This window comes from Ambystoma mexicanum, chromosome 5q (assembly GCF_040938575.1).
Source record: "Ambystoma mexicanum isolate Mex_15411 chromosome 5q, UKY_AmexF1_1, whole genome shotgun sequence".
Taxonomy (NCBI): domain Eukaryota; kingdom Metazoa; phylum Chordata; class Amphibia; order Caudata; family Ambystomatidae; genus Ambystoma; species Ambystoma mexicanum.
The window spans coordinates 1,203,337,998-1,203,410,086 of NC_090933.1; positions in this window are offsets into that span (position 1 = coordinate 1,203,337,998).

A 72,089-nucleotide genomic window follows, 5' to 3' on the forward strand; every position below is an offset into this window, starting at 1 on the left:
TATTCTGTGAGGCTGGAGGGATGATCTGCACCATGGAGGGGTACTTCAGGGATTTGAAAAAGAGAAGGAGGAAGTTAGGAAACAAACGATCAGGCATAGCGCTTTCCCTGTTCTCTGCTATCCCTCTCATGTCCACCATTTTCCAAATTGAGCAGGGGTTTAATTTCTTGCAAGTGGGCTATTTATAACTCCTATCAATCACACTTACAAGTCTCGCTGTTAAAGAGTATTGTCAGGCAATTGCCCCAAAAAACTACAGGGATTAGAAATGACTGAAGAATCGAATTCTACATAGTTCGATTAATCGAGCATACAATAGGTTATCAATAACAGTGCAATCCCAAAACTATGAATACTAGCCATTTTTCGTAGAGGAAACCAATGTGCCAAAGTATACCCGATTGCTAGTCAGGCACTGCGCAAAATCATAGCAGTCGTAAGACCCCTCCAGTATTCCATCGCATGCAATGCTAAAGGATTTTTTTAACCAAGATTTAAGACTTTGACATAAGTATTTGAACGCTAACCCAACAAACTATTAAATGTAGTCAGGTGTTCTGTATATTCAAAATTTGACAAATATGTTATGTTATGTTATGTTATGTTATTTTGCATTTATATAGCGTCTTATGTACCATTGGTATGATCTCAAGGCTCTGGTAGGTTGAACACCCTCGGGAACTGCAGTTCAAGTCACTAGAGAGAGAGAGTCAGAAGGTGCGTGTGTGCACCGGATATGTGTGCAGCAGGTGTGGCACTCGTATGGTAGCTGCTTCCTAGCGATAGGTGTGGTGATTGGGAGATCAGGAGCATGTGTTCGTTCTGGCAGGGTGATACCAGACTGGGTCTAGCTGTGTTAGGCCTGAGGAGAATGCCAAGGCTGGCGGGTGTGCGGCCAGTTGTGTTTAGTTAGGTTGATGGGCAGAATGTGGCAGGTGTTCGTATGAGAACAGCTATACCAAATGTGTCATAGTATCGCTGTGTTCTAGTTGAGTGGTGGTGTATAGGGGAGAGTACGCGGTGTGATGTGATATGGTGGTTTTCAGTAGGTGCATGAGATAGAGCGCCTTCATGCTCCAAGCATTCCATGCTCATCACTGTTCCATGCACTTTAACCGTTCCAAGCACTCCAACCGTTCCAAGCACCCCAACTGTTCCATGCACTCCAACTATTCCATGAGCCGTGACCATTCCATGCGCCATGACCGTTCAATGCGCCGCGGCCGTTCCATGCCCCCCAGCCGTTCCATGTACCCCAGCCGTTCCAATGTACTCCAGCCGTTCCAATGTACTCCAGCCGTTCCAATGCACTCCAGGTGTTCCAATGTACTCCAGCCCATGCACTCCAGCCGTTTCATGCACTCCTACAGTTCCATGCACACCAAACTGTTCCATGCACACTGAACTGTTCCACGCACTCCAACCGTTCCACGCACTCCACTGTTCCACGCACTCCAACCGTTCCATGCACTCCAACCATTCCACGCACTCCAACCGTTCCGTTCCTCCAACCGTTCCATGCACTCCAACACTTCCATGCTCTCCAACCGTTCCATGCACATGCACTCCAACCGTTCTATGCACTCCAACCGTTCCATGAACTCCAGCTGTTCCATGCACACCGAAATGTTCTATGCACTCCAACCGTTCCATGCACTCCAACCGTTCCATGGACTCCAACCGTTCCAAGCACTCTCCATCCCCACCACACTCTCTCCCACGCACCACACTCTCCCTCCGCACCACACTCTCTCTCCGCACCACGCTCTCCCTCCGCACTACGCTCTCCCTCAGCACCACACTCTCCCTCTGTTCCACACTCTCCATTCGTTCCACACTCTTCATCCTTTCCACACTGTTCATCCGTTCCGCACTCTTCATCCGTTCCGAAAGGCACCCATACAATTAAGTTGGGTTGGGATTATTTCGACATTTGTTGACCATTCTGAACTGGATTGCATCATTTGGGAGATCGACGACGCTGCCTTACTTCAATATTCTGAAGTGAAACATATTGAAGCAGCTGGATGGAGGGGTTCTGTGACCCCACTACCAGACAGGTGAACATCATTGCGGTTAAATCTGAATTGCCCAAGCGCCGATGTGAAATACTAAAGCAAGATATGATGTGTTAACATAGTTAAAGGCAAGCATTGTATATGACTCTTATTTTGTAAATGTGTCTTTACTTCCACCCTGTTGTGAACCCCTTATACTCAGATTTACAAAAATGTAGGAGCAGAGGTGAGTGAAGTTTTTTCCCGCAAAGCAAAAATTGTAGAATCCGCACTGGAATCCGCTTCCGCCTGTTCTGCAAAATCAGCATTATGGTTCGCTGCCTTTGAAAATGTGCGGTTTTCCGCGGTGCACAGTGTTTCGTTTCAATGTTAGTTTCATGTAGCACAATCAGCAACTTGGCACAGGTCTTTATTTTTTATCTGTGTTAATTTCCTGTAGTGACATGAGACATTTTGTGTGTTTTTTTTATTTGTGATAAGTACGGGCAGCGTCACGAGAAACTGTGTGCTGGTCTTTTTTTCGATCCGAGCTAGGATCATGACATGAGAAATTTTGTGCAGGTCTTTTTTTCGACCCATATTAATTTTGTGCAGTGGCATGAGAAACCTTGCACAGGCTTAGTATAGATCCATACTAGATTTGTGTTGCAGCATGAGAGCCGTGCTATGTTTGCACAGCAGCACGAGAAACATTGCTAGCCTTTTGTTTGATTCGTACTGGGTTTGCATAGCAGCACGAGAAATGTTTTGCCACTCTTTGAGATTCATGTTAGGTTCATGCGGTAGAAGGAGAAACTGCATGCCACTATTTTTGATTCGTGCTAGGTTTGCGCAGCTGCACGAGAAAGTTCTTGCCGCTCTTTTCGATTCGTGTTCTCGAAGCGGCACAATAAACTTTGTGTAGCTCTTTTTAGTCCAGGCTAGGTTTGTGCAGCGACACGAGAAACTTCACGTGGCTCGTTTTGTTTCGCGAGCTGGCATGAGACACTTTGTGCTTCTCTTTTTGATACGAAGGGGTGGCGGAACAGCAGACCACAGTGAAATGGATCCAAATCTTACAGATTTTGCTTTTGCAGGTTGCAGAATGGAACGTTACAATTTTGCCCAGCCTCATATAGGAGGACCAATAATGCAGAAATGGTATCTTACCTGTAGTTGTGATTATGTTAGTAGCCGAACGACAGCTTAAATAGCAGCCAAGACCCAAATGCAGATACATTAAATACATTTTTGTCTGCTTAACCATTATTAAGACCTCTTGCATTGACAGAATATTTAACTATACATTTATTTTCTGCTTCACGAAATTATAAGGGGATCAATAAGCCACATACATAACCAGAAAAGAAAAGTGAGAGAGGGAGAACAAAATAGAATCTAAAGCAAAATGATTCATTACCTTTGTGGACTGTGGATGACATTTGTTTAGGGTTTGTAATAATTTCCTTGTAAAAACAGTGTTCTTACTGACATTCCCTGAAGCTCTGTGGGTTTTTCTCTTTTCAATGATTAGCGATAAATAATTCCATAATGTTAATAAGTCAAAGAGTGTGTCTGTACTTACTGAAATCGAAATGGGTTGTGAGGTCAAGAAGAGTCAGCTTATTTCTTAGGCTGATAAAGACTCTGTTTGTCTGGGAAAATGCTTTGACAATAAAGTTCAGATAGTTTTGAAGTCTTCGCAATTGCTAAAAGATGTGGGTTGGCTGGCAATCACCATCAAACATTGAGCGCACTTGTGATCAGGTGTTCATTCCTTGGGAAATTATTTATTCAAAGGATATGTTAATCCTTGTACTGTTTTAGAATGCTGGAGTTTGTATTTGTATTTCTTGGTTGGTTGGCACCAAAAAGAACATCATTGTATTAATGAATGACAATTTTTTGACATGGTGTAAAGCAACACAGCCGACGCACGTTTCAACCTTAGTCTTTTTCAAGGCCAATTAAGTTTGAAAGGTGAATTCCGGAGAGTTGTGGGCTGATCCTCCCAGGTAAGGGCGTCAGGGGGGCTGGATAGCCAGACAGTGCCGAGTTCGGCCGAAGCTCGACGGGGTTGCGCGTCTCAGAAGCTTTGGCCGAACTCGGCACCGTCTGGCTATCCAGCCCCCCTGATGCCCTTACCTGGGAGGATCAGCCCACAACTTTCTGGAATTCACCTTTCAAACTTAAGTTGAACCGCGCGTCGGCTGTGTTGCTTTACACCATGTCAAAAAATTGTCATTCATTAATACAATGATGTTCTTTTTGGTGCCAACCAAGAAATAAATAACGATTGTAATGACAAAACATTAGACGTGATCATTGATTTAACCAACTCGCACAAACTGTGACAATATGGACTAACATATCCAACCAGCGCCAAACTAATCCACGGATTTGTCATCGCAACAAAAATATTCTAGTATAATTAGGTGACATATGAAATATGTTGTAGAGTTTGTAATAATGTCTGATGGGTCTCCCCATAGATGGGATAGAAATAATGGGTTTTCAATGATGTTTAGTTTGTAGCTAGAGCATATGCTCAATCTTTTGTTAGCGGCCCAGGATCCCTTGCCCTATGTTTGAAGTATGTCAGAAACGTGTGCCAGCACTCCAGTACTTACTGAGTCTGTCATTACTGCGCTAAATGACTCTTCTATATCCATGAGGTGAGTTGATGGGATATATGAAAAGCCGAGCACCATAGACATGGTCTTCATTCAATGTTGATGGTTTAGATAGTTCCCAATGGATACTTACTTTGGCACTTTTTTTAGTAATATAATTGGTGGATCTGTTTTATAAACCATGACCCAGAATCTATTTTCTCAAGTAGGGCCAATTTTAAGCCCAACTCTTTGCAGTCCACGCCTTTCATTGAACAATATAATGACTCCAGTGAGAGATTTCATTACAAACATGGAACCTTTGCATTGGAACAATATTCATATGAGGCAATTTGGAAATGAAGGCCAAATTATTCTTGACTTACTCCTGGCCTACTCAGAGTAAGTCAGAGTGACATACAGCAATATCACTGTGTTCCACATTGCCATATTAAGCTTTATGTCATGGATAAGTCAGAGTTACCCACAGTATCATCATTGTGAATTAAATCATTATCTGCCGTTTTAAGCCAAGGGAAAGTCAGAGGTACTCGTAGTATCACTTCTGTGAATCAAATAGCCCTCCGCAGGTTTAAACCTTTAGAAATTCAGAGTAACCTCTTGTAAATCAGCCCCTTAGTCTGCCCCACTGTAGGTTTACAGGGAATACAGTCATGGTTTATAGGGGAGTACAGATGGATGGTGTCACTGAACAGTTACCTAAGAGTTTTGAATATGACTTGCTGTTTGTATCCATCAACAAAATGGGTCATAATGATCTAGAAAAATAATATTTTGACATGACGTTCCTTTACTATGCAGCCATTAGTAGCAAAGGTGTTTAGGGCTGCATGTTTGCTAAACAGGTCTTTGGCGTGCTGATTTTGTCAGTGCAGGTGAATCTGGGTCATGAGAGGGTGGGATAGTGGTGGAACCGGGGAATTAAGGGGTGGTAAGGCAGTGGGAGATAATGGAGGAGGGAGGGTATTGAGGCTCCCAGTGGGAAAGGGGGAAAGTGAGGTAGGGTGCATGGGTGTGGGTGAAGCCCCCCGCGTGCCGTGAGGTAAGCTGTGTGTTGGAGGGGGTGCCCTTCGAGGAAAGAAAGTCAGAGCATGGAAGGTGGAGGGAGGCCAACGACTTGTGCTGTAAATTCAGTAGGAAAAACATAACGCGGAAAAGACATGGAAGAAATATAGACCAGTTCCTAGGGGTAGGGTGTTAGTGCATCTGTCATAGTTGCATGCAGCTTGCGTAGGAACATCGTGTTTAATGTATGAAGGCATTTCCCCCTTGGGTGCTATTGCTACAAGGAGATCTGTGTGCTATCAAAAATGGTACGATGTGATCTGCTTCTCCAACATCAGTTTATCGACTTGTGCCAGTTTGGTGCAGATAGTGTATTCGGTGCTGATTATTGCCGCCATTATGGGCATATTTGAAACATACTTTTTTAAGAATTACATGAAAATGATTTGTTTGGGAGCCAGCTGGCTAGTACGTAAAAGCTTCTTACTTTCCCTTCAAGCCTTGTTACTTCACCTTATCGCCCGTATCCCCCTTCCACCAACGATCCTCACCAGTTTCATAATGGCTGCGAAAGGGCTGGGGAAGGGACAAGATGTTCACATGCACCTTGTCATCTTCAGAGTGCCAGGGGACCACTCCGGTGGTGATAGTGCATGGTACAAATATCCTTTAACATTAACATTAACACTGCCTGTGTGGTCTCGGCGGATAGTGGCATAGCTGTCAGCAAAAGTGCGGGCCATTCCTGCCTTGAGAGCACTTCGTTAGTGCCAGGAGCCATAGATGTGTTTGTAAGCAGAGCCAAGGGGAATACAAGGGTAGAGGAGTGGTCAGGATGACATGACAGGGGCTTGACATTACTGAGGCATGGAGGGATGCACTTGGCATATCATGTCAGCAACTTCTATATGATGACTTTGACATGCATGTCTGGCTTTTGCTGCAAGTTGATGGTGATGTCAGGGGGATGTAAGGCGCCCGATGGACTTGATGGCATAGCGACTTCATAGGTGTGAGGCTGCCTTTAATGATGGCCTCACTGAGGAGATGCTGAAGCTGCATTTGGAATATAGTGGAAGAACGTGCAAGGCTGCACATTACATAAGGTGAATGGGCCCGGCATTAGATGGCATTACTGAGGCATTTGAAGTTGCACTGACTTTGAACATGGCAACTGCAGAGCTGCAGAAATGGAGACCATTAGGGTTTAAAGCATAGACAGAGCAATTTACCATTGAGCTATTGCAAAAAGAATCCCTCCAAGAAAGACTTTTTCTAGGGAAATAGTCTTCCTGCTTTGTCTTAGACTCACCATGTGGTTTCATTTTACGAAAGACAAATAAAAACAATATTGTAAATATGTTGTACCGTTTTATTTGGAAACATTGATTTTTTTACTACCTTTTAATTCATCCAGCTTTTCTTTTTATGGCTCCTAATTTTGTATGGTTGTTAGCCAAGGCCCCCTAAGGTAAAAGAAAACAAGGATAGAATAGAGCCCAGGTTTTAATATTATAATCATTATAATCCCTTCGCTCGATTAGTTCAGTATCTGATATTACCCGCCCATTTCCATCCTTGATAAATTATGAACAGAGCTGATTTTGAGCATAGTTCAGAATCAGGACTAGGATTTATCTGGATGTATCTTCCTGTTAATGTTAGGAGTCTCGCAAGTCACCGGATATAGTGTGAACTGTGGCTAAGATGGCATATATTTGATCCGCACTGTGGTCTTTTTAATAAGTAGCTTCCCCACTTTCACTACGGTTTGAATGGACAAGTGCCCTGGGCAGCCACAGCAATCTACCCTAGTGAACCTCATCAATATTGCCCTTGCCCCCATTCAATACCCATGGACCACATGCACATGCCCGCTCATGTTGATCAGTGCTCGCTCAGCATTCGCTCACGCTGCAGAGATCGCTGACCTCATCTCATACAACAACCTTGATGCCATGTTCATCACTAAAACATGGTTCACCCCATCCTCTCAAAAAACTTCCAAGAAACAAAGTGGGACCACTTCGTTAAGAAAGGCGCATCTCAGTTAGCCCCAAATAGGTTGCCAATATTTAATATATTAGAGATTAGGTATCCAGTTTATGATATAAAAGTAATGAATTTCAAAGAAATATTTTTACAAGAAATATTTTAACAGGAATTGTTTTATTCACATTCCTGTGATGTTTGCCGCCAAAATTTGTTCATGTAAATCACACAATGAGTTTGCATCTCCAATTGCCCATAATACTCTAGTGCCAATGCATTTCGGAATTAATCCTTCATCAGGGCGGTATCATAGCAACAAACAATTAATAAAACATGACTTATTACATTGTTAATAGTATATATACATACAACAACCATTGTTTAAGGGTTATTACAAAAAATCACATACCAATCTGCGAATCGCGTCCATTTGTAGAGATAAAAAAAAAAAGCAAAACGGAATACCAATTAGTTAACTGGAGCTAGTGTGCATATTCTCTCTTACAACTATGCGTGCGTCTCATACCTTAGTCATGCCCAACGCTGAAATCGTGGTGTTGTGCGAGGATACAACACGATCTACAAAAAAGTTTAACAAAAACACTATGTCATCTTCAAGTCTTTCCGTAGATAAAGCCTGTGAAATCTAACTATTACTCCTGTACTTACTAAGCTTCTGTTGTGCACAAAACGTGACCGCAGAGTGAACCGCTTACAACGCGCTAGCGTTAGTTTACCTTTCGTTTTAAAGGTCACCATGGAGACGGTGCGAGGCGTCGTGGTCCAGACTGGAGCACGTACGCCTCGCGCCCCACCCTCGGGCGCAAGCCAGGGGGCGGGGATGTCTCCATGGTGACCAACCCATTCGAAGTAGACGCGCGTGATTGTAATCTCATGTCTACTGAGCCAGAGCAATTAGGGGACTGGCAGTGTGTATTCATTTAGCGGATCATAATAAAGTGTGCAAGGTTAAAGGTTCAAAATGACTTAATTTGAGTAGTAAGGCATATAAAATAAACCATAGTGTTCAACTCTAGAACATGTATTCTATTACTAATAAATACATGTTCTAGAGTTGAACACTATGGTTTATTTTATATGTATTCTATTACTAATAAATACATGTTCTAGAGTTGAACACTATGGTTTATTTTATATGCCTTACTACTCAAATTAAGTCATTTTGAACCTTTAACATTGCACACTTTATTATGATCCTCTAAATGAATACACACTGCCAGTCCCCTAATTGCTCTGGCTCAGTAGACATGAGATTACAATCACGCGCGTCTACTTCAAATGGGTTGGTCTCCATGGAGACATCCCCGCCCCCTGGCTTGCGCCGGAGGGTGGGGTGCGAGGCGTACGTGCTCCAGTCTGGACCACGACGCCTCGCACTGTCTCCATGGTGACCTTTAAAACGAAAGGTAAACTAACGCTAGCGCGTTGTAAGCGGCTCACTCTGCGGTCACGTTTTGTGCACAACAGAAGCTTAGTAAGTACAGGAGTAATAGTTAGATTTCACAGGCTTTATCTACGGAAAGACTTGAGGATGACATAGTGTTTTTGTTAAACTTTTTTGTAGATCATGTTGTATCCTCGCACAAGACCACGATTTCAGCGTTCGTCATGACTAAGGTATGACACGCACGCATAGTTGTAAGAGAGAATATGCACACTATCTCCAGTTAACTAATTGGTATTCCGTTTTGCTTTTTTTTTTATCTCTACAAATGGACGCGATTCGCGGATTGGTATGTGATTTTTTGTAATAACCCTTAAACAATGGTTGTTGTATGTATATATACTATTAACAATGTAATAAGTCATGTTTTATTAATTGTTTGTTGCTATGATACCGCCCTGATGAAGGATTAATTCCGAAATGCATTGGCACTAGAGTATTATGGGCAATTGGAGATGCAAACTCATTGTGTGATTTACATGAACAAATTTTGGGGGCAAACATCACAGGAATGTGAATAAAACAATTCCTGTTAAAATATTTCTTTTAAAAATATTTCTTTGAAATTCATTACTTTTATATCATAAACTGGATACCTAATCTCTAATATATTAAATATTGGCAACCTATTTGGGGCTAACTGAGATGCGCCTTTCTTAAAGAAGTGGTCCCACTTTGTTTCTTGGTAGTTTTTTGTTGGATTAGGTCCTAGTGCCACAGGACCGTTTTTGAATCGGCAGCTCCAGGCAAGAACATTATGATCAACTCACTGTATAGTGAATTCAGTATATTTTTTTAATATAAGCAACTATTATAATATGTGGTGCCCTCCTCACCCTCTTTTTCTTGGATTCACCCCATCCTCTCCACATGTTTTCAACGTACTACTACAATGCTAATGCATCCAACATGCCGACTGTCCAGGAAGGGCAAGAGGTGCCGTGGCAATCATCCACAGGAGCGATTGGCCATGATACATCATGGCCGCTCCCAGAACACGCTCATTTGAATGATGTTACGTTAAGCTATGTTACAGCATTTCTATAGTGCAACCTACACCGGCTAGGGCATCATGGCACTAGGAACACTAGAAGAACATGAAGTAGTGAAAAAGATCGAAAATAGGTGAGTTTTAAGTGCACAGCGAAAGGCCAAATGGTCCTGGATGCCCTGGAGAGAGAGGGGCAAAGAGTTCCAGAGACGTGCGGCCGCCTAGAAGAAGCACCGATCCCCAATGCAGGAGTGCTTAAAGCGTGGAACAGCTATGCGAAAGGCTACCGAGTACCGAAGGCAGCGCACATGCACGTATAGGTGAAATTTAGCCCGCAAGTACTCAAACCCGGCTTTATAAAAGACTTGATGAACAATGTACAAGGCCTTAAAATTAACCTGTTTGGCCACTGATAACCAATGAAGAGATACAAGAAGAAAGGATGCAGGGGAAAACCGGGGGAAGACAGGAGGCCCCAGAGGCCACCCTAGCTATGGTACTCTGCAGAATCTGCAAATGTTGCAGAAGGTAGGCCGGCTGGGTGAGGCACAGTGAATTACAATAGTCCAGTGAGCCTGAGGTCAGAGATGAAACTACCAAAGGACAAAGCTGAGGAAGGTAGGGAAGAACTTGACGGACATTACGCCGTTTAAAATGAACAGCCTGACAGACCACACTCAATTGAACTTCTATGGAGAGTGAAGATGAGAACTTTACCCCAAGGTCTTTTACACCAGGACTGGGACAGGCAAGGGGCCCAACTCAGCAGGACAAAAGTCAGCAGACCAAAGAAGAGCGTCGGAGGGCGACCCAATCAAGAGAACCTCGGTTTTTTCACCATAATTCCAAAGCCAATTACAGGCTATCCAGGCATGGGCAGCTGACAGGCAGGAGCGCCAGAAATCTGTACACACTGTGTACAGCTCTCCCCTGCTTTTGAGCTAGGTCTGCACTTTAAACAATAAAATACAAAAATAAGCAAAGTCTCCTTCTCCAGTGACAGTGAAACTTACACATATACTTAGATCAGTCTTCTTCTAATATCCAAGAAATGATGTTGTTCCTTTTTGAAAGTTGATAAGTGTTTGGACCTTCCACTATGCTCACAGTCTCTAGATGTGTGGTCAATGTTTCTCCTCCGGCTTCTTTCCTATTCATGTGGCTCTCTGAAAACTCCCTGCAGCCCCTATTGTTTAACCTGCAGAAGCTGTAGGTAGAGGTATAGTTTCTTTTCCTCAGCAAGGGGCATCCATCAGGGCAAGCCCGTCCCAGTTTCCAGAGGTGACGGTATGGCAGCCTGAACACCATGCTGAAATAGGCTATTGATCTCTTACCACCATATTTACTTGCCACTTCTGTTCTTCTATAGCTCCTGCTCAGTACCATGCCACATGCTTGTTCCTCCTCCTATAGTGAGCTCACCACCTTTAGACCAACGTGTTCCCCATTATGCCTGCCTTGGACCAAACCTACCCTCTTTATTTGTCCTGTTCCAACTGGCTATAACTCTGTGAACTCCCTGAGCCTCTGTCACCCGGTGCTTTGCTACTGCTTAAGTATAGTGTTCTCCTAGCATCCCCTTTTAAGACTCTTCTGGCAACTCCTTCTGATATTCTGCTACCACCTCCTCCTGATATTGTCCTACCACCTCATTCTGATGTTTTTCTACCACCTTCTCCATATGTTCTCCTACCACCTCCTCCTGATATTCTCCTGTCACCTCTTCCTGAAATTCTCCCACCACCTTCTCCTGGCATTCTCGTAGCACTGTCGTTTGATGTCCTCCCACCACCTCCTTCTAACAGTCTCCTGGCCCTGATATTCTCCTACCACCTACTTTTGTCTGGTCTCAGGGGCATATCCAGCTTAAAAGTGTTGGGGGACTGTATGCCAGTTTTCAAAGTTGGTCGTGAATATGCCATTGGGTCGTCAACCTTCCTTCATCTGACTATAGGAGTCTGAAGAGCTATTACACCACCCTTTGCCTGATTAGATTAATCTTTCATCCCCATTCAGAGGATGCTTAGTTTCACATTTGGATGCATGAGCCATCTAAAAGTGGATGCCAGTAGTGAACACATTATTTATTTTATTTATGTTTTATTTGTGTAGCGCCTATACACAAAGCCAGTGTTTCAAAGCCCTCAAGGAGGGAGGGAACAAGGGGAAAAAACAACAGTCATTCAGAGCCCTTAAAATTCTGAGACAATGGCATATAATACATATAACAGTAGAGGTAACAGCAACTATGTCTGACGACAATTCTGCAGTTTTTTGAAGTGCCTCAAGGCATCACCATGCAGGGAGGGAAGACAGGAGGAAAACAAGAACAGACGATCTTCAGGCATGGTACGTTGGGATTGTGCAAGTGCACAGACGGCTACAGGGGGTAGCGAGTGGAGCGGGGGCAAGTCAGTAGTGACAGCGGTAAGTGCAGAGAGATGCCACTCTCTTGGGTCATTGACCAAGTGCAGTGATGATGAGGCGAAGTGCAATGCCCGGAGGCAAGTGCGAAAGGACTGGCGTGGGTGCCAGGGACCTGTGAGACTCTGAGGTACACCAGGCGGCCAGTCAGCAAGCAATATGGAAAAGGAGGCATTGAGAGAATAGAGCAGAGAGATAGGTTAGTAGGTTAGAGGGAGAGAGAAGGAAGAGGAGAAGAGGCTTTATCATCCCGAATATATAGATAGCCCCTTGGCAGTACTTTGTTCTCCACTACTGTAGGTTTCCTGCTGCTGCCCTTTTAGTGAATGTTTAAAAGTAAATACTCTGCTCTCCCAGATGAGAAATTTGACAGGCTCTTGAGGTAGCAACCCTTTACATTCGGCACCCCTGTGCTCAGCGTCATACAGAATTCTTCCTCCTCCCTACATTTGGGAGGGTTTAAGCCCTCCCAAGACAGGTGCTGGAACCACCCCAGCCTGACCTCCACCCCCATTTTCCTTCAACACCTGCCCCCCTTTGGTATCCATCCTTCTGCACTTCCTGCTCTTGCTCCAAACCCTTGCCATCTCCTCCATCTCATCCATCTCATTCAAAATGCCTGCCTGCTCTTCCTGCTCCATACACCCACGCCTTTTCTAATCTTGATCATTGTTATCATACTCTGCCCTTTCCAGCACCTGGGCTGGATGCCGGGCAAGAACCGGCCACTGTATGAATAATAATTATGTGTGGGCATGGATTGGTAATCGCTAACATGGAGTTTATTCTCAGCTATGTTTTCACTTTAATAGCATACATATGACCTCTATAAAGGAGGGTCTTATACACATATTCTCTGCTATGATATGATAGGTTATCTATAACACTAAGTGTGGACCGGGGATCGAACCTGTGTTGGTCTGTGTTGTCTTGCTTGCAAGGCGAGCACGTTGTCCCTAAACTATCCTCCTGGGACTATGTTTACTTGACCTGGGAATCAATAAGTGTAAATGAGTGTGGTGGCATCAAAAGCCACTTTTTGCCATCTTGGTTTGACAGAGCTGAAGATTCTGCACATGCATGGCAGTGCCCAGCTTCCAAAGTGGAGCTGCATCTTTCTTCATGTGTGTGGGGAGTCTCTCACTCAGGCCTGTGATCCCTTGCCCAATGTTTGCCCGATAAATGTTTGTGACTTGTTGTGTGGTCTGTTTTCTGGTAATGGAAGGCCCACTATATAGGCCATCAACTACTGCCATTGATTCCCATACAGGGCCATTGTCTCCATTATTCAGTGACACATTTAAAATGACACTATCACTACTTGATGGGTTCTCTATTTGAGTTGTACCTGTATGTATTATTAAAAATTCCCTGTACCTTACAAGCGATATGTTACATGAAACACAAGGCCTAGCACAGTGCTGCATGTTATTGTCAAATGACCAGTGTTTGGGTTTTGGTGAGGGTGACCAGCAATGTTCCCTCTAATTATTTTTCTCCATGTGCGGAACTGGTTGGCTGTTGTGCGCACATTATTTTCCATGTGCGCAACTGACTAATGAGGTAAGACACTTTGTGAGCATGTGTATTTAGTGAACTACCATCGCAGAAGAGTTTGAAAAGGAATTTCCTCTTCCCACCCACTGCAATTCTTGAAAAATCTTACAACACTTTTTCCAAACACATAGGCTAAAATAAATATGGCATATGTGATTATACAGAAAAATCATCAACCAGTCCAAGACTTCAACATCTGCCACAGTACCTTGCAAACCTTTTAGGCCACTGGTAAATCACACATGAGTACTACAAAACACAAATATCTCTTGTCATAACTGATGTGGCTGTCAAGAAATTCAGACAGAATACAAAATCTGCCCATGGATTAATGGCATTTAAAAGAAATGTGTCAAAAACATGCTGATAGGAGTTCAAGTGCCACTTTAATGAAGTAATTCAGGGGCCAGGAGAACATGTTTCTAATCATGTTTGGAAGGATGATAATTACATCAGAATGACTGCACCTCAGAATATGATGATCATAAATTCCTGTGCCTCTGCTTACGATCCACATTACGTTCTTCTGTGGGTAGTTAGAACACCAGCCTACAGCTAAGAGACATATGCACCATCCATTTTTACTCCCTAATACATGAAAATTTGCCTAACAAAAACGAGAAACAATTAACATATCGTTGTTTCAACCCACAAAGCTCCACTGATATTTTTTCAAATTAGTGACCAGTAAAGCACTGGCATAGGAAGGAACACTAATATTAATGCCCAAGCTCAAGAGGAATTTTAGGGGGAAGAGAATATTTTAATAAACAGAAAGTATCCCTATTGGCAAAGCTAATTACTTTTTTACTCTCCAAAAAATCATTTGAATCCAAGTAGGGAGCAAAATCTGATTAGAGCCCTGACATAGGAGGTGAAATGACAGGGAACATAATAAAGTCCCTAGTTTTGCCCAGCCTTCTGCACCACAGCCTAGACAAAATTAAACAAGAGCCTTACTGAGGTGTATTATGGAGCCCTGCTGAAGAATATATATGCCTTTTAAGTTAATAGCATCAATTCATTAGAGATACAACTGATTGAGTGCCTCCTTCAGTAACTATGGATCCCTCTTCTATAATTCTTTGTGACCAGTTAAATAAGATGGAGGAGGATGCTAGAGACGATCACACAACACATGGTTATATTGTAAAGCCCTCAGCAGCTGAGCATAGAAAGAAAAATAAGGTACTGTTGTCTAGACAGGTATTAGACTTTCCTATCCTTTAGCAAACAAGCAACACATTTCCTTCAGTGTGCTGCCGGAACGTATGACTAGGTTTTTAAAAGTGCTGCTTTGTTCATCATCTCCAAGGAGTGATGAACTGTGCTCTTCCACCCATACCCTTCCCCAGCTCCTGTGCTAGCCTCCATTACTAGCTGAAAGAGCACTGTAAAAAGTGAGGGATTGTAGTAGTGAACACTCACTGGGATATTTGCAGACCCACAAAACTTTGTAAGCAAGGCATATTTAATGCCTCAACATATTGTGTGCATTTTAAGAATTGCAGGACTCTGCATGTACACAATTATTTTGCAGCACATACAAGATTGTTTGCAGCATACCCCACCCTTATATCATTGTGTAGGATGATGTAGTGGTCAGGGAAACCATTTTTGGATAGCAGCGAGTTGTCATATAATGTGTGATGGTCTATAACCAAAGGAACTCTGAACACGATGCATATTGTGTGAAAAGCATTCTCCTGTCTGAATATCCGGTGCCATGATACTATGGACAAGTAATCCTAGGCATAGTCCATACACATTATCCATTGTAGGCAAAGAAAATGACATTGCAATGTTGCTCTCCGCTTATAGGGTAGTGTTAGTGATGCTAAAGTAGGACACCCTGAGCATCACATTTGTCTTCTCAAAATCCTAAGAGTGCAAATGAATATTTGATTTTAATAATGCGTTAACTTGCAAGGGGGCCGCTTCAAAGCACTTGCTTGACATATGTACAAAGAAGTGGAAGTATGGGATAACGTTACACATCCAAGTAGCCTGCTTACTTGCAGTCATTATTCGATATTTGAGCTAGTAGGTGTCTGTGTGCGCTGCTAAAAATCTTCTGTGCGGCACCCAGAAGGAACCTGGGCAAGCGCACATGCGCACAGCTTAGAGGGAACATTGGTGACCAGGGAATACTCCTCAGACGTACCCCTTGTTAATAATCCACTTGCTTGTGTAGGCTTCTGACCCTTTGGTCCCCCCACTAGATAATCCCAGTATTAGGCAGAGGTCCTAATCCCAGGCTGTGTTGCCCCTTTATCAATATTTTGCTCTCCAGTATGCTTCTCGGATTGCTTTTTGTATTAGTAGATGTGTTTTCTTTTATGTATCTTTCCCTTTTGAAATGTTTCCCTTTCCCTAATGAACATCCAGGCCCACAACCAAAGTCAGAGGAGCAAACTAATAGAGGTGAATGCAGAGATGTTGACTGGTTTAGAATTGAAAGAAAAGAAGAGTCACGATAGTTGCTAACTTCGCTTATATTTGAATAATAAGAATATCCAAAGATTGCACCTAGACATGTCAAGGTCATTGCTATGTTTATATCTGCATGTGCAGGAATGTACGATCAATCAAAAGGAGAAATGGGCAAAGTCCTGCAAGTAGATGTTGGATAGGAGGGAATACCCAATTTAACAGCTGCTTCCTATCAGGTGCATCATGGATAATATCAGCTTGAGTAAACATCTCGCAATTCTCCACTTGGTCTGCCGAGTTAAAGACACCATGGGCCTCATTACAAGTATGGCGGTAAGGCCACAATGGTGCCGGTATCGCTACCGGCACCGTTGCTACCGTACCACCATACTACAAGTTCTGCTCGAGGGGCCCTTGCAGCCACCGGCACCAGTGAACAGAACATGATGGTAGCACCGGTACCGTTATTTACGGTACCGGTGCTACCACCCTGCCCATTCCCATTGAGCCCTATGGGGCCGAATGGGGATGGGGAGTCCCTTATTACCGGCACCCGCGAATGGGCAATTACTTGGTCTGCCAAACTCGGCATGACCCGGTAATTGCTCATCCACGGGTGCCGGAAAAAAAATGGATACCGCCGGCAGCCGTGCCTGTTCTACAGGCACAGCTACCGGCAGCCTCGTGATGAGGCCCTATGTTATTTTCAACAGAAAATTGCTAAAATAAGTGAAGAAGGGACTTGATGGATGATTTTTGGGTTCCGCCTGAGCGCTAGGCTCATTGGAACTCATATTCAAAATCCCATTCCAACAATTTAGGAAAGGATTTAGGGCCTGGCCTCATTACAGACAGTAACGATAAATCAGTTGGTGGTATTCTGGTGGATTTATCTGCTCCAATACTACCGAACTGATTTATCATTACCGCCACTTGATTTGGCGGAATTACTGCCGGATCACAAGTGGTGGAATGGCAGTGTTAGTCCCCATTTATGGAGTCCATGGGGATTTCGGCGGAATTACCACCAGCAGTAATTCTGCCAATTTTGCTGATTTCTGGCGGCAAGGGGGTCTAATTATCTCCAGCATTTTGCCGGAGGTTTTTCCTCCACCTCACTGCCAAACCTATAACATTGTGGTGTGGTAATGCAGCAGTAACAGATTTACCTCTGTTTTTACCGCACTGCCGTACTTGTAAGAAGGCCCTTAGTAATGATATTATGATTGTTTGAGGGTTGCTGCCTTTCCCTTGAACAGAACTACAACCCCTACCTTGGACCTCACATAAGTGTTACATTTCCATTGAAATTCCCTCTTAAATTGCTTTTCAATTAATTCTTCAGACATGACACCCAGTTCTCTAGTCATCTGACAAGTAGTCCCTTTTATTTTGATGTTGTTTGATTTTGCCCAGTGTGTATTTGAGTTCCAGAAAGTTGTTGTTTCACACGTTGTTAAGACTTTAGGCCTCATTCTAAGTATGCCAGTGTGGTAACAAAAAACAGTAAAATGGAGGTAACTCTGTTACCACTGCATTACCGCACCGCCATACTATAGGTTTGGCGGTGAGGTGGAGGCTGCAGCCTCTTTGCCAAAAATCAACAAAATCGGTGGAATTACCGCCAGCTGTCATTACGCCAAAATCCGATCGACTCCCTAAATGGGGACTAACACTGCCATCCCATGACTTTTGATCCTGTGGGAATGCTGCTGGGGCAATTGGTGGTAACAGTACATTTATTTGGTGGTATCCATAGTGATTTACCGCAGGAATACCACCAAACCTGTAATGAGACCTATTGCGCCTCATTATTAGGTTGGCAGTGTGGGAAAAATCAGTGGGAATGTAGACGTAATTCTGTTACCATCGCATTTCAGGCACATTCTACGAGATAGGCGGTAGAGGGTCAGATTTAGCTCCAGGAAAATCTAGAAGTAAATCTATCCCTCTAGTACCAATTTTTGGTGGAATAACCACAGGGAACTACCGCTGGTGGTAGTTCTGCCAAAATCCCCATGGAGTCTTGTGGAATTGGAATTTACACCACAATGCTGCCACTAATCCTGTGGTAAACCTACTGTACCAAGTGCTGGTACCAGTAATCAATTTTGGTGGTAGTTTGGTGGGAATACTGCCATGATCTGTTCCAATTGTAGTTGTGTTTTAAAGTCCTTGTGATGCAGTTTGTCTATAGTGACCAGAGCAAAGATTTATGTAAGTATAGTTTTTTTGCTTCGGCCATGGCCTGGAATAGAAAACAACTTACTTGGTAATTCATGGAATAAATGTGCGCTGAAAACGGGGGTGCAAGCGTGAAAAACGCAGTGCACGCGTGCGAAACGCGCGCGATCGCCCATTTCCCAATCCATGGACCACATTGCGTGTGGCTTACCCTAGACCTGCGCCGAATCTGAGCGCCTTCCACATGTCATTGAGACATCACGGAAGCCCTGCACGAGACGCCCAGAGAAGGCGCCCACACCTAAAAGGGTGTGGAACATGTGGAATGGGAGACAACACACGAAAATGGGGGCATTATGGGGTAAGTACCGCTGCGAAATCCTCGCAACGGCCACACGCGTGCTAACAACATGTATTCATGGAATCCAACAGGGCAAACCCGTGCACGCCAAAGACGCTCAAAGCTGGAAACACATACGCCTTGCGAAAGCTGGCGTAAGCACCCCGTGCAGCATAAAAGTGCGCGCAAACAACAAACAAGCATATACAGCTATGATGAATGTACCATTTCTCGCAGCAGTGATCGTGGGACATTGCAGGAGGAGGAGGATAGCCAGGCCCTGCATTTTTTTACCCATGACCAGCCTTTTTGGGATGCCTGATGACCAGGTCTATGGCAGGTATAGGTTTCCACCACATATCATCCTAGACCTGGTCACTGAGTGGGAAGATGACCTCACATCACCCACCCTGTGCTCCCAAGCACTGAGCCCCTTGGAAAAGGTGCTCAATGTCTTACATTTCTTTGGCCACTCGGTCATTTCAGCGGACAACTGCAATAGTTGGGGGCGTCTCACAGCCCACGCAGTTAAGCTGCCTACACCAGATGTTGGCAATCATGACTGCACACCCCTCAGTCCACAGGCATATATACATGCCCGAACACCCACAAATAGGCAGGCCGTGGTCCAGGACTTTTATGGGGTGGCATACTTCCCCAAAATGCTCAGTGCCATTGATTGCACACATATGGTCTTACGTCCACCTAGGGCCACTGAGCACATCTATCGCATCCTCAAGCACTGGCATTCCATCAACGTGCAGGTTGCATGAGATGCCGAGGGAATCATCACCTCTGTCTATGTAAACTAACCAGGGTCCACCCATGACAGTTTCATGTTCAGAATGTCAGCCCTAAACCGAGACCTGGAAGCTGGGAGGCGTAGCAACACATGGCTCATTGGTGAGTACAAATGCCTGTGCACATGCATGCATGTCACACGCAACAAATAGACAAACCCAACCAATGACAACCATTCTCAACTCCCCAGGGGACAGTGCCTACCCTCTGGGCACTTACATGATGACACCAATACGGAACCTCACCACACCCCCCCAGGTAAGATACAACACAGCACATATTGCAACGAGGGCATAGTGGAGCGCACATTCGGAGTGCTCAAGTCACGTTTCCGCTCCCTTGACCGCTCTGGTGGACAGCTACTATATGCACCCCAGTAGTGTGCAGGATCATTGTGGCAGCATGTGTCCTGCACACTGTTGCAACACGGCAGGGCAGACCGGTGGACACGGTGGTGCTCCCACATTCACAACCACACGTATGGCCGCTGCGCATGGGAGGACAAAGGGCACATGGCGAGGCAGCCCGTACCCAGCTTGTGCCTTCATTTTTCACCTAAAATCCAACCCCTGTGGAGTGCACACAGGCCTGGCACATTCCAGGTGACAATCAATGATGACAAATGGACAGTAAACTGTCATAACCTTACCACCTTGAGAATGTGTCCTTGGAAGTGCTACATTGTGTGTATCCTTAGCTACTGAAACAAAAACAATCCCGTGTGACCAAAAGGCACACATGCAATGTGCATAATCCACTACCCCCATGCAAAACAACCCATCTGAATCCTGGTATGTCACCTAAACCCTCCCAAACCCCATGTCACCGCCCGAAACACCATGGTATGGCATGCAATGTGAAAACTCCAAAATAAATGTACAACACATGACACAACTGTCACAAAGTGCCGTGACAAATGGAAACAGGCCAGAGACAATTCCCTCGGACACGGAATCTGACAAAATTACCAACCAAAAATGTCCGACCTACACTAAAAGGACTTAAATGCATGCCATCAAAGGTTGGAACACCCAAAGTTTGAACTTTGGTGGCATGCATTTCAGGTAATCAAAAAATGAAAAAAAAAATGCGGGTGCTTTGGGGGTGTCCCCCACAACACCCCGCTCACTACACTACACAGTATAGTGAGCGGTGGTTGTGGGGTGGAACCCCTTGCACCTGCCCAGAAAATACAAATATAGGAGCATGCAGCGCCAGTTCCCGATCACGGAAGTAAAAGGGAAATGGCACTGCTGGGACACAGCATGTCTCAGAAGGTAAGTAGGGTGTCCGTGGGGGTATGTTGTGGTGGTGTTGGGGGTGGGTGCGGGGGTGTGTTGTGTGTGTGCTGTGGGTATGGGTGGTGGTGAGGGATTGTAGGTGTATTCAATGCATGTTTGCATGGGAAATGTACAAACCTTCAGTGTTGCATACATTTCTCATTAGAACTTCTCAGACTTCTCTGGGACGCAAAAATCACGCCGATCCCTTGACACATCGAAAGCAAACCCAACACAGGACTATCTATTCACCAGCATAACATATCATGAACACATGAACCAACAGTGACAATGTCAGACAGTGACCAATCACTATAGCACAAGTGTCTCAATGTGACATTGCTACCACATGGCCCCCTTCCATCGTGAGTGTGTCTCTGACAGCTAAAGGGGGGCATGGTACCACATACAGCATGAAGTGCATCAACGATGTAGACATTCAAGGCAATACATGAATAAGCAACATGAATCTCCACTAGGAGTGTATACACAGGTTGGACTTCAGACTGGCCACAGATATGATGGAAGCCCAATGCCTCTGTGTAAGTTACTGTCACATGGTGCCATCCTTTGCGTGCCCATGGAAAGGGGAAGCAGGAGTGGCATATGTGTCCGGACCCCAAGCAACAAACAGCAACACAAGACAAGCCTGTATGGGCCCAGCCGGAACACACAGTGGATGCCTTTGGCTGCCACACAAAGCAACAAACTGTTACATGAATGCACAATGGACAAATAAACAAGAAGAAAAATGGCCGGGGGGCACGGTGGGGGGTTGGGGGGTGTTCGGGGGCAACGAGGAGTGAGGAGATGCAGGGTTCACGTCAACACCCACATGCGTTGATGTTGAGATAAAAAAAAATCCTACATGGGCTCAAGGTCTGCACGGCTAGGCCATAGTGAGAAAATCGTCGCTGTTGTCACCCTTTGGTTGAATATCAGGAGGCGTGCGTGGTAAGGGTGCCTGCCCACGCATAGCCCCGGCATGCCCCTCCATGGCAGAAAGCATGCGGGTCTGGTAAGCCTGGTCCTGCAGGAAGATGGCACAGAGGTCCCCATGCAGCACCTCACGTGTAGCACATAGTTCCTCCTGCAAAGTCTCACGTGTAGCACAGAGTTCTGCCTGCAAGGCCTCACGTGACAGACGGACCTCCTCACGGCTTGCATGGAATTCAGCCAAGATGGTGTGTTCCAGCTGCTCCATCCGCTGTTCGGCCTGTGTACCCTGGCCCATCAAACGTGTAGCCTGAGTAGTTTTGAGGGAGATGTTCTCTTCCCTCAGGGCTTCCCAGTGGGCCTCTGCCTTAGCAGCAATGGCTGTGTGCAGAGCCTCCAGTTCAGTCCGTCGGTCCCTGTTGGCGGCCAACGTGTCCAGCCTGTGTGAGCGGCACGTGGATCGCGTTGCCTGCTGCTGGATCTCCACCTGCCTTTCAGGGTGGAGAATGGGATCGGCCACATGTTCCACGCCCTGAGCCATCATCTCACATGATGCCCCCTGTTGCTGTGCAATGGCACACATGGAATTCTCCCACAGTGTGTTTCCCGGTGGCACATGGCCACCGCGTTGCCGGACAGCACACCTGTTGGGCCCAAGGACACCTGGTTCTTGCTGCGCTGGCACTGCCTGTGGCTGCAGGACTGCATTCCTCTGTTGATCTGCTTCCCCAGGAACAGGAGCAACTGGTGTGGAGCGTGACCCTGCATCTGTTACCACATTCCAACACTGACTGACTGGCCCCTTCATGGGTACACCCCCTCTGCAGGTGTGTCGGACAGAACAGCACCCACTGTAGAATCACTCACCTGCAACGGCATAGATGGATCAATATCCGATTCGGCATCAGAGGCAAAGAGATCCTCAGAGCCCTGGACAGGATTGTCTGGAGCACCAATGGATGCTCATGGGCTACCACACCATGCCCTCCATTGGTGCCTGGTTGGTGCCCTGAACACTCCAACCTCCCTGCCATCTCCTCCTCCTCCTCTGCTCCCAGTGCCTCATGACCTGCAAAAAAACTAAAGAACGCATGAGCACACATGTCAAAAGCATATACCACACACATAGGCATCACAATGTTGACAGCCAACATATGAAGCAGCCATGTCACACATGACACAAACTCTGGCATGCATGCCGTGGCAATGAAATGGAAGGGGACCCTGAAAGCAGACATGGATGTGTGTCAAATGTGAAGCCAAAACATGTACTGCATGTTGCATAGCACGTGCATCACACCAAAGCTTCTGCCTGTCATAGACCTTACACGAAAATGACAGATGCCAAAAAACAGATGTCACATAGCATAGCCATGGCAGAACTGCCAATCAGCCCCAGATGGAAGTTAAAGAGTACTCTCTGTGACAAATGTAAAATGCATGTCACCATACAGTACATGTAAATCACTACGACAAAAAGGACACATGTGTCACAGGATGCAACAGCCATAGTGTGTTGCAATACAGTGAAGGAAAGCACATGGATACATTAATGGTAGGTCACTTTGACATCACACAAGTGAATAGGCATGTAGAAGGGTGAAACAGTGCTCAGAAGGGTATGGGTGCAGTGCAGTACAGCCTCAACCATCAACATAAACACAAACAGAGTAATGTCAATGTCGTGTCATGATGGCAGTGTAAGGGAGTGTAAGGGCAAGTGCAGTCATCATGTGCAAAGTGTTGGCAGTGGGTTGCAGGGATACAGTACCCCCCCGGCCCTCAAAATCGGGTAATGGCTGGGAGGCAGTGCATGGCTCAGGATGGTGAATCAGAGTACTGTGTTGTAGCAGACAGTGTGGGCACGTGTCAATTGCATCTCAGTCATCTGAGACTACAGCAGATGAGAGTTGGACAGAAAGCACAACAAATGAGGAATCATCAGAAGTTCACCCAGACATGGAGAAGCCACAACACCAGTTGCATAGAGGCAGGGAGGCTGTACCAGAGGAAGGCTTCTGCTCGACACAGACGAGGACACTCCAAAAATGGGCGTGATGAGGAATTGACCCAGAGTAAGCATGAAAGGGATGACCAAATACCGTGAGACGGATGAAATACCGGAGATGGAGTAGAATGAATAGCTTGACACTGACCCATAGGGGCTTGCTGGGAATGGACATGGTCTATGAATTAACACTCATATCCACCGTGAACCTGTGCCATCTGCACAGTCCGAGAGAGACACCCGTCATCAAGGACGAAGGATGTACCACACAGTACAGGTCTGGCAGAGTTGCAGAGGGAAGTGTGTAAATCCACAGAAATTCCGAACAGACCGTTGCAGTATTCCAACATGGGAATCACCAGTACCATGGAGACAATGATCTGCTGGGGGATAGAGAGGCAAGGAAGCATGCCCCTGAGGAGGACCAGCTTGCAGGGTGACCTCACAGAGATGTCAGTCATGTGATGACATAGGCCGAGTGTTGAGTGGAAGATCATCACAGGCTATCCGCAAACATGTCTGGGAGCAAGAACATGGACTAGAGAGGCTGCAGAGTGATTGACATGTACGTAGGGTGCAGGTGTGGTGATGAGGATTGCCTTCATGTGCAACACATGGCCTGTATGCAGACTGCATCACAACAAGCACGTATCAGTCAAGCCCTGCATGGGTCACACATGGCAGTCATTACTACATCACCTGACTGGCAGTCAGTCACAACACATCACCCAAGCAAAATACACGTAGGCTGGACACACACGCATCAACACTCACCGGACATTGCATCATAATCCAGCATATCTCCCACTTCTTGGATCTGACCCTGCAGCGATATCCTCATGGGTAGTGAGTTCATCGTCCACTTGTGCTGGCCCACTGCCAGTCACCAGAGTAGAGGTGTAATTAGAAGCTCGCTTGTTTTTTGCTCGGCGTCTGAGGTCAGTCCAACAATCATCAGCTGTGCGTTTCTCAAATCCCATTGCGCTGACACATTCCGAAGTGCACTGCCAGTGGGCCCTACACTGGGCAGGCGTAGTTTTACACCCTGCCAAAACCAGCATTTTGCGTTTGTGTCCCAACACGTAGCCCACAAGTGCGTCCATTTCCACTTCTTTGAAACTCTTCTTCCTTGACATGCCGGAAGCCTGAGCCGTGTATGGGGTACCTTGCCTCTTGCGCAGGTACACGCTTCCTCCGCTTGGTAGGTGGTGCGGACCCTGAGTAGCTTCTGCCGCTGAGGTCAGTAGGGTCAGGAGCGCAGGTGGACTGGCCAATGGGAGCAGGCAATGGGAAGACAACGGAAGGTCTGACTGGAGGTATGGCTGCTCGGTGCTGTCGCCAGGACCCAGTGTCACAACTGCATCAGGGCCAAGGGCTGTGACCAACACAGTCCTAGCTGGCTGACTCACAGCCGGGGTGGTGTCGGCTGATTCTGCCCCTGCAGCTTCCTCAAGCTGTCTGCTCAGGGCAGCAGATGTCACCACTGCCCTAGATACTCGTAGCTTGGTCACAGCAACCTTACCAACATGTGGCTTGGCCTTCCCCACCTGGAAATTTCCCTGGGAGTCATCCTGTGCCAATGCAGCATCCGCTAGCTGGCCCGAGCCTGGGTGGTGGTAGCCGCCGGTGCGCCTGCAGCTTACACAACCTGGGGGCCCGTGACAGCAGATGACACTGCCTGTTGGGTCAGAAAGGCACTGTGGATGACTGCAGCAGCTGCATCTCCCTGATCCGCTGGATGGGGGTGGCATAGCTGTCCCAGCATGTGCCTGGACATCATCCCTCATGGACCACCCTGGCCACGTCCCCCACGGTGACCACCTTGGCCTCCCTGGCCACCCTGTCCACGTACCTCACCATGGTCACCTCGGGGAGGTCAGCCAGCTTTGCCTCCCTTACCACTTGGTGGCCTCCCAACTATGGCACTGATGGACTTGAGCGAATGGGAGATGCACACAACAATTTTCCTGGGCAATTGAGGTATAGGGGCAGGGTACATGATGGTAAATGTACCCCTGTGCTCCGGCGAGGCTGTCTGTGACCCCTGGGGAAAAATGATAGGTCATACAATGCTCAAGTACACCAAAAACTAAAACAAATTATGCATGCGACCCCTTGATAGCATGGAATTAATGTCCAGCAATACGCCGTGGCACCCAGGAACACAAAAAATGCATACGTGTGGACCTCGAAAATGGGGTACGCGACACATAGGGGCAACCACAGTGGGGAAACAGCATACACGACTCACTATCTGCCTTGAATAAAGAAGAAAAACACACGCCCAGGTGCACGTAGGCAAATCCCCTGCCAAAACAAGAAGTACGAACTGCAACCATAGTGAAGATATCGTGTGTGAACCGACAAAAGAGCAGAATCTCACGCGTCGGTCCCCACGAAAAGCACGTACAGCGAAATGGTGTCCTACGTGGACCTTTAACCCGTAGTGAACGGCAACACCCACGCGTGCCACGTAACTTACGCGCTTATGTGCTAAGGGCCTTTCCTCGGATTACATGCTAACGCACTGTTTCTGCACGTGCAGAGTCACTCTGCATCAGGCTGGCCATGCAAAAACACACAAAAGTCCAAGTTACTGCCCACAAGGCCATTTTCCTGCCCCCTATGTCCCCAGCTGCCTCCTACGAGCCATCTGCTGCTGCCAGCGCACTCAGTGTGCCTGCTGCCTACGTGCCCTGCAATTTGGTGCCTGCACAGAAGCCATTGCCAGTGATCCTGTTGCTGAGACCATCTCTGCTGACTCAGAAGACTCCCAACTGCTGTTTCATCACTCCCCAGCCCAGCCCCAGGACCCAGTTGCCCACCCACACCTGCCTCGGGGGTTGCCATGTCAGACCAAGCAACATCTGGGGCTAGTGGCTATCCCCCTGCAGAGAGGCAGAGGGCTGCCAGCTTCAGTGCCAATGAAGTTGGCATCCTAGTGGAGCAAGTCCTGGGGCATTATGATGCCCTCTTCAATGCGACATCGCGCCTCGACAAGGAAGGATGGAGTAGGATCTGGGCGGATATCATGGGTGCCATCAACGCGGAGGGGGTGGCACCCCGCCACTACGAACGCGTCTGGAAGCGCTGGGAGACTTCAGGTCCAGGACCCTCAGCAAGGCCCAGTGCCTCGTCGCATCTGGTGAAGAAGTGGGGCGCTGGGGCCGGTTGTCCAACAATCAGATGAGAGTCCTGGAGCGCATACAACCAGTGCTTTACCACCAGGTCCTAGAGTTGCAGCTCCGTCTGGAGTCGAGTGGTAAGTGTCCATGTGTTCTTGTCCTGCGTAGTGCATGTTGAGTTGTGGCTAGAGTGTGCACCTTGGCCTTATGTCTGGCATGACTCATGTACAGATGTGTGCGTACATGTCCATGGCGGTGCTGCATGTGAGTGCTATCAAGCGTGTTCCACATCAATGGTGTCTGTGTTGCAATGCATGATGCACACTGGCATGTAACCAGTTGCACATGTTTCCATTCCTGTGTCTGTACTTGGACATGAGAGAGGTGTGAGACATGGATGTATATGTCACCTTCACGGCCATGCATGGTGTACATGTGCGTGTGTCTGAGTAGTGAGTGTTTGACTGACAAACCTCATGGATGCATGACACATGAGCATATCAATCCGTGATTGACTGATGTGGCCAAGTTGTCCACGAGTGCACTGTGACGGGAGATCTACATGGCCTGATGCATGACTGTCTGTGAATGTGTGTGTATGTGATGTGCATGTGCCATGATGCATGTGAGGTTCAGCCCCTCTTCTAATGTGCCCGCAGTGCCTTGTACATGGATGTGAATGTTTGATGCACGGAAATAGGATGACAGATGATGTACATTTATCTTTTTACATATACCAATAAATGTCTCAGTCACATTCAATTTTTTTTTAAATTATTACAATCATAACAAAATGAATCACCAAACATAGTATACCTACACAATAAAATTCAATATTTGAAACAAGGACTCAGATACAATTAATTCCCACCATACATTCAATCTCACTCTTCCTTAAAACAATTCACTTCATACCTATATCCGTGATCCACTTGGTCACCATAAACAATATTCAATTTTGATACTGCTAAATTCAGTTTGCCTGTTGTCAAGTGTAGACATTGTAAATACTAGACCAAATTAAAGGTGGTCATGTACATTGTATCCTTGTGGGTGGGTCCATACAGAGTGGGACACACATACAGATGTGATGAGGATTTATCCATGGTATCAGCTGTTTTTTTTAATGAAATAAGAAACATTGAAAAAGGCTGATGATATGATTACTTTTGAGAATCATGTATGTGCACATTGAAAGTGATGTTTAAGTCAGAGAGGATGACAATATGACAGAATTTCCAATACGTTTTTATTGCTTTGTAGGTGGTGTGGCTCACCCTACTTTGTCAAGTGTTTTTGTCCTGATGAAGGTTGCGTTAATAATTGGACACTATTGTTGAAGTCCTTACAGACAACTGAAACACGTGTCAACGATCATATCTGTGAAATCAATTGTACACAGATTAAATCACCTGACAACAGGCAGAGGGAATTTAGCAGTATCAAAATTGAATATTATTTATGTTGACCAAGTGGGCCACGGATATAGGTATGATGTGAATTCTTTTAAGAGAGACTGAGATTGAATGTAACGTAGGAATGAATTGGATGTGAGTCGTTGTTTCAAATATTGATTTTATTGTGTAGGTATACTATATTTGGTGATTCATTTTTTTATGATTGTAATAATAAAAAAACAAATTAGAATTGTGACTGAGGCATTTATTGTTATATGTAAAAAAATAAATGTATATGATCTGTCATCCTCTATCCTATTGGTCCATTGTTGTGCTTGTTTGAAGTATTGAGCCTGAGGGACCAGGGATTATAATCAGGCACCCCTTTATTTGTAGAGGTTTGATGCACAGGCCATGCTTTTCTGTACATGTGTGTTGCTTGCACTGACCTGTGTGTTTTGGAGGGTCATGATGGTTGTGACGTTTGTCAGTGCCACTCTTGTGCATTTGCTTTCTGTCTGGCAGACATTTTTTTAGTGCACAGATACTTGTGTTCAATGTCTCCATATCTACAGCGGCGATGGATGAAGAGGGTGGAGACTGCACTGCGGAGCACAGTAGCGGGGATGCATCCAACAGGCAGAAACGCATGGCCCAGTCATCTTCCCATGCTTCAAAATCTACCGGGAGCAAGGAGACTGGTGCCGCATCCGCAACTACAGCCGCAGCTGCTGAGGGGAGGCCCAAGAGGTCGAGGTTGGACACGGGCTTCTTGGCAGTGGAAGGGACAGGTGAGCCACCACAGGTTCAATCCAATACGGAAGATGGTGCAGAGGCATCCAGGTCGGTGGTGGGCGAGCGGGAGAAGGAGGCCGCATCAGGCCAGCACATGAGCCTGGAGGGGGTGATGTCACTGGTGCAATTGGTGCAGTCCAGGGGCAGGAGGCAGCGCAGGACACCACGGAGGGGTCTGTGCCTAATCCTGTCCCTGATCCTGTGACTGCATCAGTGGGCACCTGCAGGCATGCCTCAGTCCAGGCCGTTCCGCAGGTAGAGGATGGGTGCACGTCAACTGACCCTCTTCTACCTGAAGACCTGGCAATCCGTCACAGGGTTGAGTCCGTGCTAGTCGGTGTCTCGATGCGCACAGCCGTCGTTCGTGATGATGTGCGTGCTTCCGGGCGGGCACACGCAAGTCATCATAAAGAGGTCTGTGCCATCCTGAACTGGCTAGCACAACTCATTATTGCGGGTTTGCTACATGTGCTGGGCCCTGCTGCGACCCCCTCCTCCTCTCCGTCCACTATGCGCCAGTCATCCTCCCTGCCGTCTTCCTGTCCAGATGCCTGTGGACCTGTCCCTGCCACTGCGGCCAGTCTGTTGGAGATCACATCCCTGCCGCAGTCGGGAGCCGGAGGTTCAGCAGAGGTGGTCACACCAGCAACAGGACCACTGGCAGTTCAAAATCTGGAAAACCATTGAGTCCCATGAAACCAGACAAAGAATAACCCACTCAAAGTCTGACAGAAATTAAAAAAAAGGCAAACTGTTATTTTTGCCTATTCAGGTAAATGAGGGGGAGGAGCCTGAGCTCGCCAGAGTATGCCTGAATAATGAAAGGAGCTTCATCTGCGAAGGATTATTCAGGAAACTCCCAAAAGATCAGACCATTCCCACATTTAAATTGATTGACAAATGGGAAGAAGGCCTGGAAACTCCAATCCCCAAACATCTCCTGCCTAGCAGGTGTATGCTAAAATTGTCCATTGGCAACAAAAGCATAGAGCATATTTGTTGGGTTGTGAGAGATTTCCCTTCTGCCTTTTATTTAGGCAGTGACATTCTCAACCGATTTGCAATCAATTTAGATCTAATTAATAATAAATTCGGGTCACGACTGGGGGGGGGTAACCCCATAGGTTTTGACAACACTCAAATAACATTCCGGTCAGCTGAATTTCTGCCTTATGCGGTTGAAGTTAGTGTGAAAAGAGGTTACCATCCCAGTATAGGTGCGACAATTCACTATGCCCCTCAAAGTTAAGCGAAGACAGAACCTCAAACATCAAGAAGCCTAGATAAATTTAAGTTCCCACCTCCAACAACAATGTTTGTATGTAATTCTGACACCTCCAGTAGGCCTAGAACACAACACCATTTGAATATTACTGGATTACAACGACTCTTGAAGTATCAATTTGGGCACAGGCAACTTTATTGGATTTGCGGTTGATGCTCAACATTACTCTATTGATTTAGGAAATTATATCATTGGACTAATGCCAAAGGACTGTTTCTACATCAGTGATGGTATTCCTCCAGAAAAGATGTTTACTAGGCATGGGGTGAATTTCTTGGTGTACTCTTCCTGCCCCTAAGCGGGTGGAAGAGCTGACCTGTGATATCAGGATGGAGGAGGTTATATTCATGGTCAGTGACCTCTACCTTGAATCCCTGGAACCCCATGCAGAGGACAATACCATCAAAAGATATCTCTCCACCCAACTGGAGGATACTGCTGAAATTGCCAAGCCCTGAGTCTTTCCAGGTTTCAAGCAGATGGTCGAGGTAATGATCAATCTTGCTGATACCTATGAGAGAGAGGAGCAAAGATAAAAGCTAAAACAGGTCTTCCTGGAATTCCAAGATATATATATATATATATATATATATATATATATATATATATATATATATATATATATATATTTTTTTTTTTTAATTCAATTTTATTGGTTTTTCAAGGCAACAAAGCATTAATACAAATAATGACAACAGGGCACCGGCCCGTGCCAACTTCAATTAGAGAACCGTAATACTCTGCTGTATACACCCTTACACCCTCCCTCCCCCTCCCGCACAAGACCCCTAATGATGGGGCACACGATCCACATCTCCATGAATAACCGTTTCGGGCAGCTCCAACCGGGCATACAAGGAATAAACATAAATGGACTTTACTTGGAGAAGTGCAATGAGTCTTATACCACAACCAGTTTTTGGGCCGGGTGGGGTACATCTGTTAAGCTCCTGTATCGTCCACAACATTGGCGAACGATTCCATGAATTGCAGCCAATCAGTCTCAACCTGCGTGCTGGAGCCGTGTATTGCTGATTTTAGTCTCTCCATGAAATAAATGTCTTTGGCCACCATCACCCATTCCCTCTTAGAGGGGAGAGATGCTCTCTTCCAAGTCCTGGCCCGTACAGCTCTGGCTGCCAATAGCAGGAAGTGTGTCAGGTCTGGGAGTTTCTCCAAGTGGTCGTCCCTGTGGCGGAGACCAAATATTAATAACAATGGGTCAGCTGAGCACTTCTGACCAATAGACTTGTACTTTCCTGCAGGACCACCACATATGCCAGTAGTCGGCTCTTTCCTCCCATCCGTGCCAACACAACAAGACAGTGTCTGCGAACATCCTAGAGAGGGAGATTGGGTCATACTGCCACCTATGGAGAAGCTTGATGGCGTGGGACTTGTACTGGCATGCAATAGAAGTCTTAAATGCCCTGCTACATAGCCTCCCCCAGTGCCCATCCCCGATGGTACAGCCCAAGACCCTTTTCCATTTCCCTCTGAGGCTCTTAGTCGTTCCCTCGCGGGAGGTTAACAGAGCTCTGTACAGGAGGGAGATGAGACCTTTCATTTCAGTGTGGGAGTCTAAGATTTTCTCAACCGGGGTAAGCCCTCTTTGTACGCATGATTTTAGTTTCGGTTTCATTAGGATGCCCTTGAGGTGCAGGTATAGGAGCGGGGAGAGCCTGCCGATTCCCAGTGCCGCTTCGAATTCCTGGATGATTATGAAAGTGTCTTCCCTTACCAATTGGCCTACCCTACACAGGCCCGCGTCAAACCATGACTGATAGTGTTCGTGGCCTGGGATTTCTTCCAGGACTGGTGTAGACCAGATGTCCCTCAGAGGAGAGGGCCATGTGGTGACTTTCTCGCTACAGCTTTTCTCTTTTCTCTGCTAGTGCTTTCCACATTGAGCCCAGTATTGGGTGGTCCCTAATTCTTTTAGGGAGCTTTTTCAGTGGGACCCATAGCCATTCACCCGCGGTAACTGGACGTAAGTAGACATTTTCAATGTATACCCATTGTTTATTGGTGTCCTCTCTAAGGTGGGGAGCCAGGGCCCTAAGTTGGACTGCTCTATGGTAGGCATTAAGGTCTGGCAAGGCAACCCCTCCTCTATCAGTGGGGAGGGTGAGAGTCTCGTATCCAATTCTATATCTCTGGCCCTGCCATATGAACTTCACTATATGCCTTTTGGCTTCTCCGAGGTATGATTCAGGAGCCTCAAAGGGGAGCATCTGGAAGACATACAACACCCTGGGGAGCAAATTCATTTTTATGGTGTTTATTCTTCGCATCCAGGAGATCTGCCCCTTTCCCCAAGCCTCCATGTCTCCGAATAGTTTGTCAAAGAGCGGGGGGTAGTTTGCCTGGCCTAAATCCCCGTCGGGGCGGACTATGTTGATCCCGAAGTATTTTATCTCCTCCGTACAAATTCGGAGGCCCAGTGGGACGAGTTCCGCCAGATCTCTATCCACATCGGGTGCAAAGGGAAAGATCATGGACTTCCCTACATTTACCTTGAACCCGGAGAAGTGGCCAAACTGTTGAATCACCTGCAAAGCCTCTGGGACCGACCTTGCCGGATCCCGTAGGTGGAGCAGGATGTCGTCTGCATAGAGGCCTAATTTGAAGGTGCGTTCGCCCACCTCAATTCCCCTCACCATTGAAGCGCCCCTGAGGTACTCTGCCAGAATCTCCATTGTCATGGCGAAGAGGAGAGGGGAAAGGGGGCAACCCTGCCTCGTACCTCTCTGGAGATGGAAGACTCGTGACAGACGCCCGTTGACTGTAACTCTGGCGGTTGGTGACACATGTAGGGCCTTGATGGCTTGTTTAATCCCCGCACCGAAACCCAGCCTCTCGAGTACCCCCTGAAGGAACCTCCAGTCAACCCGATCAAACGCCTTCTCAGCATCAATGGACACCAGGACGGGGTTTCCACCCTTCGGTGCTGCCTCTCTCATCAGGTGCAACGTCTTGCGCAGTGTATCTGCACCTTGCCTTCCCCGTATAAAACCCACCTGATCTGAGTGAATTAGCCTCGGCATGTAGCTACCCAGTCTCGAGGCGATAATCCTGGTAAATAGCTTTGCATCTACATTCAGAAGGGAGATGGGTCTATAGGAGCAGCAATCCCCTCCTTCAGAATCACCGTGATCAGAGCTTTACCAAAGGAAGGGGGTGCCCTCCCCGTTCTCACAATATTCGAGAAAAGGTCCGCAAGGAACCCTGCTAGGTGGCCCGAGAAGGCCTTGTAGAAACGTGCCGTGAACCCGTCCTCGTCCGGGGCCCTGCCCAGTTTCAGTCCCTATATGGCTCTAAGCACCTCCTCCTCAGTTATGGGGGTGTCTAGGGACGATGCTTCTAAGGGATCAAGGGAGGTGAGGGTGACCCCATTGAGATATGCCTCTCTCGCTTCCTTCTCTATCTCCCCTTCCCTCCCATAGAGCTTCTCATAGAAAGAAGCGAAACTCTCGACTATCCCCTCCGGATCAGATCTTTCCCCCTCTTCAGCGCTAACCACTCTTGCCACCCATCTATCAGCCCTTTTGCCTCGCAATTTTGCTGCCAGCATAGCGTCAGCCTTGTCCCCCTTCTCATAGTATTTCTGACGTAGATGTTGGCGCCCCGCTACAATGTTCCCTTTCTCCATTTCTCTCAATTCTAGTCTCTTCTCCCTCGCTATGCTCTGGTCCCTCTCTTTATCTGTCTCCACCTTCCCCTCCGAGCTTTCTAGGAGGATTATTTCAGATCTCAATCTGTGGGTCAAGAGGGTCCCAATTCTTTTTTTGGATGCCCCTTCGCTGATCAACCTTCCCCTCCAAGTGGCCTTAGCTGCCTCCTACACCATCTTTTAGTGCGACGGCCATTTCTTCCTTAAAGACCACGTCCCTCAGCAGGAAGTCATTGCACCTCCCAAGAGACTCCCTGGGTTTCAGCCCCGCTATGCTGACATCTGACCAGACCATGTCGTGGTCTGTCCAGCTGACTGGGCGGATGTCACAGGCCTCTATTCTGCTCATATGCTGACTCCCCATGAAAAGGTAATCTATCCTAGTCCTGGTGCCATGGACTGCTGAGTAGAAGGTGTATCCCCTTCGTCTAGAGTGCAACTCCCTCCATATGTCCACCAATCCCTGCTCCCACATTAATTCCTGCAATCCGCCACGAAGTTCAGCTCCTCTATTGCCTGATGTGGCTGAACTCCCACTATGGTCCAACTCTCGATCTGCCCACATATTGAAATCCCCACCCAGGATCAGGAGCCCTTCCGTTTTAGCCATCACCTCCTCCAAGGCCACTTGAGCAAATTCTCTCTGGCCCACGTTAGGGCAGTATATCACTGCTAGGCTGACTCTGGAGTTATTTAGGTTGCCGGACACTACCAAGGCTCTTCCATTCTCCTTCTCCCACCGGGACACCTCTGTCAGTTTCTGGTTCCTTTGGAGTAGGATGCCCACTCTGCCTTTCTTTACATGACCTGATGCCCAAAAGGTCTGGCCAACGTGAGATCCTGGGATGGCCCTCTCCTCCCCCCTCACTGTTCTGGTTTCTTGGACAAACAGGATATCCACCTTTCCATTTTTCGGCGAGTTGAGCCCCTTGACGTTGAGCGAGCCCACCCGGAGTGACTCGACTCGGCCCTTTTTTTCATTGACTGCCATTGCTTTCCCTTCGTAAGTATCTTGTCCTCCCGGGCATGTCGGGGCTGCCCGGTGCCCATTTGAAGTGTGGTGGATATCGTGTCCCAAGCCCCTTATCAATTCCCACCCCTCCCCCCTTCCTCCTCCCTCTTTTGCCCAAGACGCCTGCCAACGGGCAAGCCACCAGGGTATGTGCATGTTCCTGCACCGCAGTTCTCTTGATAAACTCTGTGTCCCCAGCCGGGGTCACCTACGAGCCAGACTTAATCTTTTAGTTAAACTATCTTTACACTCCTAGACCCCTTCAGCCTCGGACGTCGGCGTGTTAGGTTTTCTGAATTTTTTTTTTCTTAATTTTCTCCTGCCCTTTGTTTTCTTCTTTGTGGACCAGGCACCCGCCGGTTCTCTAACGGTATCGCCTGGTTCTTGGGTCTCCATCATATTTCCCCCTTCCGGGGCGTCCCCCTTGAGCACTTGTAGTACTTGTGAGGCTTCTTTGCCACTAATCACTCTATAGTCTACCCCGGCACGTTCAAAGGAAAGGGCGAAGGGGAAGGACCATCTATATCTGATGTCTTGGCTTGTAAGCCACTAGGTGAGTGGACGACAATCTCTTCTGCGGTTGAGCGTGAGGGATGATAGGTCCTGGAATATCTTAATTGTATCACCTTCAAAGATAAAGCTCCCCAGTCTTTTTGCCTTCTCCAAGACCTCCATTTTCTCTCTATAACGGAGGAACCACACCACGATGGACCTCAATCCCCTGCCCGTATCCCCTCCACCTCAATGCGCTCTTTCCAGCTGGACCTCCTTGCCGCCCACCAGAGTAAAAAGCTGATTTATCAGGCCCTGGACCTTCCTCCCCAAGTCCGCCACAGTTTCACCTCTCTCTTGAGTCACACCCATGATGCGCAAGTTGTTTCGGCGTTCTCTGTTTTGAAGATCGTCCATCTTCAAAATTATATCCTCCTCTCTCATTTCCAAGTCCGTTAGCCTAGCTTCGTATTTCATGTCGAGCAGGTCTGCCTGGAGGTGATTATTTTCCATGCCTTCCATTTTATCCTCCAGGGTCTCCACCTTCTCCTTGAGATCCACTATGGAGGTTTGAAAGTCCGTGCGAATCACCTTAATCTCTTGGAGAATGTCCTTGAGATCCTCTTTGGTGAGTGCAGCGGGAGGGGGTTCGCCGCCCGCTGCCATGGTGGTTATGGCATTCTTGGGGGCCGCACCCATGGCCATGAGGGGCCGGCAGAAGCGCTGGAGGGATGAGATGGCCCTGGGTACTGGGGGTGCTCCAGGGTCCAAGACTTCTGGTGCACCTCAGGGCGGTGCTGCTATACCCCTTTTGACGGACGGTGTCAGGGTCAACGGTCCAGGGCCCCCTCAGTGGCCGGACCACTAGATACTCGGACGATGAGGGCACGTGGTTCTGTAAGTGGCGCTGTGCCCTAGGTGGGGTAGTAGAGTCTCAGAGATACTGGGCCTAGAAGAATCCGTAGAATTCAGGCAGCCCCGCCCTCTTTTCGTTGCGCCCCGACCGGGTGGCATACCTGCATGCAACCAAGGAGAAGGCCCTGAGGGGCTGCCCCTAGATGGCTCATCCACTCGATTGTCCCTGCCCCCCCATGTTCTCCTCACCTCAAACTGCTCCATGTCACTGTGCTGGGCTCCACCGGGTAGGGTAGGCCAAGGCGCTTCCGAGGCATCCACGGGGCAGATGCCTCCGTTCGGGCGGTGCCTGTCGCAGAGCCTCCGTGCGCTGGCTGTGGGCTGGGAGCGAGCTCTGGGCCCCAGGGTGCTGGAGGGCGCCCCTCTGTGCTGCCCCCGTTCCTATGCGCTAATAGAGGGCAGGAAGCCTGGGCCGTGTCCTCCTCGGTTCTCGGCTCTCATAGGATTCACTGTGTCCGTGGGGGCCGCGTCCGTATGCGCCCCACTCCAAGTCCCCCACGGTGCGGTGTGTCCCCCAGCACACCTCCGCGAAATATGCTTCTGCAACAGGAGGGGTGGGGCCTCTTCGCGGGGCCGCGGGGGCGGCGGTGTCTGGTGTCGCTGGTCCGCACCGGTGCCCACTGCTTGTGTGCACTTTCTCAGGACACCTCTATAGTCAGGGCCCCGGGCCACGCTGTGGTGGGTCTCAGCGGGGGGGCCCCCGGTACTCTCAGGGTGGGGCCCTCTGATCAGGGGACAGGTCTTCTCTGGCTCAGTCTCGTACTCCAGGCCGGGGAGTAGGAAAGTCCACTAGGCCTTGCGGTGCTTTCAGGAGTGGGATGCTTACGCGTCCTGCATGCTCCGCGCCCCTGGTGGTCTCCCAAGATATATTTTTAATGGACTCCTATGACTGTGGACGCACATCCATCCATTCAAACTCCATACCCACAGGCCCCCAGATGGCTCCAGAATTTGTTAAACAATACCGGTTACCTCTCACGTCCATGGAATCACTCACAGAGATATTTTAAAACTTCATCCGATCCACAGTGCCTTCAATTACCAGATTACCAGATTACCAGATACTGGGGATACTGAAACCAAACAACCAATAGAGACTATGTGCAGACCTGAGGGGATTGAACAAATGGGTCCAAATGTCAAGATGGCCACTTCCCTACATCGATTGGGGTTGGCACAGAGCCAATGGTCAACGGTGTACACCGCCAATGATCTGACCAACGGCTACTGAGCAGTACCTGTGAGTAGGGAAATCCAGTACAACCTTGCCTTTACCTTCAGGGGGTAGCAGTACACATGGACTTGAACCCCCTTTGGATACATAAACTCTGGCAATGAGTTCACCATTTTTCTACATAAGGCCATTCCCGACTTGGGTTAAAGGGGAAAACTGGTCTATGTAAATGATGTTCTGATCAAGAGCTCAACTGTGGAGGAACAGAAATCCACTATCTTCTTTCTGATCCAGGTGCAGAATGCCAGAGCAAAACTGTCCTTTAGAAGGCACAGTGATGTATGACGCGAGTGAACTTCTTAGGGGAGGAGATCACCATTGAAGGTCTTAATCCTCAGGTGAACAAGGTGGAAGCCTTAATGAAATTAAAAGACCCTACTACTCTTTGCGAATTAAGAAGCCTTCTTGGACTCACTAATAACAGTTGAAAGTTCATTGAAGACTACACAGAGGTCACTCGACCTTTGGTCCATTTATCAAAGGCTAAAGTCAAGTGGCAGTGGGGTCTGGAACAAGCCAATGCAGTTAAACAACTGAAAATAAAGTTTTCCCAGGCTCCTTGTTTGGCTTACCCCATGAAGAACAAGGAGCTCTTATTGGACACTGGGTTCTCAGATACTTGCCTAACAGTGGTACTGTATCAGAAGCATGACAAGGTCAATATAGTCATCTCGTATGCGAGCAATACTTTATCCTATGTGGAGAAACAATTCAATGACCGTGAGACGGTACTCCTGGCAACAATGAGGGCTTTAACAAAAATGCTGCCTATTCATCCAGTGGGAGCATATCCTTGTCAAAATTCCTCACCAACCCTTGCAATATTTACAAAGTGACAGAATTCAGGTGGGGAATGTCAGTGATTCCAGAATTATTTCCTGGATTCTCTCCATGCAAGGATTTCCGGTGCAGGTCAGATATGGGCAAAACAAGAAGAGTCCCCTAGCCCGAGGTTGGCAGACTTACATGATTGTGCCCAAGGAAACTGTCTCGAGGACGAGAGTATAATGACCAACAATAACATGGAGGCGTTCTTAACTTCACTGAACAAGGTCTATGAAGAGGACACGTATCGGGGATACCACCATTTATGTGGATGGGTGCTCCTACCATGTTGATAACAATGGCGAAAAAGAACTAGTGGCTGGCATTGGCAATGCCTGGGTGAACGATACCCCAGAACCCCCTGCTGGTTACAAAATAGGACCTCAAAGTAGTCAGGTTGCAGAGTTGATGGCCGTTCATCAAGCCATCCTCACTGCAGTGTCACACCAACTCAAAGAACTGGTCATAATCCCTGACTCTGAAGATGTCAGGAATGAGTTTGTGGCACACTTGATCAACTGAAAGAAACAAGGCATGCTTTGTGCCAACAACCAACCATTAAAGCATGCCAAAGTGATGCTGTCAATTGAGAATCTATTAACCTCCAATGAGATGACCATCTATTTGAAGATAATAAGAGGTAATTTGAAAATAGATGGCCCAGATAAGACTGGGAATTACATGGCTGATCAGATGGCTAAAACCGGAGCTCTGCAGGGGGATTTCATAGAAACAGAATCTCTACTGTGTAAAATCCAAGTTGCCACCGTCACCAAGTCACAAACAGTGAATTCTCGACTGCCCAGTGGAGTAAATATACAGCATATGCAGATTTGATCACTGCACAGAAAGAGGTCCCCAACATTGGAAAATGTTATCGACATATTGAAGGCCCAGAGAGTTTCTCTCTAACAGAGCCAGATTATGCCAGTAAAGAGGATCTCCAGGTGTTGATGAAGTTCTCCAAGATGTTCCAGGATCCAATCCAGTTTGTTGGTAAGGAGAGCCCTATCTGACTGTGACCAGAGGGCGGCACCTACCTCATTCCAAAGCCTGATGTTGAGTGACACGAATGTCACAGCCACTGCAGGTCATAGGGGTTTTTATACAACATTCGAAATCTTGCAATCTTGCGTGAGGTTGCTTACTGGCCAAACATGGGCCAGGGCCTTGACATTGACCTAAAAGGGAGCCTTGCGTGTGCTCAATTTCAACCCAGTTCACTCACACACAGCGCTCCCGTTCAAAAAAGGGGAATGACACTGCCTCGGTCATATTGGCAAGTCGATTTCATTGTGTCAGTGATTCGCTCCTCTAGAGGAAACAAGTACATGTTGACTGTGACATGCTTGCTATCAAGTGGGTAGAGTGTCTTCCAGCCCAAAATTGTAAGGCATAGATAGCTGCTGCATTAATGATCAACCACATCTTCTCCCGTTTTGGCTTCCAACAAAGGATTGAGTCAGATCAAGCAAATGATTTTACCAGTGAGGTTATGGCAAAGATGTGGGAGATTCTAGAGGTAAAAGGAAAACATTACATTGCCTAATGCCTAGCCTTGAGCAGAGGTGAGGGGGGTAGAGAGATACAACAAGACAATTGTGAGCATCTTAAATGGGTTTGTGGCAGACTCTGGAGCCAGTTGGGACATTTGATTACTGCATGTCCTGATATCCATTAGGTCTACATCATCTTCTGTAACTAAAATGTCTCAATTTGAGCTCATGACCGGACGCAAAATCATGTTACCTTAACCTCTGCTCTCCAGAACTCAGGAGCAGAGCAGACACTGATAAGTGCAACTTCCACTCACGAGTGCATTGAAAAGTTAAGGAATCACTTTCAGCATGCTTTTACTTATGCTGAGCACAATTTAGAAAAGTTGGCTGAAGGGATGAAAAAATATTATGATCTAAAGACCACCAAGAATGAGTATGAGGTAAGTGACAAGGTTTACCTGTCAAATTTTTAAAGGAAACAGACCACAGAGCTGAAATTGTAGATAATTATCCAATTGCCTACAAGACCTGCATCCCAAAAGAAGAAAAATGGGTCCACATCAATTTGTTGAAAAACTGTCATCCCAGAGAAGCTTTATGACTGATTGAGGAGCCCCAGGAAGGTTGAACTGAGGAACTATTTGAGGAATGAAAAGGAAGAATGAAAAATTGAATGGAATCTAAGATACATTTATTAACAATAACATTGTTAAAGGGACGTTATGGTTAAGTTGCACTAGCAAAAACCACGAAATTCGATGGAAAAACGTTGTTACAGGGATGTTATGGTTACAAGTAAAACTGAAAAACCCATGATATTCAACAGTTATGGTAAGCTAAGCAACTATAACTCGTGCCAGCAGTGTGCACTGCAAGGACTAACACCCATGACATCAAAGATTGCATCACAAATCTCATTCATGACCACTCATGTTTTTTTGAATGGAGTTGGTGTATCGTACCAATTACAGATGTACATAGTAATTGTTGTTTAGTGTGTCAGGAGGCTCTCTTTTTCTGTTAACAGTGCATGATAAATCTGTACCGCACACTACTGGTTGAGATAACTACAGATGAGCCATATGGACGTTTCCTAGGGACACTGCATCTAGTTGTCGTATGTGCAATCACACTGCAGCTTTCCGTAGGACTTCATTAGTAGTGGCATGTCTCCATCTTCCAATGGGCTTGTAAGTAGTTGGGCAATGGCACGTGTTTTTCTGTTCCACACCTAGACCCATGCATAGGTCATCTACTCTATGCTGGTAACACTGCCCCTGTCGCTAGCCCTATGGATTCATGCAGTAGGCTACCGCATTTAAAGTACTTCTGCTGACTTCCTGGGTGGCTCTGCAAACCTACCAATGTGTGGCTAAAGTACTCCTAACTGTATAACAGCCACTGGTGAACAAGGAACAGCAACCTGCAGTGTCACGTGGGCATGGTAAATGTCCCGTTATTTTGATGTATCTGCTGCTTGCCTTTCCATGACCTGTTAAACAGATACATTGTGTGTGACTGAAAGTATCAAGTGGTCGCCTGCCAGTCGTGCAGTTGAAGAAAACATGTAACTGCAGGTGGCACAGTTTGTAAAATGGCAAAGCTGGTGCACCTTCCTCATGCACATAGTAGTGCATGTAAAGGCTAATAAAAAAAGCAGAATATGCAGAGTGCAAATAACCTTAGTGGTGGTTAGAAAAGCATGTTAGCTGCATTGGTCGCACACAATAAATGGCTTCCTGTTGCACGCAATGAAGCTGACTTTCCCCTTGTTGTAAACATTCATGTATTCCACAATGTATGAATATCTGTGAATGCTACCCCTAACACTAATGGCGTAGCATAACGTTTTTACACTGCATGTGACGATTACTGAAAAGAAAGCACAGGGGACCAGTGGACAGGCTACCGCCCTTCCAACAATTACGCATCCTACTTTCATATACAGCATTACCCACATCTGCTACAGGCAAAAGAGGGGCAATCCTGTAGGGCAGCAGAGCTCTAAAAGAACCTTAGCAAACCATGTGCTACACTACAGACCCTTACCCGGCAAAGTGCAATGTATTGTGCATGTAACTGGAACGTGCTACTGTACAGAGGGAAGGTACTGTGAAGTACCTGGGAATGGTCCTTACGGGAGCATTACAATGACTGACGTCTATGTATGTGAGTGCCACCCAATAATTCTGTTTCCTGGCACGTCCCCTATAGTATCAAGATAGGTGCTGCCCCATCTGTACCTGACCTTTGCTATCGTTCCTTCTGTGGCATGTGTGAGAACAGCATGATAAATGAAAATGAACTGGGAAAGGATCAAAAGGTAAATAAAGAAAGCACCTTTCACAGATCAATAACGGAATTGCCAATGTACACATGCACGGCTGCACGTGTGGCAGTGTGGTAAACACTGTAGTGGAATCCGTTAGAAAGGGGGTCTCTATGCAAATAGGTTTGTTTACGTGTTACAGAGCATTTTCAAGAGAGGCAAAGCACAACATGAACTACAAAAAATATGAATACTTTCAAAAAGGGCATCAAACCAATGTAGGTGGGGTGTACAAAAATCGTTCTTGCTGGCATTTTAAAATGAACGTTATAACCGAGGAAATGTATTCCTGCTGTGAAACGTCATTTTCCCAAGGGCAAAGTATGTCATTGGCACATGTCAAAGAAAGGCAGAAGTAAACTTCTTTGCAATGTACCATGCTGTCTGCATTCACGGACCAAATAGAAAATAACGCACCCACATCGGTGACTGCATAAGGCGGTAAAAACGTATGCAAAAGATCGGAAACAAACGCATGAACTGGGAAAGTGCCTCCTTCATTGCAAACGGCACTGAAACTTGTGTAACACGGTGTGCAATTTTCCCTGCACAATCAACAACAATAATATAGGCATGATTGCTTGCCACCAAAGTGTCACACAAAGAAACCAAAATCAGGCACTTCATTGTAGCTACTCCATAGCACTACACATTCACATCATAGATTGCAAAATGAGTAGCCACTGCCCAGTGTTTTCCATTCACTTTCAGTCAATGTATGTTGGAATTGCCTAAAACCTGCACGCTGTGCTTCATGAAACACACAGCCATAGCCGCACCTCTGCATTTCTATCCACAAATACACTGTGTACACTGTAGCACAGTCTGTCAGTACACATCACACCCACAAACCTTGTTACCCAATCCTGTAGTCTCTGAAGGTCCATTGCTACGAGCGTCATCTGCAAAAGGGGTGTATGTAACACGTGCCACCCTGCAACTATCGCGATATTCGCAGACGTTTCGTGCTGAGCGGGCATGGGAGTGGGATAATAACTTTGAACCAGGGGAGCGGACGTCATTAGGTGTGGTGGGTCTGAAAAGGAACTTTGGAGTCTTTGTTGGTGTTTTTTTATTTTGTTTTTTTTATTTAAAGGTGCTTCCCTAGAAACACAGTTTTTTCTGTTTTCATACGTAAATGTGTGTTTTTAACAATAGCTCACATTCTTACAATAGGCTCTTCAGTGCAGTCTGTAGATTGTGAAACAACATTTCATTGCCACTGTTCGACAAAGACATGGCATTTGTCGTGAAAAGGTGTATGTAGTGCGAACCAATGTTCTCATTCTCACAGTAGAACATCCCAGCTGCACTTAAAAAGTCACAGATGCTTCTGTTGATGAGACCCCTTTCGACCTCCGACAGGAATCATTGAAATACTTCCACACTATTCTCGGGTGTATACCTGAGAAAAGCATGTTGGTAGTAGGAAAAAAGCACTACACTGCTTTCATCATAATCTTCAGTTGACGGAACACACGGGAACAAGGCATGCAACCCATAAAGAAGGCTCCAAAGTGCACGATCACTACATGTACAGTTGATGACGGAGGCCACACGTCGACATTCTAGAAGCAGTCCACTGAAAATGCACAATTCGACACTACTCCAAGAAGCGTCCACTCCCTCCAAACCGAAATTGCCAGACAGGTCTTCTTGGAGGGCATGCACGCACAGATCTTCTACAAAGCCATCACCCACCACGAAAACTGTACGTCTTGCCATGTTTTCCAGCCGCAGTACACAAAGTAATGGGGAAAGTGAATGCCTCCCTTTCCTGTGCGCACACCCAAAGCACCTGATTGGCCAAATACCATAGTCCCATTTCTATTGGTCGGCATGCTCACAAGCGCAGAATATGGCACGTGCATTTCTCCAAGTACCGCCATGGACACGCCCCAGTAAAGCAGGAGGAGTCCTTTCTACCTATTGGCGCGCTTTCCTCTGACGCACACCCTGAGCAGCACCTGATACGACAATCGCTACAGTCCCATTTCCATAGGCCAGCATGGTGAGGACTGTCGAATGTGGCACATGCGGTCCCCAAGTTGGTTCGAGGGCCAGTCCCAGTGCAGCCCCTCTTCCTATTGCTGTACATCCTAACCAACTCATTGGACAATCCCCACAGTTCCATTTTCGTGGCCGCCACCCGCAAAATCCCTGCATGTGGCTTTAATGGTGTGTGCGGGCTTTGACCAAGTCAGGTAACCCATATGCATGCTGCCGTAATTAATTACAATAACATGTACTACTGGAAGGGTGGCGAGGTCTTTGCAAAGTGCATGTATATCGAAGAAATTGCACTCATACACATCGTTCCACAATGCATCCACTCCTTCCAAATCAAAATTGATGTCAAAGTTTCTTTGCAGGCATGGTTGTGCAGATCTATTACACTGGAATCACCTACAGTCAACACAATACGTGTCGCCATGTCAGCCACCCTCAGTACGCACAGTATAATGTGCAACCGTTTCACCTCCCCTTCCTGTTAACCACACCCACACTACCTGATTGGCTAATCCCCACACTGCCATGGCAATTGGGCAATGTGGTGTAAAGGACAGATTATTGGCACATGCGCCTCCCAAAGTAGCACGTGGGCCGCACCCCTGTAAAAGTGGAGCAGTCTTTCTTCCCTTTGCACTATCTTTTCTGCGGCTCTACTTCATTGGGCTACTAGTAAATAGGCAGAAACGCATCCACCAATTGCATGAAAGCCACCATCATCGAACACTGTCACTCCTGTACAACACTTGAAATGTACCATTACACATTTACAGTACAAATGTCGTGCCATTCCAAAGCACGTCCACTACAAAGTTCAATGAAAGAATGAACAATTTCTTCATCTGCATACATCTACATAGCCACCCATGAAGGGGCACGTGCAATCCTGAAAGTACAGCGTAATCCACTACCTTTTCGTGATAGTGACGGTGGTGGGGGGATAGGTGGTAAACAATATGAAACTGGGTAGGGGATTCAGTTTTCCAGCGTTTATGTATAAAATGTTTTCTTTTTTTTATTTCTTTTACATGCGTGCAAACAATTTTTTTTGTATTTTATCTTTACTTGCGTTTCTGTTTCACTCTCCTCACATTTTACAACATTCTGGTCAATGCTTCTTGCACAGTGTAAAAGAAAACAGCATTGCCAATGGAGCTCAAATAAATGCCATTTCTTGACCTCATGATCTCATAGTAGGTGGAGAACATGCCAGCAGTCTACATAAACTGATGCATAATTCTGTTTATACCAAACCTTCCGACCTCTGGCTGACAACAAATTACACCGTCATGGACCCACACTGCTCTTGGTGTTATGCATGAGAAAAATACATTGGCAGTAGGAAAAATATGCTTCATTTTGGTCAGCAACCTCTTCAGGAGACGGATTAATCATCCACACGACATGTAATCCAAATGTACACTTCCATAGTGCACCATGACACAGTCCACGTTCATGACGGACGCAACATATCTGAAAAGGCGAACCATCCCGCCAAAAATTGCTGTCCCCCTAACAGGCCCAGAAAGTGTCCACTCCTTCCAACTCAAAATTACCAGCAACGCCTCTTTGCAGCAACACCTGTGCAGATGGCGCACAAAGTTTATCACTGACGATAAGCACTGTATGTCTCTCCATGTCAACCAACCTCACAACGCAGTATTGTGATGAAATGGTACCCATCCTTCCTATGAACCCGCCCTAAACTCCTAAATGCCTATTTCCCACAATTCCATTTCCATTTCCACCCTGCTCATAATGGGAGGATGTGCACGTGTGCTTTCCCATCTACAGTCAGAGCCACTGCCCAGTAAATATCTTACAATACTTCTTCCCTTTCCACAGTCACTTTTTGTAGCACTCCTCCAATCGGATGCTGTCACATTTCAAAACATGCATGCACCAATCGCATACAAAACCTCTGCATTGCACAATGTCATTTCTATACACCACTCCTTATTTAACATTAAACACTCTCAGTACACGTTCCGTTTGATTGCAAAGTCCCTCCACCAAAAACCTTTGCTAAAGAATGCACTATTGCAGCATCCACAAACATCCTAACACGCACCAAGCACACCTTTGGCTATGCACACAACATTGCTACCCTTTTCACACCCACCACAACACTATACATCCAAGCAAGCGACCATGTGGGCACCTAACATTATGCACGTGTCACACTTAGCAGAAGCCACAAACATAGCGCAGCCTGCACCACCCTTACGCAATACCATTCACACACTATTGTGTCATTGCCAACCTATGCACAGCACCTTCACAACATTGGGCCTACTTCAATAAATCTGCACACAGCTGAGTAACCAACCACATATAAACTGCCCTCCAACCATACCCACTTCCATAGTCACATTATGTACACACTGCACCCTGTGGCCACACTACACAACTTCTCACTGTACTATCTCCTGCCGCACACCAAATACTGTAGCATGTTCCAACTATCACCACAACCATACAATGCACAATACACGCTTTGCAACACACTTGTGCTCCACACACATTCTTCAAAGATCACCACCCTGTCCCTCATACACTGCCAAACCTGCACTGCTCCAGTGGGTCTGCTCCTTACACACATTCCCCACACCGTAATTCAACAATTCATGTCAGCATATCACCAACTACCACTATGCACATATGCACCACTGGCACCAGCACTCCTAACCAACTTCGACAAAGCAATGGACATGCACATCATTACATACAACTGTTACCATAATGTATAAACATTACACTGTCGCCAGCATCCCTACGCACAGTCATTCACATACTATCGTCTTACCCACTTCCACTCAGAAAGGATTGTTTCATTGCCAATGTAACCAAAACATGTTTACAACATTGCCCATACTGCAAGCATTGTGCACACAACACACTATGCAAGCACATATAAGATGCCCTTCAGCCATACCCTGTTACATGCTGACAGTATACAAGCATTGGACCCAGTGCCAACACAGTGTGACTTTGCACTGCAGCATCTCCAACCAAAGGGCACCGCCATGGAGCTAGCCAGTAACAAATTGCAACAGTTACCATAATGTACAAACAAGAAACTCTCTCCTGCATCCCTGTCCACTTTCAATCACATGCTATGGGCGTACCCACTACCATTCACATTCACAATGTATTGTGCCACTGCCAACCTACCCACAATCTGTTTCCAACAGTGGCCTATAATGGCTTAAATGTGCTCAAAACCCATTTCTTACATGTCGCCACCCTCTAACTGGTGCACATTGAAAAATGCATTACTACCGTGCGTGTCCTCAAGGCCTAGGCTTTTCAATGCATGGCCTATGGCCTTCGGCCATGCATCCAATAGTCTAGGCCTCAAACACAGTCACGGCAACGTCATGCCACCATGCATTTCTACATATCGGCAACTGCGACAATCCACATAGACAACACTGCCAGCAACACTCCTACCCATCCTGTATACCTCCATGGCGCTACGCAGCAACACATGGCAACAGTTAACATGATGGCCATGTCGGCAGCTACCATTTTACACAAACGTGCCCCACGTAGGTAGCAACACTTCACCCCAACTCCCCTACACCATAAAACACCCAATCACAAACACAGGTCATACTTACCATAATGCACATACCACATCCTCCACCACTTCTACCCACAGCCATTCACAAAGTATTGTGTCACTAACTGCAACATTTTCACAACATTCGGCCTACTTCAACAATTCTGCACAGAGCATAGGCCTTGAACTCACCTACAGCAATTTAATGCTACCATACATGTCACCATTTCACCAACTACGATCGTCCACATACATACCACTGCCACCAGCAGTCCGACCCATCCTGTGCACCACCATGTAGCTATGCAGCAACAAATTGCAACAGTTAACACAAAATAGAAATAAAACACTCTCTGCTGCACCCCTTTACAATTTCATTCACATACTATGGGCGTACCCACTCCCATTCACAAAGTACTGTGTCACTGCCAACCTACCCACATTCAGTTTGCAGCACTAACGCTACTGCAACCAATCTGCACATACTGCACTATGCAAACACCACCCTGTACTGGATGCAGAGTCAAACATGCCTTCCTGCGGTGTGTATGTTGCAGCCCAATGCTCCTCAGTGCATGCCCTACAGCCTACAGGCTACGGGCTTCGGCCATGCACCCAATAGTGTAATCCTTCCACAGACCCACTGTCCCTTCAATCACCCATCATGCCTCAATGTGTCCAACTATCGCATTCAGTCCACAGAAGACCGCCACCCACACTCCCACCCAACCTATGCCATGAGCAAATCACTCTTGCCTCCACTCACCACGAAAAGAGTTTGCCTCAAACAGGTCACGGCAGAAGCTATGGTACCGTTACAAACAGCTGACTCCAATCGCGACAGAAAATACTCACCTACATATGTCACATGAAACGCTTCTCACTCCCCCAGCAATTCCCTCCCTTATTGCTGCCAACACAATGCGTATGGTACATTTTCCAGACCCTTCCGCTGCCGCACTGTCCTCCGATACACTATGGCGGCTTTCCCAAAAAATGTTGACACACAGCACGCTTCCCTTCCCCCAACCACTGGCCACGTCCAAACTTCTCCGACACCACGCCGTTCCGCGATCCAATGACACTTCTGTCCGCAGAGCGAACAGGGATATGGGTCCGCAAAGCGGACCCAGATATCACACATTTTTTGGGACCTACATTTCAGTATTTTACAAAGAAATTATTTGTCGGATTTCCACCAAACACACAAAAGCATGCTTTCTGGCCCAAGACCCGCTCCTGCCGCAAATTTGGTGAATATCCGTCTAGTCGTTCGGGCTGTAGCCATGTGCAAAGTTTTTCCCCATTGAGTCTATGGAAAAAAAAATGTGGGACCCCTTCTATAACTTCCCCCCCGCACGAAACCTCACCCAACTTGGCGAAAAGATTCAGAGCAAAATTTGGTAAGGAGTCGTCCAGGGGGAACGGAGTTATAAGCTGCCATAAAAGTGCTCTTCCTATAAGTTTAGCAACTTAACCATAACCACACAGCCGCTACCACGGGCCGTGTAATATATACAGGGAGTAACTTACTTAGTGCTCATTGTAAAGAGAAAATAAGATTTTGTGAAATGGTGTAAATGTCTTGGGTTATAATTTGGGTGATGTTGTTGTTTTTGTAAATTCCATGTAAACATTCCAGGGGCTATATTGTGTAAAAAGTACTGAACCTTTCGTTTCATTCTATTGCTAGGTAATTAACTTCCTTCACTTCCAACCTGGGGGCAAGAGAGGCCTCTGCGGAGGACCCCAGGGACCCTGGGAAGAAGGAAGAAAAGGGGGTTTCGTCCTACACTCCCTAAACCAGAGACAGAGGTGGAAAGCTGGACTGGCTCCAACCAAGAGAAAAAAAATTAAAAAGGAAATAAAAGAGGGACTTTGTAAGAAAACCCCACTCTGCCCTGCTCTCCACTACAAGAGACTCATGGTAAAACTGGGGGGGGGGGGAGTGGGGTTTAATCAAAGGCCTGAAGAAACATAACTTAAAGGCCCACTGGAAAAATGACCTGCCAGCCTGAAAAAAAAGACAACCTTCACATTGAAAATGAAAAATTAGCCTATTTAGTACGACTGTGTGGATTTGTCATGATCTCTGCTTCCAAAAGGTCAGGGTTTTCCCAACTCCCTTGGAAGCAGATCCATAACCCAGGTTCCGAGTGCCAACCAGTCCCAATTGGGACCTTTTGGACCCAGTCCTGGCGCCAGTGGCACCAGGCTCATAAATATGCCCAGTCCCAGCGCTGGAAGCGCCGGGCTCATAATGCTTGGGTGGACTTACCTGCAGCAGACCATGCTGCTTACTTGCCTGCCAGTTGAGTCTCTGATCCTCTTCTGTTTGGAACTACTTTTCCTGTTGGGTGGGGCAGGAGCCACTCCCTAGATTCAGAACACTGGAACTCTTCTGGAAAGCAGGAACTCTTTTCTTACCTAGGCGTGGCTGTGGAAGGAGACACCTAAGCACTACAGGAGGCTATTTAAACCACACCCGATGGATGAATCTTGCTTTGCATTATTCTGCATCCTCTGCAGCAGAACGCTCATCGTGTCTTCTGCATCTGATCCTGGGCCTAAGGAAAAAGGCTTACCATCCTGAATCCAGTCTTCAGCAACACCTATAAAGACAAGAAAGAACAGGTTAGCATTCCGGCATCTGAAAGACAAAGGCTTACCTACTCTTCGTGCGCTCCGGAGGTCTTCACACTGCATTCCGGCATCTGAAAGACAAAAGCTTACCAACTCTTCGCACACTCCGGAGGCCTTCGGCGCTGCATCCCGCATCTGAAAGACAAAACAAGGTGCGTTTAAAGACATTGGGGAACTTTAATACTCACGTGCCATTACTCCTTTCCACATCTAACCCAGTAGGTATTCCGGCACCCTGCAGCCGCTCCGAACTTGTACCTGCAAAATAAAAAGACAGTTAGAGCGCATCGTGAAGCAGGCAACAAGCGCTTACTTACGTGCTTCCAGGCGCTTCTATTCATCACACGGGCTCCATCTTCAACTCACTTCAGCCCGTCATCCGCCATCGCCGGAACCCTGCAAAACAAGAAACATCATTACTAAAGACTTTAAAGACATTAGAATTACTCGAAACTTACCGTTCAAGCAGTAAACGACGGACAGCAGTCCTCTGAAGTCAAGAGGCCTGCTCCCCGTATCCAGTGAAGAAACTGGTTACAGCACCCTGCCCCGAGGCAGATGGAGAGCACGGCGTTCAGTTACCTAAGGTGAGAGCGTTAACCTTTGGGGTTCTACAGGAGAAGAGAAAGGGAAGAAGAGAGAGACATTCAATAACCCAGTTCCTTAATCCCATATTTTCTATCTGCAGACATCTTACCCTTCAAGTCAGACATACAGTGCACAGAGGTCCAGCCCAAAGAGCCAGCCGTGTGTTACACATCACCTTTGAAGATACGGTATACGCCCAGTCAAGACCGGCGCCTCTACGGGAATCAGATGAGCGTTACAGAACGCAAAGCCTACCACAAAACTCCCGTCCAGGCGCTATGGAAACCTCGGATACCGACCAGCTAGCCCAGTTACTTGGGGAACTAAGGGCAGAAGTGCATGCAGCCCGTCAGGAAACGAACGCTCTAAGAAGGGAACTGATTATTTCCAAGGAGCGAACAGATGATCTCGCTAGACAATTGCTACAGTCACAAGCCGGACAGACCCCGTTACCTGCATCTGGGGGAAATCTTCCTTCTACATCCTCTATGAATCCAGTGCAGATCAACCTACCTGGGAATGTACCTCTGGCTCCGCCCGAACGATTTTCTGGTGACCCAAAGAGGTTTGCAGTATTTATCAATCAGTGCCGGTTGCATTTCTTATGCCGGCCAGCAGCCTTTCCAACTGATCAAGCTAAAGTAGCTTTCGTGTTTTCGTACCTTAGTGGCAATGCGGCAGACTGGTCGATCCCTCTAGTAAATCAAGATGATCCGGTCCTCCATGATTTTCAAGCTTTTCAGCTCAGTATGGAAAAACTGTTCGCAAGACATTCACAGGGGCAGGCCTTGGACAATGAGCTTCTTTCGTTGCGACAAGGTAATCAAGACCTTTTGGCTTGTATTGCGTCTTTCAACAGACTGATAGTGGAAACTCAATGGCCTGAGGACAAAAGGATTACGCTGTTTTATAGAGGTCTACGTGGAGAGCTCAAATATGTGTTAACCCAAGTAGTGAATCCCCCACAAGATTGTTCGGACTATATAGACTTAGTCGTTCAAATAGATCACAGACTGCAGAACAGGAAGGCCGATCGTTCCAAATTTGATGCTCGAGTATTTTCCAAACCGCCAACTCCTTCCAAAGGAGTAGACTCCGGGGAACCCATGCAAATAGGGGGTCTGAAAGGTCCTCTAACACAAAAGGAGCGGCAAAGGAGAAAACAGTTGCAATTATGCCTCTATTGCGGAAACTCAGGGCACTTTCTTCGAGACTGTCCGGTGAAACCTGCCAGGAAGGCAGTAGGAGCTGCAGTTACCAAAGTTACAAACTCTGAGCAGGGAAACGACCTCGCCCGACAAGAATAGAGGTCCTCTTGCCGAGCGTGAAAACCAGTTCCGTGACCTCGCATTTCGTGATACCTATGGTCCTCATTAGCCCTGATAATCCGGATCGATTACATGCAATTGAAGCTTACGTTGACAGCGGTGCCATCGGCAATTATGTGGATCATGAAATGGTTTTGAGGATGAATCTAACTCTTTGTCCCAAGGCTGTAAAGGACGTCATTACTACGGTGGATGGTACGGAGATAGCCTCCGGGCCAGTAACGCATACCACTCAAGAGGTGACGCTAGTAAGTCAAGATGGACACCATGAGAAGATCGTGTTCGATGTGATCAAGGCCCCTCAGTTTCAGATAATTCTAGGAATACCTTGGTTAGAGAAACACAATCCTCTGATCGATTGGCGAGCAAGAACGGTCCAGTTTCCAGAATGTGTCTCTACTTGTCACCCTCCACCTGGTGTTGCACTGGCAGCAATTTCTTCAGAGACTCCCCAGTTACCTCCCGAATACCTAGAATACCAAGATGTTTTCCGGAAGGATCAGGCTAACTCTCTACCTCCTCATAGGTCTTATGACTGCCAGATAGACCTGATACCTGGATCTACTCCTCCTTGTAGTAGAATTTATGCCCTCACCGAGCCTGAGAACCTTCACCTTCGACAATACCTGGATCAATACCTGGCAAATGGGTTTATTCGTCCTTCCAAGTCCCCTGCTTCTTCAGCTTTGTTCTTCGTTCCAAAAAAGGAAGGAGACCTCAGAACTTGTATAGATTATCGCTCCCTGAACCAGATCACCGTTAAGAATAGATATCCGTTACCTTTGATCCCTGAACTCCTGGACCAAGTCAGAAAAGCATGCATATATACAAAGCTGGATCTTAGAGGAGCTTACCACTTGGTACGAGTAAAAGAGGGCGATGAATGGAAGACGGCCTTCCGCACCAAGTATGGGCTATTTGAATATCAGGTCATGCCCTTCGGACTTTGCAATGCCCCGGCCGCCTTTCAATATTTTATGAACGATGTCCTCAGAGAGCTCATAGATGTGTGTGTTGTCGTTTACATTGACGACATCCTCGTTTATTCTTCATCGGAATCTGAACATCGGAAACACGTGAAAATGGTCCTCGAAAGATTGCGTCAACACAAACTTTTCGCTAAGTTGGAAAAATATGTTTTCAACGGGACTGAAGTTGAATTCTTGGGATTCATATTATCACCTGGCGGAGTGCGTATGGATTCAAAGAAGGTCGATGCAGTTCTCAAATGGCCATCACCATCCTCCGTAAAAGGTGTGCAAAGCATGTTAGGCTTCGCTAACTTTTACCGCAGGTTTATCCCCGAATTCTCTCGAATAGTCCAGCCCATCACTGCCTTGTTAAAGAAAAACAAACGTTTTGAATGGTCTACCGAGGCGGAACAAGCTTTCCAGGATTTGAAGTCTAAATTTATCCCTGCACCAATCTTAAAACACCCTCGCCCCGAACTCCCCTACATCGTGGAAACTGATGCTTCAAGCCTTGCCATGGGGGTAGTTCTATCACAAAAGGACCCGGTAACCAACCAGTTGCATCCCGTGGCATTTTGGTCCCGCAAATTCTCGCCTCCTGAAATCAATTACACGATTACTGACAAGGAACTTCTGGCTATCAAGTCTGCCTTTAAGGCTTGGCGGCATTATCTGCTGGGGGCCCGACACACCGTTACTGTGATTACGGATCACCGAAACCTGCAATATTTGAAAACCGCAAAAGCCCAATCCTCTAGACAACTCCGTTGGGCATTATTCTTTGCCGAGTTTCACTTCATAATTACCTATCGACCTGGTACAAGGAACGGTAAAGCTGATGCCCTTTCTCGGATGGGAGTGGAAGAACACTTGATCAACCCTAAACCTGTACCAATCATTCCCGAACAAAGAATTCTGGGTGTAATCGCCACAGAATCCATAGAGGAAGTTAAGGATAAAGCCAGGCAACTTGTAACTCCAGCAGACATACAGAATTGGCATCTGCAGGGAAAGGACTTTGCAGTAAAGGACAACTTATTGTATTTCCAAGAACGATTATACCTACCCAGCACAGATTTACAGAACAAAGTAATCTCTTGTTATCACGATTCTTTAATGGAAGGACATCCCGGTATGGCCAAGACCTCAGAAAAGATCAAGCACTACTTCTGGTGGCCGTCTTGGAAAAAAGATATCAGAGACTTTATAATGTCCTGTGGAGTATGCGCCCAAAACAAGAGTCAAAAGGAAAGACCAGCAGGCCTCTTACGCCCTATTGACATCCCACCTCGCCCTTGGCATACGCTTTCTATGGACTTCATCACCGATCTACCTCCATGCTCCGGATACAATACGATTCTAGTAATCGTGGACTTATTCTCCAAGATGGCGCATTTCATTCCGCTCAAAGGCTTGCCAACAGCAGCAACTCTGGCCCGAGAATTTCTCGAAAACATCGTCCGACTGCACGGTTTTCCTTCGGTTCTAATTTCGGATCGAGGTAGTCAATTTATTTCTCATTTTTGGCGAAGTTGCTGTCGGTCGGCTCAAATTGATGTGAGACTATCGACCAGTCACCACCCTCAGACCGACGGACAAACCGAGAGGACCAATCAAACTCTGGAACAGTATTTACGCTGCATGCTGCAACAAACTGAAAAAACTTGGAAAGACATCCTTTGGATAGCCGAATATGCCTACAATGACTCTGTCCATTCGGGAACTGGGAAAACCCCGTTTTTTCTTTTGTACGGCAGTCACCCTCGAACCTCGGAGTTGGATCCCCTCCAAGATCTTGAAACACCAGCAGTAGACTACCTGCATTCTACAATCACCCAAGCCTTTAAGGAAGCTGTTTCTCACCTTCAAAGGGCTAAAGAACAATACAAGAAAGGAGCAGATCAACATCGGAAGGAAGCCCCTCAATATCAAGTAGGGGAGCAAGTCTGGTTATCCACCAAATATCTACCTCTAAAAGGGCCACGCACATTCAACCCAAGATACCTTGGTCCCTATTCCATCACTACCATAGTAAACCCGGTAGCGGTCAAGTTGGACTTGCCCCCGCACATGAAGATACATCCGGTCTTCCACGTCTCTCTATTAAAACCCGTGCAACCTCAAACCCGACTAACTAAATCTCCAAAACCTATCCTAGTTGATGGAGAACTCGAGTTTGAAGTCAAAAGCATTCTGGACTCCAAGATCTCCAAATCTAAACTATTTTACCTAATTGACTGGAAAGGCTACGGCCCCCAAGAGAGATCCTGGGAACCTGCTGAATATGTCCACGCTCCTCGCCTAATAAAAAGATTTCACCGAACATTTCCTGACAAGCCAAAACCCCCGGAGAAGCCCGGTTTGGGAGGGGCCTTGAGGGGGGGTACTGTCATGATCTCTGCTTCCAAAAGGTCAGGGTTTTCCCAACTCCCTTGGAAGCAGATCCATAACCCAGGTTCCGAGTGCCAACCAGTCCCAATTGGGACCTTTTGGACCCAGTCCTGGCGCCAGTGGCACCAGGCTCATAAATATGCCCAGTCCCAGCGCTGGAAGCGTTGGGCTCACAATGCTTGGGTGGACTTACCTGCAGCAGACCATGCTGCTTACTTGCCTGCCAGTTGAGTCTCTGATCCTCTTCTGTTTGGAACTACTTTTCCTGTTGGGTGGGGCAGGAGCCACTCCCTAGATTCAGAACACTGGAACTCTTCTGGAAAGCAGGAACTCTTTTCTTACCTAGGCGTGGCTGTGGAAGGAGACACCTAAGCACTACAGGAGGCTATTTAAACCACACCCGATGGATGAATCTTGCTTTGCGTTATTCTGCATCCTCTGCAGCAGAACGCTCATCGTGTCTTCTGCATCTGATCCTGGGCCTAAGGAAAAAGACTTACCATCCTGAATCCAGTCTTCAGCAACACCTATAAAGACAAGAAAGAACAGGTTAGCATTCCGGCATCTGAAAGACAAAGGCTTACCTACTCTTCGTGCGCTCCGGAGGTCTTCACACTGCATTCCGGCATCTGAAAGACAAAAGCTTACCAACTCTTCGCACGCTCCGGAGGCCTTCGGCGCTGCATCCCGCATCTGAAAGATAAAACAAGGTGCGTTTAAAGACATTGGGGAACTTTAATACTCACGTGCCATTACTCCTTTCCACATCTAACCCAGTGGGTATTCCGGCACCCTGCAGCCGCTCCGAACTTGTACCTGCAAAATAAAAAGACAGTTAGAGCGCATCGTGAAGCAGGCAACAAGCGCTTACTTACGTGCTTCCAGGCGCTTCTATTCATCACACGGGCTCCATCTTCAACTCACTTCAGCCCGTCATCCGCCATCGCCGGAACCCTGCAAAACAAGAAACATCATTACTAAAGACTTTAAAGACATTAGAATTACTCGAAACTTACCGTTCGTGCAGTAAACGACGGACAGCAGTCCTCTGAAGTCAACAGGCCTGCTCCCCGTATCCAGTGAAGAAACTGGTTACAGCACCCTGCCCCGAGGCAGATGGAGAGCACGGCGTTCACTTACCTAAGGTGAGAGCGTTAACCTTTGGGGTTCTACAGGAGAAGAGAAAGGGAAGAAGAGAGAGACATTCAATAACCCAGTTCCTTAATCCATATTTTCTATCTGCAGACATCTTACCCTTCAAGTCAGACATACAGTGCACAGAGGTCCAGCCCAAAGAGCCAGCCGTGTGTTACACATCACCTTTGAAGATACGGTATACGCCCAGTCAAGACCGGCGCCTCTACGGGAATCAGGTGAGCGTTACAGGATTTCTGTGCAAAGTGACACAAGGAAGAGCTATGTGAATGGCCAAGCACAAGCATTGGAAATTGGAAGGCCTATCTTTCATTACAAAAGGGAAGGTCAAACTGAAAAGCAGCATTGTTCAGGGAAACTGCCACCAATCAAAAGGCAGTGCACTATGACAACTCAGACCGAATTTCCAGCACGGAAACAAACAGCTGATAATTAAAAATGTATTTTATGAATGACTGAAATAAACAGGCCTGTACTGTCAGCTGCCACATTTAAAAACCAATGCTATGGCCAAAGAAAGAGGAAATTCACCGTTGCTATAAAATACACAATAGTTGAAGGAATAAAGGCTAATGTGTGAAAATGCAACATATGGGTTTTCTGGGCAGAATTCACAAATCGCTTCCCCGAATGCAAGCCTGTTGGCATCTGGATCTGGAAAGGGAATACCTTTGAAGCTCCTGCATCACAGTTATTTACCACTGTAATAGAGTGTCTAGCAGCCCTGTGTGGGGGAAATACAAGAAAATAGACGATTTTAAGATCAAAATTGTGGTCAACTTCAGATAATAGGACCAAAAGGCAGATCTGAGTATGGCCTAATGGCATTACAGGGCATAGGTGAACAGTCGGTTGCTTGGTAAGGATCTCCTCAACCAATCAACTTTTAAGAAAAAAGAGACGATTTGCTTTTACTCCAGCTTTAGAAAAATGTTCAGCCCAGGAGGCTCTGGTCACATACTTGCATAGAAATGAGAGCTGTTATGTGAAACTAAATATTATATTTGTTAATGATGTGGCCCTAGACTTACATTGGACATGTGATTTTATTTAGCAATTGTTTTTATGGTTATAGTTACATACTTGTGGAAGATTTCATTTTAAAAACCATTTCAGAGCGATTTTGTCGAAATAAAGGTTACCCAAATGAGACTTATGAAATTGCAATAGCTAATAAGCTAAAATGTGTTTCTGGGTGCCCTGAAAATCTCCCGAATATAAGAATTAGCGAGCTGGTGCAGGGTAAAATTAGGTATTTGGAGACTAAGTTCATAACTATTATACTTTTTGCGTAAATGGAAAACAATTTCAATTTTGCCAAAATAAAAGTAGGCTTCACTGATACATCAGACAGAGAGGAATATTAATATATATATGTATATATATATATCATGGCATTTATTGATACATTACAAACTTTTGCCATGTAGCTACTTTCTGGAGAAAAGGGACATGGAAAGAAAATGTGAATTTCAAATGGTAGGTGCTATATTTCGGATCTAGAATCCTCAACCAATCCTTAGACAGGGGTTGGGCTTGGGGGTGGGAGAGAAATGTGAATGCCCAATCATGTGTGTGAGATCATAATTTAGCACCTTCTGATGTTGAGAGGGGCTTAGAGGGTAAAAAGGTCTTCCAACATTGAAAGGCTCCCTCTGCCTTCTCTCACCTCTTGATTCCATCTCCTCTTCCTCACCTCTCTAGGTTGTCTCTCTTTTCACTCCCAGCTCAAATTCAAGTTCCTCTGTCTTGTTTTCAAATCCCTCTATGGTCTTGCCCCCTACCTCTCCTCCCTTCTTACTTTCTATACCGCTTCTCGTTCTCTCCGCTCTGCTAATCTTTTCCTACTCTCTCCTCCTCCACCTCCCTGTGCCTCTCCCACTTTCGCTCTTTCCAACTCCTTGCTCCCTTCCACTGTAACCGCCTCCCCCTTCACATCTGCTCTTCCCCCTCCTACCCTTCCTTTCGCTCTTCTCTAAAATCTTATCTTTTTCACTCACCTCCCTTGCACCCTTTGTTTCCTCTCGTTCATCTCCCTCCCCCTCATTCCTCACCTCCTACCCTCTTCCTTACCCTCTCATCCTCTCTACCTCCTTCCTCCCCACCCCCTGCTCTCATCTAGTCTTACTCTTTCCTCTCTTCTTCCTCACACATTCTTGCATTCCCTCTTACTCCCGCTCTTACCTCCACTAACACCTACCATACCCTCACACACCTCTGCCCCTCCCTAGGCCCTCCTCACCTCTGCAATATTGTACATTGTTCTTTATACTGTTTTTGAGTTGTGATTCAAGTGCCATCTTATGCTTGTTGTATTTTGCTTGTTCTCAAGTAATGCACTTTGGATGAAAGGGCTATATACATTCAATAAAATACAAATACAAATCAAATGATATGACATGAGTCATTTATAATGCGCCGGTACACAAGTGTTTCTAGACGCGACAAGAAAAGGGAGGGAAGATAGAGGGAGGACTAGACAAATGATCATACTAAGCCTTGTGTCATTTAGATTGTGCAAGTGTGAGAACGAGAAGTGCAAGGGGAAAGGGAGGGGACAAGTGCAAGGGAGAAGGGAGGGAAAAACAGGGCAGCAATGCTCGGAGTAAGTGCAGCCAGGGCAGCGTGGCTCTGGGTATTGCAAGGCGAACAAGGGACTGTAGGGTTACAGTTACAGCCCCTAAGTGCTTGGTAGGCCCAGAGGCAGTGCAAGGGTGACTGATCAAGAACGAGTCTGGACTCAATCAGACTCTGAGGGTAGCCAAGCAACCAGTCGGTACAGTGGACAGGTAGGTCAGGTAGGCCAGCAGGGGAGGGAGAGAGATAAAGCAGAGGAGAAGAGGAACATTTTGAGCTGTTTCCGGAACTTCAGGTGGTCCAGCTCAAGTTTGAGAGGGGCAGGGAGGCTATTCCAGAGGGAGGCACCTGCAGAGGAGAGAGATCTAGCCCCACTCACTGACTGGAGAAGTGTCTAATCCTAAGAGAGTTGTACGTAGCTGAGCGAAGGGCTTGAGAAGGAAGATATGTTGGAAGAGAGCACTGGATGTAGTGCGGGCACCAGGGCCAGAAAGCCTTGTGGACAATGCAAAGGGTGTTGAACTTGATCCTTGCAGCAACTGAGAGCCGGTGGAGAGATTTCATGGCTGGAGAGATAAGATCCCTGGGCTTGAGGCCAAGGATAAGTCTTGCAGTCCTGTTCTGGATTAGTTTCAGAGGTTGGAGAGTAGAGGAAGGCAGATTGAGAAAGAGGCTGTTGCAGTAGTCCAGCCTAGAGAGAACCAGGGCTCTGGAGACCGTGAGCTTCTGGGGGAAAGTGAGAAAGGGAAGAGTTCCTTTGAGGAGGAGTAGTTGGTAGTGGGACTTCTTGTTGACGTCCGAGATCTGAGGAGAGAAAAAGAGAGAGGATTCAAAGATGACACCAAGGTTGTTTGCCTCACAGGAAGGGCCCAAGGCGGGAAGCCAGAGGGGGGGAAATCAGAGGCAGGAGTCCAAATGAGAAGCATCGCCATCTTACTGACATTAAGGCAGAGATCGTTGGAGGCACAACAATCCTGAATCGCGGATAGACAGTCAGGAATGAGCGAGAGAGTAGAGGAGTCTGAGAGGAGCCTGAAGAAAAGTGGAGTGTCAGCTGCATAACACTGAAAGTTAGAGGAGAAGGTAGAGTTCAGGTGGGCCAAAGGGGCCAAGTAGAGGTTGAAAAACCATGGTGAGAGGATGGAGCGGTGAGAAAGGGACCAGGTTGTTCCTGTGAGGAGCTGTCCAAGAGGAAGGAGGTCAGCCACTCAAGGGCCTGATCCGTGATGCCCAGGTTCTCATGGAGTCGATTGATCAGGATTGATCAGGATGGCGTGGTTGACCGTTTCGAAAGCAGAGGAAAGGTCAAGGAGGATGAGGACAGAAGGAATGCTGGAATCAAGGTTAGAGAGCAGATCTTTACAGGTGTTCAGGAGAGCAGTTTCCGTGCCTCTGGCAGCTCTAAAGCCAGACTGAAGGTCAAGGAGACAAAAACAGAAACTGTGTCGAGAGTAAGCTGGGAGATGGCCAGCTTTTCCAACAGTTTGCCCAGGAAAGGGGTGATGGAGATACGGCGATAGTTTGCCAGGCAGGCAGGATCTGCAGATGGCTTCTTGAGCAGTGGGTGCATAAGAGAGTGGTTAAGGGGAGAGGGGAATGTTACAGTGGCAAAAGAGTGATTACAGAAATCGCCCAAGGCTAGAGCGAGGGTGTCAATATGGTCCTTGATGGTTTTGGAGGAGCAGGGGAGCACCTGTTTGGATGACACTTTCATAGATCGGACTTGTCTAGAAACCTTGTCAGGTGTTGTCAGGGAGAAAGAGGAGAAAGGACGAAGAGCGGTAGATATGGCCAAAGGTGGGTCGAGAGAGGAAGAGGGCGAGGAAAAGAGATGAAGGACAGGAGTTTTAGAAGAGAAGTGAGATGACAGAGCCATACAGTGGGCCTGGGAGGGAACAGGAGAGGTAAAGACCGCAACAGGATTGACCAGTTCCTTGCAGATTTTAAAGAGTTTGACCGTGTTGTTAGAGGCCACAGGCTTGAATGTGTGTTCTCTTCTTGATGAGTGTTAATGCTTCCACTGAGATTTTGGCACAACCAGTCTAGGTATGTCTAAATGTGGCCTGGCATGCTTTACTGTAACAATATTACGTGTCTACACTGGTCTACAGTTTGACATGTTTTCATTGTGGCATGGCATTTTTAATCGAAAAGCATTAATGTTCATGTGCACTTTTGGTGACTTGCATGTATTGGACTGGTGTTACCCTACAAAACAATAGCAAACACTGTGGCTTTTTAGCCAATTTTTCTCAGAAAGCGTGCTGTATATAGCATTAAAACACATATTTATATCCTTCTCCTAGTGCAGTGTGTGGTGTATCCCTGCAGAAGTACGTTTGTGCGTATTTCTCAAGCGTGATAATCTATGCCGGCCCAGAGTTTGGAGCGACCAGTGATTTGTTGCCAAGTTAGGGGGGCCCCCCTCAGCATGGCTCGAGGGGCTCCCCCAGATTTTGTGTTACGCCAGCGGGACTGTGGGGAGATTTTCAGAGGTTTGCACCTGGGATTACTTTCAATGGAAGGCTTGAATTGCTGGGGAAAGAGATTGAGGTTGTGCTTGTGATCGTTCCACTGCTAATGTCAGTGTGAATGTTGGATTTGCACCTGGACTAAGAGCAGCTTTTGGAGCTACTGCTGTCAATGCATGGAAAATTCAGCAACTTCACTTCCCCCACTAGCTGGGAGTATCAAGATACAGCAATCCCTTCACCCCCAATGTGGCGGTCGGTTGGCATTAAGAGAGTCAAGCCTTTACCATCGCCCTGAGACCGAGTCTGTCCTTTCTCCAGGAAGGTGTTCTCGCAAACCCTTCTGTTGCCGGGAGGTCTGCATTCTCCTTGTTTCAGTGTGGTTCTCTAACAATAGTGAACATCAGCCTTTACGCTTCAGGTTATGGCTGACCACTATTTTAGATTTTCGGCTTCTTTAGTGCTCTTTCGTAAAGTCTCCTTTTCTTCATTTTACCACAGACTGTGTTAATTCTTTATCCTTCTGCCCAGTGTATTCTTGATATTTGTCTGTGCTTCTTAGAGGCCTCCTGCCTGGAGCCCTGCTGTGGTACCTTTTCTTCTGCCATTTTCCATTTGGCTCCAGCTCCCCTTACGATTTGTTTACCTTCCTTCTTATAATCATAAGGTCATTAACATTTATCTCTTTTCGGCTGTTCACTGCCAGTTTTCCAAATGCTCCTGAAGACTTATGGAGATTGCTTCAGCCAGTGGAATTTTCCATCACTGTGCTATTTTTATAATAGTCTCAGTGCTAAGGCACATTACCTTCAAAGGCCTGGGTTCTAATCCCTTGAAAGGAGGAAGCAAAAGGCCTAATTGTTAATCAAAACCATTTCACATTCACAATTTCTGAGACAATAACATTTAGACAATTTAGCACACACAAGAGGAATGGGCTGAGACTCAGTTTCACTTTATTATTGATATTGATCAATGATAATGGCACTGTCCTGAATAGGACTGGGCAAACTTCCCCAAAGGTGACCAGTAAATATCAGCGGGTCACAGTGCCAAACGTTCTATGACTTGCAAACGTTAACAGGCAAGTTTTGTAGTTGCAAGCAGCAACAAACTACAAAAGCACCACTATATTGCTATCTAGACCCTGCACCCCACTGTTTCCCATGTGGCCTCCACAAGAACCGAAAACTAAACTGCATTAGGGCAGTGGGGTACAATGTAGGGCCGGGTGGGGGGAGGCAGTAGCTTGCCCTTCTCTTCTAGGACACTCACTGTTATCTCTTGGTCACCTACCTATTCAACCAGCATTAGTCCTCATTAAAAAAATGGGCCAAATTACAAGTTGAGCGGTAAAACACTCAATAATTGACAGTCCAGTACTTCCTGTTACCGCATGCAGTAAAATCAGTCACTAAGCAGTATTACGCATTTCCAGCAAGCATGTGGTAATGGAAACTAACAGATGTGAAAAAAAAATACTGACACCACCTCCGACATTATCAGAAGTTCCGGACCACATGCAGTAATAACGATACTGGAAGTTGATGTAACGGACAACAGGCCAATAGCACACCACTAGGCAGCCATCCCTGGATCAGAAGGTACTGCAGAGCTCACACAGAGCATGCTGTCTAGGAAAAACGACAAGCTAACAGCAATGATGGCCCCCCAATGGAAGGAAGGAAGCTGATGGACTCTTGATGAAACTGACGTTCACTCACTGACCAGGGTCTCACTGTACTAACAAAGGTGGGCGACACAGAGGCACCCAGGCGCGTGGGCCTCCTGATGGGCAACATGTCTACCTGGTGTGCCCAGCTATTGGAAAGGATAAAGTTGGAGCTGTGTCTGTGCATCCATGTATTACCAAAGACATCAAAAAGAGTTGGGAAGACCTGAGGAGGCGGGTAAGCCCCATGACATCCACACACAGGTAGTAGTGTATAGCCACTGGAGGGGGCTCTCTGCCAGATCCGTGCATGGACTCCTGGAAGGGAAGACTGCTGCCGTGGTGGACATCCCAGCCATGGGCGTAGGACATGGGGGCCATGGAGGGGACAAATACGCCTCACAATTATAAGTGGGGAGATATAATAGCTTTTATCCCCCTCACCCCCAGATTATTTGTGTATGTGCTGTAAAATATGACTGCAGGCTGCAGATGTCATGCAAGTTTGCAAAAGTTAAAGTAGAATCTTCTTTTACTTTTGCAAGTTTACAGTAGACTGACTATCTGCAACTTCTGCTTCTGCCCCACGCACTGGCATAACAATCTCCCCCCGCAGCCCCCACGGTGCAGGGGGGGGGACACACCAGCGCATATCCTGGGAGGAGGCCCCCACTTTGAGAAAAGAAAATGAAAAATGTTTTTTTTGCAAAAAAAATACATTGTTTTTCTTTTTGATTTTACTTTGCATTCATAAAAAAAATATTTCTTTAACAGAAATAATTTCTTTATGAAGGCAGAGTGACTACAAAAAGAAACTTTCTTTTTGAAGTCCGTGGGATCCCCCCCCCAACCCCCATGCATTGGAACACCCTAGGCTGGAGGCCTCCATGTCATGGGGTGGGGAAGCCCTATGACTTTAAAAAGAAACAGTATCTTTTTGAAGTCACTCTGCATTCATAAAGAAATTATTTCCATTATGGTTCAGTTCAAAGTGACTTAAAAAAGAAACAATTTATTTTTGAAGTAATAGGGCTCCCCTCAACCCCATGACGGGTGCGTGTGTGAGGTAAGGTGAAAGGGTACACACTTAAATGTATATGTGGCTGCCTGTGTGAGTGTATGGTGAAAGGGTGCACACTTAAATGTATGGGTGGGTGCCTGGGTGTGTGTGCCTGTTGGTGAAATGGTGCATACTTAAATGTATGGGTGGCTGCCTGGGTGTGCCTGTATGGTGAAAGTGTGCACACTTAAATGTATGGATGGCTGCCTGGGTGTGCCTGTATGGTGAGAGTGCACACTTAAATGTATGGATGGCTGGTTGTGCATGTGTGTATATGGTGAATGGTGTGTGTGCTTGAGTTCACGGGTGCAACAAAACCTACATTTCGGGGGGGCAACCCTTCAAATGTTGGGGGAGGCGCTAAATTCACGGGCGGTTGAGGAAGGGCAAACTTATTTGTGTGGGGAATCTAATTTCTGTACGCATTTTAATGAGACTATTCTAGTGTAGCTTCAATGTTACAAGCAGTTAACTCTGTCCTTTAAGGTTGAAAGCTCCCACTTATGGACTGCGGCGAGAATTGAGTGGTCTCCTCTACCCTTCCAATCACTCCCCTGGCATGCACGTACTAAACCCACATCACGATTTAAATTGCCTAAAAAATGTGGCATTTGAATGCAGGTACTAACAGTGAAATGCTTTATGTTAGTAATTGCTGGGCTCTTGTTAACAGTTAGACCCAGGTGCAGTTTGACATCTTTTTCCTGTTCTGTCTGGCAACTGCTCTGAAGGTCAGCCAGGTCGAGTCAACATAGCCCAACATTTCGGGGAGGGGGGGGAGTGCTGAATCCCAGTCAACTCAATGTAGTTGCACCACTACTTGTGTTTAATGCCTTGATTACTTATTGTAATCTTCATTACTCCTAGCCCTATTCGTCCTCGTCCAAGTACTTGCGTATGAGGCACTCTGCCTCATACACAATTACTGGGATGAGGTAGAGGTACATGGAGGTAATGCTTGACTTACCTACCTCTAATCTTCATTACTCCTAGTCCCACTCTTCCTCAACCCAGTACTTACATGTGAGTCAAGGAGCCTCATACGTTAGCTCTGGGACAAGGAAGAGGGACGTGGAGGTAATTCTGGGCCAAGGAGCTGATTTTGGAGGCTGAGGTAGGGGTGGGAGGGAGAGGGGTTGTTTGTGGGGGGCAGATTGTCCGACAAATCATGATGGCTGTCCATGGCCAGGCTAAGCAGGCATGATATATGGTATTAGTGGCTAGAGAGGCATTTTGGTGCAGCCAGTCTAGTCATTCCTCAGTTTGGCATGACTTTATTTTACAGCTGGGCATTTCTGATAAAGCAGTCCTGCTAAGTGTAATTACCTGGCCAGACTGGCATTTGGATGCTGCCAGACTAGTCGTTTCTTACTGAGGCATTGTATATTTTTCTGGGCATCTGTGATAAAATGATATGATATAAGTCATTTATAATGCGCCTGTACACAAGTTATTCTAGGCGCGACCAGACACGGTAAGGAAGATAGAGGGAGGACAAGATAAACAATCTTACTAGGCCTTGTGTCATTCAGATCATCCAGGTGCAAGAACGAGAAGTGCAAGGGGAAAGAGGGGGGCAAGTGCAAGGGTGAGGGGAGGGAAAAACAGGGCAGCAAGGCTCTGAGTAAGTGCAGCCAAGGCAGTACGGCTCTGGGTAGTGCAAGGATGACAAGGGACTGTAGGGTCACAGTTACAGCCCCTAAGTGCGTGGCAGTCCCAGAGGCAGTGCAGGGGTGACTGATCAAGAAAGAGTCTGGACATAGTGAGACTCTGAGGGTAGCCCAGCAACCAGTCAGTACAGCAGACAGGTAGGTCAGGTAGGCCAGCAGGGGACAGGAGAGAGAGAAAGCAGAGGAGAAGAGGAACATTTTGAGCTGCTTCCGGATCTTCGGATGGTCCGGCTCAAGTTTGAGAGGGGCAGGGAGGCCTTTCCAGAGGGAGGCACCTGCATAGGAGAGAGATCTACCCCCCACTCTCTGCCTGGGGAAGCATCTAACCCTTAGAGAGTTGGAAGTACCTGAGAGAAGGGCTTGAGAAGGAAGGTATTTTGGAAGCAAGCATGGATGTAGTGCGGGACCTGGCCCAGAAAGCTTTGTGGACAATGCAAAGGGTCTTGAACTTGATCCTTGCAGCAACCGGGAGCGAGTGGAGAGATTTCAGGGCTGGAGAGATATGATCCCTGGGCTTGAGGCCAAGGATAATTCTTGCATTCCTGTTCTGGATTATTTGCAGAGGGCAGAGAGTAGAGGAAGACAGGTTGAGAAAGAGGCTGTTTCAGTAGTCCTGCTTAGAGAGAGCCAGGGCTCTGGAGACAGTGAGCTTCTGGAGGAAACTGAGAAAGGGAAGAGTCCCTTTGAGGAGGAGCAGCTGGTAGTGGGACTTATTGGCGATGTCTGAGATGTGAGGAGGGAAAGAGAGAGTGGAGTCAAAGATGACAACAATGTTTTTTGCCTCGCAGGAAGGCAAAGGAAGCGGGCCCAAGGCAGGGGCCAGAGTGCGAGAAGGAAAGCAGGGGTCCCAATGAGAAGGATCTCTATCTTACTGGCAATAAGGGAGAGATCGGGGGATGTGCACCAATCCTGAATTGTGGATAGACAGTCAAGAATGAGAGAGAGCGAGAGGAGAGGAGTCTGAGGGGAGCCTGAAAGAAAGCTGAGTTTCATCTGCATAAGCGGAGAAGGTAGAGATCAGGTGGGCTAAAGGGGCCAAGAAGAGGTTGAAAAACCAGGGTGAGATCGGAGCCCTGTGGAAAACCACAGGTATGGAGAGATGTGTCAGAGAGATAGGGAACAAGTTGCACCTTTGAGGGGTGGTCCAATAAGAAGGAGGTCAGCCACTCAAGGGCATGATCTGTGATGCCCAGGTTCTCATGGAGTCGATTGATCAGGATGGCGTGGTTGACTGTGTCGAAAGCAGAGGAAATATCAAGGAGGATGAGGACAGAAGGAATGCTGTAATCAAGTGGGAGAGCAGATCTTCACGGGTGTTCAGGAGAACAGTTTCCGTGCCTCTGGCAGCTCTGAAGCCAGACTGATGGTCATGGAGACAACCAACCGATTCAGTGTGGAGAGTAAGCTGGAAGAGGGACAGTTTTTTTCCAACAGTTTGCCCAGAAAAGGAGGCAAGGGGATTGGGTGATAGTTTGCCAGACAGGCAGGAAAGGCAGAGGGCTTCTTGAGGAGTGGGTGCACAAGGGAGTGCTTAACGGGAGAGGGGAACGTTCCAGTGGTGAAAAAGTGATTACAGAAATCGGCCAAGGCTGGAGTGAGGGTATCAATATGGTCCTTGATGGGTCTAGAGGAGCAGGGGATCACCTGTTTGGACAACACTTTCATAGATCGGACTTGTCTAGCAACCCCATCAGGTATTCTCAGAGAGAAAGAGGAGAAAGGAGGAATAAAAGTAGAGCTGGCCTTAGGCCAAGAGAGGAAGAGGGAGAGGAAGAGGAGATGGGGGACATGATTCCCTGGGTTTTAGCAGAGAAGTGAGAGAACAGAGCCAAACAGAGGCCCTGGGAGGGAACAGGAGAGGTAAAGCTCAATAAATAAATAAATCAATCAAAGACAGCAACATGGGGATTCTAGAACTATTAGCTTCAGGGATGGCTGCCTGAAGGCTGAGCTCCTGCACCTGGACTGAATCCCTACTCTACACTGTGATGGCTGAACCAACTTCACCTGATACAAAACAACCAGCAAAGAGGCAGAAGGGGACTGGTGAGAAATCTTCAGATGAGAGAGTTGATAAAATTCTGGACATGCTCACAAAGCTGACTTTGGATGTAAATGAGATCAAGGATAAGATGTCCAGTGCAGAGGAGAGATACTTTGAACTCACTTCAAATTTTAACAGAGTGGAGTCTCATTTGACTGATGTGGATAGCACAGTGGAAAGGATGGGAAACCAAATCAAAGATTTACAATCAAAAAATGAGAGATTGTTTCTGGATCCCAAGATGCACCTAGAATTGGAGAGGGCCCACAGGAGTTTAGGACCTAAGCCAGCTCAAGGCCAGCGATCCAGACATTTTGTGGTTAAGTTCCTGCGCTTTCAACCAAAGAAATGGTGTTGAGGAAAGCCCGTGAATTACGTGACCTGACTTGGAATGGCCACAGAGTGATGATATTTGGGGACCTCAGTCGGGATGTCTTGGATAAAAGGAGAGAATTCAATACAGCCAAAGACAAAGCAAGACTGAAGAACCTCAAATACTACATGGTTTACCCTGCCATCTTCAGGGTAATCAAAGATGGCAGGTTGTTCTCCTTCAATGACAGCAAGGGGGCTGAGGCTTTTTTGAGTGACCTAGAAGGGACTGAAAACAGGAATGATCCTGAGCAACCTATGGAGGCCATGGAGGCTACTGTGTCTGCTTCACAGAGAATAATGCCAGCCAAAAAGAAGAGATAGACAAACTGGATGCTTAGAAAAACGGTGGAGTATTTATGTGTTAATGTTTAAACATTGGTTCATTTGTTTTATTTTTTTATTTTTATCCAATTGTCACCTACTTGCCATTATTTGGATGTAACGATCGTTAAATCAGTTGAAATGGATGTTTTCGTTTGAGAATGCAGTCACGGGCCATTAGAGGAAAGGCCATAGTACATTTGATGCTCCCATGCGTCGTTCCACGTCACGGAGACGTGATTAAGGGATGCCGGCGATTGTTACGGAGGATACGCGTGTGAATGGAGGACGCTGTGCTAGGAGGGTAGGCTGGCGGTAGGTGTAACAGTTAGCACTAATGAGCTTTTAGTGCTCTGAATGTCCGCATGCTCTGACTGGGCGGGACCGAGTTTCTTCCCTCTTCTCCCTCCCCTATCCTGCCTCCGGAGACGCCCGTACGCGGCTCTCTAGCTGCAACCGTGTCTCCCGCCTGCACGCATCTACGGTTTGGGATTGCGTAACCGGCTTCCTTGATCCCTGCCTCCAATTGTTCTGTCCTGACAGCTTGCTCTGCCCACGATGGTCTACAGTCACTGCCCAGATGTTTGGCATTTTGAGCGGCTGTTGAAGCCTGCTTGGGATATCGCTCGAAAATCGCTGCGGTAAGCCCCACAGTTGCTTTTCTTCATTTTGTGGTTACTTTTGCCTAACAATAAGACGCTAGGACCAAATTCAGTGCAAGCTGTTAAGTGGACTGTGGTGGCTGGGGCAGAGATTAACAACGCGCTCATGGAGACTTGCAGCATCTCCCCCTTTAACGCTGCATTAACATTCATTATAACATAAACAGTGACCTTATCTGACTTGATTGCTTTTATCTTGTATAATTACATATTGGGTCAGGTTTGAACATTGGAAACTTGGTGACTGCGGCCTTGAAGGATCATATTGGAGGGCATGGAATGAGATGTGTTAAAAGCATGAACAGGGGAAGTGCAAACTTTGCTGGCGTACACTATTGGCCTCAGTTACATGCGGGTGTTTTCTTCTGTGGCTGCGCACCTGACTGGATCAAAAATTGGACATAGATACCATCCTGCCTTGTGTGGTTCATGCACAGTATCACTTCTCTTAGTGTACATAGTGCTGAAAATTCCATAACCGGCTGATTGTTCATATGTTCACAGCACGCGAAATGCATATCTGAAATGGAGTGTTTAATACTGTCATGGCTTCGGGAGAACATGGTGGGTCATGGGAATCCCTTTATTCTGATGGCAGCTGGGTGGGTAATGGTATGGTAGATTAATTTGTTTCGGGTTCACTTCATGGTTGTGTGTTCATCGAACTGCATTTATGGTGGACACTGTAATATCGTATACCCTTCATGAGGTGGCCTATGTACCGACTGGGGGTGGAGGAGGGTAACCATGGTTGTGCATAGTTATTATGGAAGGTGGGGTGGGGGTTATGGGTGTCTTGTGACTTCAATGGTTTAGTTGACTCTCTGTGGACCATGCTATGCCTGGGCTGAGAATATTCTTCAGTTGTGGATTCTGAGATGACATTTGGTCTGACGTGGGTATTAAGCCTGACGGTATACAGTGTCTCTCACTGATTTGCACTAGTGGATGTCTGGCATCATAAGCGTGGTTATTCACCTACTGTCTATTATTTAATATGGGTAGTTGGGTTAATGGGATTGCAAGGACGAATCCTATATGTTCTATGCTATTGGGGTGGTTACTGGGCCACACACTTTGGAATTGATGTAGCAGGTTTGATTGGGTTAGTACTTTTAATGGGAGGTTGGTGGGTTACTTTGATCTCCATGCTATTCTGGGGCTCTTGTGGATAGTGTTAGGAGTTATAGGGGTGGAATATTTGTTATGATTGTCACTGTATATGCATTGGGTGTGGATTCTGGGGTGGTTGCAGTTCGAGACTTTGATGTTTTTTTGTAAATAACTGCACTCAACATCACCTTACAGTTTTGCAGGGTGTGTCATTTGTTTTGCTATTGTGTGTTCATGGGTTTGCTATGTCTGTGTTTGTTTTGTATTGTTTTGTGTTGTTCTGTAGTGTTTGCATACTTCAGTTTGCTTGCTCCCCTTTAGTTTTCTGGTTTGGATCTGTCCTAGATCAATATGATTGGTCAATATGGTTGGTTTTGGTTTGAGTTCACATGTCGTTGGGTGATTTGAGAATATGTACCTGGAATGTTAAGGGCCTGAATATTCCGAGGAAGAGAAAAGAAGTGCTGAACAAACTGAGGAGGGAAAAGACGGATATTGCCCTCATCCAGGAAACTCATTTGTTGAATGAGTCAGTGCATTTACTCTGAAATAGATGGTTTACCAAGACCTTTTTTAACTGCTATGGCTCTAAATCAAGGGGGGTGGGTGTACTGCTGCGCAAAGGCCTAATGTTTCAGGTGGAAAAAGTTGTGATGGATGATGAGGGGAGGATACTTCTTATTGATGTCACATATGAGGGTATGTTGGTCACAATTGGTTCTGTTTATGGTCCGTGTAGTAGTAGTGGCCCTTTTCTTAGGATACTGTCGACGCTATTAAGGGAGATGAGAGGGGAACATGTAATTTTAGGAGGTGATTTCAATAGTGTGATTGACGGAAAAATGG